Source organism: Vidua macroura (genome assembly GCF_024509145.1).
Source record: "Vidua macroura isolate BioBank_ID:100142 chromosome W unlocalized genomic scaffold, ASM2450914v1 whyW_random_scaffold_48, whole genome shotgun sequence".
Classification (NCBI taxonomy): domain Eukaryota; kingdom Metazoa; phylum Chordata; class Aves; order Passeriformes; family Viduidae; genus Vidua; species Vidua macroura.
In genome coordinates, this window is record NW_026530536.1 from 2,396,990 (window position 1) to 2,469,078 (window position 72,089).

The 72,089-nt window shown below is 44.1% G+C and overlaps 1 protein-coding gene across 1 annotated transcript; it reads left to right on the top strand.

Annotated features, from left to right (window-relative positions):
* The first annotated feature begins 4,253 nt into the window (after positions 1 to 4,253).
* On the top strand, positions 4,254 to 57,869 carry LOC128822752 (E3 ubiquitin-protein ligase RNF38-like). The gene is given in 8 exon segments (XM_054004560.1): positions 4,254 to 4,424; positions 23,129 to 23,299; positions 41,084 to 41,245; positions 43,503 to 43,609; positions 45,589 to 45,673; positions 47,062 to 47,183; positions 48,257 to 48,356; positions 57,798 to 57,869. Coding segments are annotated over 8 exon segments (990 nt in total).
* Positions 57,870 to 72,089: the final 14,220 nt, after the last annotated feature.

Sequence of the window (72,089 nt, forward strand, 5' to 3'; positions counted from 1 at the left end):
ATTTTCCTAATTTCAGTAGGAAAAGTGCCTTCTTCACCTTCTCTTATAATTGAGGCAGCAACTGACTGCATCCATAATCGAGCCTGGATACAGCTAAGAGCTAAGGTATCTTTTCCCAATTTGGTAGCAACCACTGATGTGTTCTCAAGGCCGATAAGGACGATTGCAGTGGTTGTTGTATTTTGGTTAAATCTTTAGTCATAGAAGCCAATTTATTCATTAATATGTCTGAATTGATTCCCAATCCTGTTCCCACAACACCAATTATGTCTCTTGGCACCCGTTTTTTAGGAGGGTTCCACTGTCGCAGCCAGGTTGTCCGGCCCTGAAAAGAGGTTTGCAAAAAGGGTGAACAAGCTGGTTGTATTTTTGAGACATTGTTTTGCATCAGCAATTTGACTTGTTTAAGAGACCATAACAGATTAAACAATATCTGTTGTTGGCCAGTTTTCCTGATTATATATGGTCCAACTTCAAAAATTTTCGGGGTAAGCATAACTGGTGGCTGGGCTCGAGTGGTGGTAGTGGTGGTGGTATAAACCGTAGTAGATTGGGCTACAGCATTTATTATAAACTTAAAAGAAAGCCCTTTGGTGTTGTTTTTTTTTTTTTTTTTTTTTTTTTTTTTTTTTTTTTTTTTTTCCCCCTAAGCAAAACCACTTCTGCAGTCTGTGTTAGTGTAAAATTGTGCCAACAATCCTGTACGCTTGGGTGCGTGCAGACCTTTTTTGTGCTTAAAGAGATCCTTTCACTTTTTCTGCATGCTACCACAATTATTTCAGACCACGGCCACTCAGCTGGTTTCTGGCCATGGGGTTGTGGTAGGATGCAGAAAAATATTACCAGTTTTATCATGGATTAGGTGGTCTTCATGTCCCTCGGAGTTCTTCTGAAAAAGTAAACACAACAGAATTCTGCCGCCGAGAGGCAGAAAAGTTAGAATGATGGAATTATCCAGCATGTATTTGTCCAATGCTCTTTCCCTAGAGCACCAGAGGCTTCCCATGCATATTTCTTCAGAGGGGGTTTTAGCACAAGTGGTACTAGTCCTATAGTAAGAGAGGTCCACCAGAACAGGTTGGCCAGGGTCATGAGCTGGATTATTAGGATCATTTGGTACAGAGCACAGGAGTCAGTGTAGATGCAGACCAAAGAGGAATTCTGTGCTTCTTGTTGAAAAATACTCCAGACAGCTATCAGCTCCCCACTGTGTGTACTACCTTCTCCCTCTGTAATCATTTGCTCACCAGAGGAAAAGTGGAGGGCTTCTGCCCTATATTTCCATCCTTTTCCTTCCCCTTTAGCAGAAGCATCAGTAAACCAAGAGTTTGCTGATTGTTCGGGGCAGAAAGGAGGGGTTACTTTGATTACAGAGGCAAGTTTGTCCAAGCTCTCAGTTTCCTGGATTGCTAAAGTTTTTACAGGTCCTTCTGTCATTGAGAAGAAGTTACAGTAATGTTCAACCTGAGCATACCACTTTCTCACTGAGGCCCTCTGGGCCACCCCGTCAGGAGGGGGAGTCCCACTAGTGACTGTCTTAATAACCTTGAAGGGGCCTCTCAATACAATTGGTTGTTTTTGTGCAATTTTTTCTACTTCTATGAAAGCTAAGATAACCATAAACAATCCTTTTTCCCGAGTAGTGTATCTTTTCTCAGCATCTTTGGAACCACGGGAGTAAAAACCAACAGGTCTTGTCAGACCCTCAGGACCCCGCTGCCATATGTGTACTGACAGCCCTGAGGAGGCAAATCCCCATTCCACCTGGAAAGGATCTGTAGGATGGATAGGGGTCACTGCTTGATGAGCTGTTGCTTCAAAAATCAGCAATTGCAATGCTGACTCCTGAGAAAGACTCCAATCCCATTTCACCCCTTTCCTCAACAAGTCATAAAGGGGAACAAATGGGTCGTTCTGGTTACTAGGAAATCTGTCTGGTCTTTCTACAGGAGATACAGCTGCTATAGTTTTTTGAAGGAGAATTGCTGTAGGTTTGAGTGATTCTGGAAGCCCACAAATTAAAGGGGTCATTATCTTGGGCTTCACAGGTAATTGCATCAGGGATTCAAAGTCAGGAATTAATTTCTTTTTGTGAGTCATTTGCAGGCAAGCAGCTTTGTGCACATTTTCCAAGAGTTGATCGGGGGTACTGATTATAGCTATGGGATCTCCCCTTTCCAAGGGGCTTGTTCCCCCAGCCCAAAAAGCTGCACGCTGTGTCAGGGACCATGTGTCACGTTTATCTCCTGTTGTTAAGAAGACACCATGTCCCCAATACCCACTGGCTTCCTGTTCAGTTAATTGAATTTGATCACCACCAGTGAGGGACACCCAGAAAACATATTCTGTTTCTGATTCATGTGGAAGGTGTCCATATTCCCTTTTAAGCTTAGCTAGCTCGGTGGCAGTGTTTACTTGTGATGGTATGTGTTTGGTTGTGATGTGAGGTTCGAGATCATCATCACTGAGATAGTTATACTCTGTTTTAATCAAGGGTCTCAAGTGATGGCAGCAATGTTCCCCACAATTACTTGCTGCTTCAAGTTCTTTATGAGGATAGATTTGTTTAATGTGAGGAGTTTCCTTCTCCTCAGGCTCCGTAGAGGAATCAGCATTATGTGATTTGTTAACATGTTCCTCTGTTAAGGCAGCTCGCAATGCATAGATCACATTTTTTGCTTCATATAACTGTTTTTGCAAAATTTCAACTAGATTTTGAAGGGAGTCTATTATAGCATGTTCCTCACTTCTTCGCTCGAAGCGATTTTCTATAGCTGCCATAAGACAAGCTCCTAAAACTGAGCATAAGATAGTTTTATTTTTGCCCAGTTTGAATTTTGTTTCATGTTGTAATGAACACACTCTATCAATAACATTTTCTAAGTTAAACCAATTACTCTGTGCCCATTTTTCTCCTTCCGTAGAAGGTTTGGCATTGTGTTTGGCTAGTAGTGCATAAAATTCAGCTTTAATTTCAACGCTAAGATTGTCACTCATTTTGTGAAGGGACCAAAAACCACGACAGGGAGGTACAACTTAAGTTCCACAAAATTACACAGCCCTCGCTGTGTCGCCCTTCGCTTCCCTGGGTGGGTGAAAGGACAATAATCTGCCTGGGAGGCTCTGCTTAGTTTTCTTCAAGTTGTCCCTTCCTTCCCAGACCAGATACACACAACAACAACAAAACAACAGTGTCCCGCCTTTTGCACTAAGGGATCCTTTATGAATTTCCAAAGACAGTATGGGCGCCTTTTCAGCTGCAACCCTTCTGTCTAGACAGAAATCCTGTCCGTGACGCCAATTTAATGTCACGATCCGCTTATTGCGGGGTGTCGTGATGGTTCTTTTCACCGATCCCAAAAGTGCAACCAAGGCAAACAACAAGGGACTATCAGTTAATCACAACAAATGCACCTTTATTAGGGGCCAAAACAGTAAATGCGATAGTGGGGATCAGAAAGGAGATAGAAGGATAGAGAGAGGGAGAGAAGAGGGGTATGGGAAATAGCTACCAACACAGGCGAGATCCTCAGTGGTCCGGACGATGGGGATCCGTCTGTCGTGTTGGGGAAGTCTTCGAAGTTCTGGTCGACTCGGGGGTCCAATTATAGTCCACAGAGGAAAGAGGGGGGGAACAAGTGTAACAATGAAAGCCCATTGTAATCGCCCTGAGGGAACAGGTGAGTCCACAGAAACCACCAAAGCAAGACGAATACAATGAAGAATAAGTCCATTTGAATCACTGAAGGGAAACAGGTCATGTCATTTGTGGTCAGGCCACCAATTTCCCCTCCTCCCTATAGCAGGGGTCTCAGTCCTTGGGAGGAGGGTTCCCATTCTTTGTTTGTCACAGTGGTAACGAGGCAGATGAGGGGTCTTCAATGAAGGACCACAGGAGTCACCCCAAAAGTTCATTTGGCTTAAGAATGGAGATTAGAAGCAGGCCGCGCGTCAGGCTGTCCCGTGCTGGGTCCATGTCGGGTCTTTGCCAAGTCCTTGCCAACTCCTTGCCAAGTTCTTGCCAGGCCTTGTTCGGAACATCCAGCATGACGGTTCAGTGGTTGCACCTGCACTGTGTCCTGTTCTAAGCCGGAACTGCAGTGGGGGAAGGGATTCTTTCTCGTGGCAATCGGAAGGCAGAATGGAAAATGAGGGGCTTCAGACGGACTTTTACATGGGCCCATGATGCTTCTGGTCATCAGGGGAGAGACGCAACATACCGATGGGCCCGTGACCGAGGGGTGGACTTTACTATGGACAACATCTCACAGGTCATGCACGACTGCGAGACCTGTGCTGCAATCAAACAGGCCAAGCGGGTGAAGCCTCTGTGGTACGGTGGGCGATGGCTGAAATACAGGTATGGGGAAGCCTGGCAAATTGACTATATCATGCTGCCCCAAACCCGCCAAGGCAAGCGCTATGTACTGACCATGGTGGAAGCAACCACAGGATGGTTAGAAACCTACCCTGTGCCTCATGCCACTGCCTGGAACACCATCTTAGGCCTAGAAAAGCAGGTCTTGTGGAGACACGGCACCCCTGAAAGAATTGAGTTGGACAATGGGACCCATTTCAAGAACAGCCTTATCAACACCTGGGCCAAAGAACATGGCATTGAGTGGATATATCATATCCCCTATCATGCACCAGCTGCCGGGAAAGTTGAACGATGCAATGGACTGCTTAAGACCACCCTGAAGGCACTCGGTGGGGGAAACTTCAGGAATTGGGAATTGAACTTGACAAAAGCTACCTGGATGGTCAACACCCGAGGGTCCGTCAATCGAGCTGGTCCTGCCCAATCTGAACCCTTGCACTCAGTGGATGGAGATAAAGTCCCTGTGGTACATATGAAAGGTATTTTAGGAAAGACTGTTTGGATTAATCCCACCCCAGGCAAAGACAAACCCATCCGTGGGATTGTTTTTGCTCAAGGACCCGGTTATACTTGGTGGGTAATGCAGAAGGATGGGGAAACCCGTTGTTTACCACAAGGAAACTTAGTCTTAAGTGAGAGCTATGTGTAAGGTTTCATCACAATGCAGATGGAAATAGGAAAAGGGGTGGATAATGTCCAAGACTGAGCACCAAGATGTTTCCTATTACCATCCGAGTAGCAGTTGCATCTGGACAGTTTTCCTTATCTCCTGTTAATAGGCCCATCAATGTCTTGCCGAATGACTCAGAGATAACAGTCTCCAGGAGCCAGTTCTTTTTAACAGGTGATTAAGGACACACCTCGTGACTCAGAATAACATCAGCCCATTGTGAGATGCTCTGCCCAGGGGGAGAAGCTAGGCATTCCCACCTGGATAAATCCAGGAATTTCTAGACAGAAAGGCAGCCTTTCCACAGGTTTCCGAGAAGACACAGCAACCACATCTGCCACTCCAAGAGGACTGCAGCCACTCCAATTTGGACTGCTACCAGCACGCTGGCCAAAGCGCGTGTCAGGTTGTATTCTGACTTTGTCAGTGGTCTTCCTTTTGTATCATTGCATGTATTTTTGTCTTTTTTTTCCCTTTTCCCAATAAGTTGCATTTCTGACTTGGAGTCTCTCACTAGTTTTGCTTTCAAACCAGAACCCTTTGTGTGAGTGGGATGTGGAGGGAGCCACACTCACTGGAGCCACCCACTTGTGAAGGGGTTCCAGTCCCAGCAGTTAAAGTCTCTGGCACTGGGAGTGTGATCGCCAGAGAATCTCTTCAATGGTCAGACTGGGAAGTTTCCTTAACATAGTCTGAATCTTTTAGTCTAAAACCATTACTCCTTGTCCTCTTGCAACTGGCCCTACTAAAAAGTCTGTCCCCATCTTTCTTATAAGCCCTCTTTAAGTATTAAAGAGCTGCAATCTTGTCTCCCTGACACCTTCTCTTCTTCAGGCTGAACAACCCCAACTCTCTCAGCCTTCCTTCATAGGAGAGGTGTTCCAACCCTCTCATCAGTTGTGTGACCCTCCTCTGGACCCACTTGTGTCCCACTCCTATATGGAAGGGAATACATGTTATAAATGGGAACACACTCCCGGAGCTAAAGTGATTTCAGCTTTTATTTTAAGGCCTAAAGCTTAGGGGGCCCGCGGGTTGAGCAGAAGTATTCCCGACAAGCGAGGATGCTGCAGAGCCGGCACTGGATCTTCTTCGTTTCTTGAGCAGGGATGTTCCTGATGTTCCAGGTGGAGCAGCACAGTCTCACCGACTCAGATACCCCATTTTTATACTGTTTTTTGTTCCTTTTATTATAAATGAAAAATGATCCAGCCAAATTAAAATTAAAATTAAAAATTTATTTTAGCAATAGAGATCTAACTAGCCAGCCACAAGGAAAGGGCAGCACTGAGCCCGGGATCAGTGCTGGGTGCGAGACACAGAGGTCAGCCTCAGCGGAGGTTTTCCTCTATGCTCCCACACCACCATCCTGGTACAAGCGATTTTTATAGGGAAAATTTTGCCTGAAGCCAGGATTTTGGCATTCAGTCCTTTGTTTCATTCAGAGTCCCATAAGTTGATGAGATTTCCTTCTTGGCGACAAGGTAGAACAATTCGAAGTCTGGAGTTGTTGAAACCCTTGATGAAATTTATGGGAACACAGTATTCACATGTATCAGCCTGGGGGATATTCCTGATGTCCATCTCGGGTCATTCATGCGATGATCAGCGCCTGGGTGTCTCCCTATCGCTCCAAATAAGGCCCGTCTCCTGGCAAGGCACAGCCTTTTGCTTGTAAATCGGGTTTCAACACACACCTGGTTTTGCCTGAGAGGGTGGGGGGGGCTTCTAATACAAAAGGGTACATTCTAACAAATATTTAATATTATATTGTGGTAGATAGGGACAGGCGAACGGAAAATCTCGGGATGTGACGGAAAGCAAGACCCTTCCCCCCTCATCCTGCTATAGGTAATCAATCACCCCTGAAGCATGCAGCCCCTCCTAACTCCAGTAGTTTTCCACTCCTTACTAACCCTAGCCGGATCCACCGTCCCCCTTTGACGTAGTAAGACCCCCTTGACTATTTAACCTCACGAGATGAGATAATAAACGCCATTTGACCATCCACCACCTTGGTGTCTGTGCATGTCAGTGGCCCGAGTGACCCGGGTGAGGCCGGGTCGCCGTGCTGTGTCTTGAAACCAGGTCGCCTGCCTTCTCCGCGTAAGGCAACATTATATATATGCTAAAAATGGCATGAATTATACCTGTTACATATAACAATCCCCCACCTTTTATATTAACCCATTAATTCGCGCCCTACTTATTACTTCTACTGATTTCTATAGTTTTTATTTTATTTCATATAAGGTCACAGAGCATACAAAAAGTTTAATATATATTTTTCCCTTAATTCCCCACATTCAAGTCTTCTCCCAGAATTTTGTGGTAGTATTTGTGTGTCTATTCTCTTCCCTTTATTTGTTTTTTGAATCTGGCTAGGGCTTCAGCTGCCCTGCTATATGGTGTTTCCTCTTCTAGTGTCATCAGTTTTGATACCTGGTTTGTTTTTCCTAGAGCGGATTCTGGATCTGTGAGTAAGGCTGCCATCTGCATCTCCTGTACTACTGAGTGTATGAGACTTATAAAACAGGGGATGAGACAGGGTAGGAATATGACCCCTGCCACCGAGCATGAAATGAAGAAAATTACCTTTTTCCACCAGGCCCCGTCGAACAAATGGTCCCACCACAATGACTGGAGCAGGGAGTTCCACTTTTGTACTGGGACATGGGCTACTCGCTTGATTTCTGTGGCCAGGTCTCTAATAGTAATCGTCTATCTCCACACAACACTGAGATTCGTTAAATTTCCCACAGACACCCCCTTCCTCGGCCAGTAAGTAATCAAGGGCTATCCTGTTTTGGTATACAAAAGCCCTCATCTGAGAGTGTGCTTGGATAATAATTTGAGGGCATCTGAAATATGATTGGATACGATCTCTACCACAGCCTGCAGTCTTATTAAGCGGTTCAGCAAATAGATGGGGGTCCTATATCCCCATGACCCATCCTGTGCCCATGTGGCCGGACCATAGTATTCAATAATTCTTTAAGCAGGCCATTCGTCCTCCCCCCAAGTTTGTCCCCCACCAATGAGAGGAAATTTTTCTTTTAAGCTTCTCCTCTCCTGGTTTAGAGATTCATACAAGGGGGCCCCCAGTGAGCTGCTTTCTGACCTGGGTAAAGTGAAGAAAACAGGTCTGATTAGTCCTACCGTGCAGGATCCCTTCCAGCGTTGAGGTAACTCGCTGTAGGCCTTTTTTCCACAGATCCAGTACAACCCATTTGGCGCTTTCCATCTATTCCTTATGTTCTCCGGTTCATCACAGTACTTACTTAACTCGCCAATTGACCGGTATAGGTTGGCTCCGGGGGCTTTTGTTCCAGCAAAGCCCGATTTTGTCACTCCATTTACACTTATCCTTTTTCTCCTGGCTCCAATACCCAGTAGGGCTTTCGGGCTGCCAGGTCTTAACTTTGCTGGTAGAATTTATGGTCAAAGTGGATACGCACAGAGTGTAGCCTACAACTTCTGAGTATTCTCTACCTTCTCTGCTGAGACAGAAAGTTCCGATTACCTGTTTATCCAGAACCCACCCCTCTGGTCTTTGAATTATTTTGGGGGTCCTGTTGGCCTTCCACTTCAGTAGTTGTTGAGGAGTCAAACCCTTGCCCTTCCAAGGCCATTTCTCAGCAGATTTTAGCCCCCCACAGATCCAGCAATTTGACAACCCTAGTTCAGTGGCAATTTCCTGCATCAGATCCACAAATAGATTCTGATCTGAAGCAGGTAATCCCCATTTTGTGTATTGTTTTTCCAGTTGGTCATATTGCTCACTTAGAGTTTTCAACCTTTCCTGTTCCATCCTCTTTTTTCTCATCTCAGCCTCCTGTCTTTTTACCTCTTGCATTACCTGTTTCATCTTATTTTCTGGGTCCATTCCCTCTTTGTCCTTTGTGAAGCAGAATATTTTGTCATACTGTAAACAAACCCTGTCATCCTGGTCCTCTAAAAGGTCCAGGATAATTGGCTCAGTTTTTAGAGGTATCCTGTTTTCATACTTCAGGTTATTTCCCACCCAGTAGGTTTTTCCCCCCATCACACACATACCTAGTTCATCGGGGTTATAACACAGTGAATTGGCTTGAAAATAAGCGACAAAAACTGACTCTTGCTTCCCACAAATCCACACAATACGGTTACATTTGCTACAAGCTGGAATGGAAATTTCCCCTGGGGTCCTTCGGTGCAATTTATGTGCTGACTGTCCATTTTCGAGGTATATTTTTAATTTTTCCTTGAATTTGTATGCCCCCTGTTGAGTGTTCATTTTAGAACAAGGTTTATTAAGCTTACCCTTACTGCAGTTCCATGGGGTAAGGGGCACTGGACCTCCTGGGTACCTGCCACCGGATTCCCCTGTTTCAGGGTTAGGAAGGTTACTGAGGCACGTGGCTAGACTCAAGCTCGTCAGGATTACTCCCACTGCTAGGATTCCTCTGCCGTTCCCTGCGCCCACTGGGGTGCCTCCAGCGGTGGGGTAGACCATCTTCTTGGCAGCAGGAATCCTCATCGGTGGTTTCATAGCAAGACTGAGCTGCATACCTTCGCTTAAAAATGCTTCACCGGCGTAATTCAACAGGATCTGCGCTGCAGGGTACCTTGTTCAACCTACGGCACTCAACAGTAATGATTTTAGCTTTTGTTTGTAATTTCCCCCTCAATCTGTTTTGAAATAGACGAAACCAAATTATTGAATCCAACTGAATCAGTCTCAGCCTGGTGGCCAATACCAGAAAACGGCTAGTCAGGTTTTGTTCTTGTTTAAAGCACTTTGCACACAGCCCACTAGGTCTTATTCCTCTCCGACAGTGAACAACCCACCCCTTATAACAGTATTCGCAAATGAAATGCACAAAGGGGTAACAGTTACAATCTGGCACAGAGCATCTGACCGAGTTATTTTCGGTCATTTACTTGGCCAGCACAAGGTTATCTTCAAATCTCCAGGGGAGGAGGTGACTTTCCACTCCGGGGCTCGGTCCTGAAGGTCAACTTTTTTCACCCTTGACGTGTGTGTCCACCCCTTCTCTGCAGTGTGTATAGCAGTGTCTGTAGTTAAAAGGACAATATAGGGTCCCTCCCAATGAGAGGATAGTGGAACTTCTTTCCATGTTTTTATGAGAAACCTGTCCCCAGGCTGTATCTTATGTATGGAGAAGCCAAGGGGGCTGTGCTGCATGATTACCCCCTGCTTTCGCAATTCCTCGAGATTCTTATTTAATGCTATCAGGTATGGTTGCATTTGCCCATCCTCTAATCTCGGATGCCCTACAGGCATACCATGAGTATAAGGCATCCCATATAACATTTCAAAAGGTGAAAGCCCCGTTTCGGAATGGGGCATAGTTCTTATGTTTAATAAGGCCAACGGGAGACATTTTATCCATGACATTTTTGTTTCTAACATTAGTTTGGCTAATTGAGCTTTTAATGTTTGATTCATCCTTTCAACTTGCCCAGAACTCTGAGGGTGCCACGGGGTGTGATAATCCCATCTAATACCTAAGGTATCTGCCAATTGTTTAATAATCTTTGAAGTAAAATGTGTTCCTTGGTCCGAATCAATGTAGCTTGCTAACCCTTATCGGGGTATAATTTCCTCTAATAAGAACCTCAATACTGTCTGGGCTGTAGCCCTGGAGCTTGGAAAAGCCTCCACCCAGTGGGTTAGTTTGTCTACTATGACTAATAAAAATTTCTATCTCCCGACCTCAGGTAGATCAGTGAAATCTACCTGTATTCTTTCAAAAGGTCGGTAAGCTGCTGGGCGACTCCCCAGTGTTAGTTTCCGAGAGTTTGCCCTATTTATTTTTTTGCAGATTATGCACCCCTGTACCTCTTTCTTAGCCAGTTCATATATACCTTTACAGCCAAAGAATCTCAGGAATTGCTCGGCTAGTGCTTGGGCCCCCCAGTGTGTTTGTTGGTGCAATCTCCTTAGAATCTTCCTAGTGTATTCTTTTGATAGCAATTCCCTCCCGTCTGGCAACTTCCACTTACCTCCTTCCAGACGCCCCCCAATCTTTTGATAATCCTCTATCTCCTTTTTGGAAGGTTGTGGGGTGGGGGAGATTCCTGGGTTTCCTCTCTTTCAACCTCCGGGATACTTACTTGTAACAAAGCTGCACTTTTCACCTCTTTGTCGGCTAAATTGTTCCCCCGAGTTCGGAACTGCATCCCGGCCTGGTGTCCTTTTACATGGACTACAGCAACTGCCTTTGGCCCTCTGATAGCTTTTAATCTTTGTTTAATTATTCCTTCATGAATTAGCCCATTTCCCCGGGTATTTAGGAGTCCCCTTTCCTCCCAAATTTTCCCAAAGGTATGCACTACCCCAAATGCGTATTTGGAATCAGTGAAAATCGTCCCCTTTTTCCCTTCAAGTCCCAGCAATGCCCTGTATAATGCATATAGCTCACAGGCTTGAGCTGACCACCCTGCATTCAGGGGTCCAGACTCCACCACCTTTCCCGTTTGCCCATCAATGACCCCATATCCCGACTTTCTTTTGCCTTCTACTACCCTTGTAGAACCGTCCACAAACCATTTTTCCCCTTCCTCGAGCTCTTCTTCCTCTAAATCCAGTCTTATTTTGGTTTGTAGTTCTACCATCTCAATACAATCGTGGGACAGGTCTCCTGGAGTGTCCCCAAATAGGAATTGGGCCGGGTTTTGTGCCAGGGTGGTTTTTAGCTCCAAGTCGTGGGAGTGAATTAAAATGGCTTCGTATTTCAGAAGCCTAGCGTCTGTCAGCCACTTGTCAGCTTTTTGCTGTAAAATGCTCCTTACATTGTGGGGGGAGTAGATGGTCAATGAAGCCCCGAATGTTACCTTTTTGGCTTCTTCGACCAATATTGCCACGGCCACAATTGCTTGTAAGCAAGTGGGCCACCCCCTGCTGACAGGATCCAGGAGCTTGGATAGGTATCTGACCGGTTTCTTGGCCCCTGCCCAGTCCTGGGTTAGAACTCCGTGGGCAGTGTGATTGCTAACATCTACAAAAAGCTGAAAAGGCCTTTTTACATCAGCGAGACTCAATACAGGGGCTGCCATGAGGGTTTCCTTTAATTCCCTGAAGCCTTCTTCATCTTGTTCAGTCAATTTGAACCTATCTGTGGTAAGTTTGTCATAGAGAAACCTTACCTTTTCACTGTATCCTTAAATCCATTGCCTGCAATAACCCAAAAGTCCCAGCAACTGCCTAACTTCCCTTTTTGTTTTTGGGGGAGGCAGTGCAATTATTCCGGCCACCCGGTCTGGATCTAATTTCTTTTTCCCTTTTGTTAACCAGTGCCCTAAGTATTTTACTTCGGGCTCTGTGAATTGTAATTTAGACTTTGATACCTTCAATCCCCGTTTTCCCAGGAAATTCAATAAAGCTATAGTTCTCATTCGTACTTCCTCTTCGTTAGAACCAGCTACCAATAAATCATCCACATACTGTAACAGTTTGGTCCCAGGAATTGGCACAAATTCGCTAAGCAATCTTTCAAGGGCTTGACCAAAAAGATCAGGTGAATCCACAAACCCTTGAGGGAGGGAAGTCCACCTTAATTGTTGTTTTCTTTGTGTGTCCGGGTCCTCCCATTGGAAGGCAAAGAAATCCCGGCTCCCCTCAGCTAGGGGGCAAGTCCAGAAGGTGTCTTTCAAGTCAATCACACTATACCATATATCTTCCGGGGAGATATTATTCAACAAAGTATATGGATTAGAGGCCGTGGGAAATAAGGTTTTTGTTCTTTGATTTACTGCTCTTAAATCTTGTACCAATCGGTAACTACCATCCGGTTTCTGAACTGCCAAGATAGGTGTATTATGTCTTGACATGCAAGGTTCTAATGTGCCTCTCTTTATTAAATCCTCGATTATCGGTTTCAATCCCTTTCTTCCCTCTAAAGGGATGGGATATTGTTTGATCCTTATGGGATCCTCTGGTCTCTCAATTTCGATGTGAATTGGTTCCATGTCTAATTTTACAGCTTCCCCCGGAGTGTGCCGAACCCTGGGATCAATCTTATCCTCGGTGGTTAGCTTATATAAACTTACCATGAGTTTTGAGTCCTTCGAAATTATGCTTATCCCTAGCACCACCATCAGGTCCCTTCCCAGTAAATTGTATTCTGTTTCTTCTACTAATAAGATGTCCCCCACACAGATTTTATTTTCAGATTCTATTTCTATGTCCCTCAAGACAATGACCTGAAAGGGTTCCCCTTTTGCCCCAATTACTGTCATAGAATCCTTACTTTTTGTGCACCCAGGAGGTAGTTGCTGGACTGTGGTTCTTTCTGCTCCTGAATCAACCAAAAAAAATCAACTCCTGCTTTTGGGGTCCAACCTTTAATTTTATCAAGGGCTCTCCAGATGTTCGTGACCCCAAATTATAAAGCCCCTGACACCTCTAATCTTCCTGAAAAATCATTTCATCTTTCATCCTTTTTTTACAGTCCCTCTTGAGGTGTCCTCTTTTTTTACAGTAAAAGCATTCAGGGGCACTTACCTGTTTGTCCTTCCTTTGTGTAGGTCCCGGCTTTCCCTGGGGCTTTCGAGCCTAAGCCGGCTTTCCCATTGTTTGGGCTTGCTCTTGTTTGTTTGCTTCCCTAACTGCTGCTACCAACACCTTGGCTTGTATCTTTTGTTTCTCCTCATCCCTCCTCATATATACCCTTTGCGCTTCTTTTAACAATTCTTGTAGGCTTTTCTCTTGCCAATTATCTATCTTCTCCAATTTCCTCCGAATGTCTTCCCATGATTTTGCAACTAATTGCATTTTTAAAAGGATTCCCCCTACAGGGGATTCAGGATCAGTACCTGAGTACATTTGAAGGCTCTTCCTGAGCCTTTCCAACCATTCTGTGGGAGTTTCGTCCTTCCCTTGACACTCCCCTAGTGCTTTACTAATATTTTGTCCTTTGGGGACCGCTCCCCGGATACCTTATGTTACCATGTTTCTTAGTCCGATCATTTTGGCCTCATCCTCCTCCACCTGAGCGTTCCATGATGGTCTTTGTTCCGGCCACTTCTCCGCCCCGCTCCCTCCCTGGGGGTTTCTGAATTCCCAATCCTTGATGGCAGCCTGCCTTATCATATCTTGTTCTTCCGCATTAAACAAGGATCTTAATATGGCTGAGATATCATTGTATGAGTATATAATATTTCCCAAGAATTCATCCAACCTCTCTGCCACCCCCAACGGGTCATCCATTAGTTTCCCCATTTCCTTTTTAGAAGCCCTTACATACCCCCTAATTGATGGGAACGTTTACAAATCCGATGACTCCGGGGGCAGTTGGGACTTCCCTTAAACGGTATAGATTAGGTCTGTCCCTTTCATCATCACTACCCTCCATATTTTCTCTCCTTGCTTTACGCCAAATTCTATTGGTGGGAGGAGATGTGTTTTCCCCAGTGTGAAGTGTATGTGTGTGTGTGTCCCCGTGTTGTGTGGGAAGGGGGGGGTTGAGAAGGTCCCGGTGCATCTGCAGCCAGTATTTGGGCATTAGGTGGCGATGCAGACTGAGCTGGAGGTGCTGTTGGTGGGACCGCCGGGACCTGTGCTTGTGATGGAGGAACTTGGTATGGGGGTGGTAGGTTTTCCAGGGGTTCCCAAGTTTTACCTGAACTTACCTTGCTGCCGGAGGTCTTAATAGGGAACAGCCGCGCGCTAGCATATTCCTATAGCCTGGCATACTCCAGCTCCTCATCATCCCACTCCCCTTCTTCATATAAGTGGTCAGATAGTGCTTGGCAAAACTTACTTTCAAAGGTACCAAAAATGGGCCAGTATAGGTATTTTCCAATTTCCCCATACCTCTACACAGTAGTGTATAATTTTTTCTTTGGACTTCTTCCGCCTCAAGGAGCAGTCCTCCCAGTGCTCTAACATCCAGCCCAAGGGGCTTTCCCTTGGAATTTCGGGCAACCCATCCTTTTTCCCTTCTCCCAATTTATTTTTCCCCGATTTTAAGTTCTTACCTTTTCCGGATTTAGAGCTCTTCCCTTGAGTTCTCCCCTGAACCTTACTGTTCCTTTGTCCCATGTTTAAAGTTTTCCTTACCGTATTTCCGAGTCAGTGTCCGCAAGCCGTTCCAAGAAGTCAGTTACCCGTGTGCTAAATGTACACTTCGGTCCTGTCCTGGACCGAGTCTTACCAAGTGTTTAAACCGGTCTGTCCCCGACCGAGCCTTGCCAACTTAGTAGCCGCACAGTGAACCACTCTGTGGGTTTTCAGTTGGAAGAAGGGTGAGCTCTCTTTTTACCTGTTTTCCTGGACTCCCCGAGTCCAGAAGTCGGTGAGGTTTACCAATTTCTCGAACCCATGAGAACGTACTTTCCCTCCCCCGACCCATCCATGAGTGGATTCCTGTAACTCTCCGAGTTTCAGGTCGTATGCGTGTTGTGAGTGTACCCAAGTTCTTTTACTTCCCCCGTAGCCGACCACTTCCCTCGTGGGATAGTGAAACTGCAGTTTATTGGGCCCGCTCTCGCCCCGTGACAAAGTCACGTCTCACACACACACCCACTCACACCTCACTCAACCACACGATACTTACGGCTCCTTTTCCCACGTGGATTCTTCGTGCACATTGATTTTATGAGTGAAAAATTTCTGCTGCAGCCTTGGAGACTTGGCTCCGAATTCTGAGAGCTCTGGGCCCACTTTTTTTCCTTAACGTGGCTTTTGCGGCTTTTCGTAATCCGGTTGGTTCCGTGGGATTCCTCCTTCCCGTCTGGCCGCTGAACTCAGCGGGGCAACGCCCGGATCGAGGGTAGGGAACCCCCTGGATACCCCCAAACCGTATCACGTCAGGGTCACCAAGATTGTTATAAATTAAAAATGATCCAGCCAAATTAAAAATAAAATTTAAAATTTATTTTAGCAATAGAAATCTAACTAGCCAGCCACAAGGAAAGGGCAGCACTGAGCCCGGGATCGGTGCTGGGTGCGAGACACAGAGGTCAGCCTCAGCAGAGGTTTTCCTCTATGCTCCCACACCACCATCCTGGTACAAGCGACTTTTATAGGGAAAATTTTGCCTGAAGCCAGGATTTTGGCATTCAGTCCTTTGTTTCATTCAGAGTCCCATAAGTTGATAAGATTTCCTTCTTGGTGACAAGGTAGAACAATTCGAAGTCTGGAGTTGTTGAAACCCTTGATGAAATTTATGGGAACACAGTATTCACATGTATCAGCCTGGGGGATATTCCTGATGTCCATCTCGGGTCATTCATGCGATGATCAGCGCCTGGGTGTCTCCCTATCGCTCCAAATAAGGCCCGTCTCCTGGCAAGGCACAGCCTTTTGCTTGTAAATCGGGTTTCAACACACACCTGGTTTTGCCTGAGAGGGTGGGGGGGGCTTCTAATACAAAAGGGTACATTCTAACAAATATTTAATATTACATATATTATGCTAAAAATGGCACGAATTATACCTGTTACATATAACACTTTGGATTGGTTTCTGCTGGGATCCTTCATTTGCATGAAGGTTAAAGCAGTTGATTGGCCCTTACAGTTCTGTCCAGGCTGGCTCATTTTTGCTTGGGGAGGGGGGGCGGGGAATGCACTTTACTTAGGTGTAATACAGTATACAGTATGTTGAGTACCGTATTTCTTATAACTACCCTTTTAACCCCTTTTACAATATAATAAACAAACTTTTAAACTGTACATGTTTAACAATTATCAACGATTTTACAACAGTTTCTAACCTATTTTTGACAATTTCCCCCTCTGTTTGATCAGGCTTCCAGCCTCCATCAACCTTTTAAAGTTCAACTTCTACTTTTCTCAATTTCTCTTACTGTTCAAGCATATCTTTGGCACTCTGATCACACTGTTCTTTTATTAACATTGCTTTTTCGCCATTTTCCCCTTCTATGTTACATTGCAGCATGATGCTGCTTTGGACAATGATGATTACTATCCAGACTAGACATGGAATTGTACATGATAGAAATATACTTGCTAGTGCACACGCCACAAAGAAGGCCAATTTCTTCCACCATTTACCGTTCCAGGTGAACAAGTTGTCCCACCAATCAGAGTCTCCAAACAATGGGGTCCATTTTTGTGTTCCAACATAGGTTAGTTTTCTAATATTTTGAGTAATGTTTTTAATTACATGACTGTGGTCATCGATCTCTAGGCAGCATTCTTAAGTATTAAATTTCCCACAGATCCCTCCTTCCTCTGCAAGGAGGTAGTCTACTGCCAATTGGATCTGGTAAATTACTGATCGTGTTGTTGCTGCTGGTTTAAAAGATCAGTGATCAGAGTTGTTTGATTTGAGATTATTTCAAGTACTGCTTGCAAATGGATGATGCGATTGAGCATATATACTGGGGTTCTGTACCCCCAGGATCCATCTTGGGCCCAGGTAGCCAGCCCATAAGTATCAATAATCTTTTGTGGGGTCCAAATTTCATTGTTCCAATTTTGAGTTCCGCCAATTAAACTCCTTTTCTTTCTGGCCAGATCATCATATACCGGGACTCCCAAGTTTGATTTCGCATCCTTAGGCAGTAAGAAAAAGGATTGTTTTATTGCTCCAATTGTGCAACTCCCAGTCCACCCTCCCGGTAACTTCGCATATGCCGTGTTACCACAGATCCAAAATAAATTTTTAGGTGCATCCCAGAAATTAGAATCTTGAATTGTTATATGTTTCCAATATTTGGATAAGGTTTCTATTGCCCAGAATGGGTTAATATAATCTCCTAAGCATTCAAACATTTTTTCTCTTTCACTGTATACACATCTACTTTCAGTTTTTACCATTGACCAGTATGAATGGGGGGTTTCTGGGATCCACCTGGTGTGTGTGTCATTTGCTGCTAGATATCTTTTATATGGCGTTTGTCGTACTTCTATAGTATACATTTTCCCTTTTCTTGATAAACACTCTTCCTCTATTGTTGATTTTAGCTTCCACTCCCCTTCTTTTGGGTACTACCATGCTTTTTCTTGAAGTAATCCATTTTAAAATGTCTAGGGGACCTAAACTGATATCATCCCATGGCCAAATCTCACTTAAGTGTGTCCCCCCGCACACCAAACAATCAGTCAAATTAAATTCTCTTGTAATCTTTTCCACCATAAAGATAAAAAGATTCTTACCATATATTTGTCCATCTCTATCCCTTTGTCTTTTCAATTGCACTTCTTTCTCTTTGAATGTATCCTCTAAATTGGTTTTACTTTCTTGTTCAAAACATACCCATCTTTCTTTCATAGGGCACTCTCCTGACATCCTCTGGCTTGGGTTTGCAATATTTTTAGCCAGCCAATATATTTTATTATCCTCTTTACAGGTTGTTAACTGGGAGTGATCGATACATTTGGGATTCATGTTTGTGTGTACTCTGATTAATACACTTACTGTATCTCCTCTATACAAGGGATAGTAACACTTACAAGTGTTTCCTCCACTTCTTCTGAAGTGGATGAGTAGTAGCATTGCTACGAGTGGGAGTCTGGTACAGGCTGGCCTTCTCACCTCTCGAACCACAGGGGTTTTCTTGGTGCCCAGAGAGTATTTCCCAGAGGTAGTTCCCAATCCAGTCTTGCCTCCCACCTCTGGTTTTCCCTTCTTCTGGGCACATTCTGCCATGATCCTTATTGTATCGACTCCCTTCTCTCAATTTGATCCCAATTAGGGTTGCAAGGAGAGTGCTCTATGGAACAGTACCGGAAACAGAGATGTTATTTTGATTGTCACTTCTTAGCTGAACAAAACTAGAACTTATACTGTAACTATAACAGACATTAACAAACTTCAAGGACATAAGGATAACAATGTGGATGCTTCCTGAGGGGGGGTCGTGTTCAGGGTTGTGCTTCTTTCGGTGCTTTCCTCAGGACCAATTTCAAGTCTTTATCGTTTCTGTTGGCTATAGTCCATTCACTTGCCTCAGCTGGGGGTTGTATTGGACCCATCATTCGACTTTCATGAGTCCACCCCCGCTCCTTTGTTCTTACTGCGGTGTTTGTTGTAGGCAGCATCTGGAAGGGGCCTTCAAAGCGAGCAGTTAGTGGAGGGTTTTTCCATGATTTAATCAATACCCAGTCTCCCAGGTTAATACCATGTATTTTACAGTTCAGTGAGGAAGTTTGGGGGAGGTAGCCCTTTTTCCTTAGTTCTTCTAGGGTTGTTGTTACTGTTTCTGTATATTTTTGCATTGTCGTCCCCTGTTCCAGATGTTCCCCAATACTGTACGGGGCAAGAAAGGCATCCCAAACAACATTTTGTAAGGAGAGACCCCTAGATCTGTTCTGGGTCTCATTCGTAATAGGGCTAGTGGTAAACATTTGACCCAATTCACTCTCTCAACCCTCCCAGAACTCTGAAGGTGCCAAGGGGTTTGTAACTCCCACTTTATTCCCGGGGCCCTGATGACTTGTTGCAGAACACTGGATGTAAAGTGGGAGCCACAGTCCGAATCAATAATATGTACTAGCCCGTATCTCGGAATAATTTCTTCCAAGAGAACTTTTGTCACAGTTTGGGCTGTCTCCCTTCTTGTGGGGAATGCTTCAACCCAGTGAGTTAGATGGTCAACTATGACCAATAGGTGTTTATATCCTTGGGCTGGAGTTAATTCAGAAAAATCAACCTGAATACTCTGGAAAGGTCTTATGGCTAATTTTCTCCCTCCCAGAGTGGTTTTTCATATCACTTTTTTGTTGACTTTTTGGCAGGTTAGACATTCTCCTGTGATGGATGTGGCTATTTCATATATTCCCATTACCATGTAATATTTCAGGAAATGATCACATATTCCTTGCGTTCCCCAGTGAGTTAATCGGTGTATCTCTTCCATCACTTTCCTGGTTATTATTTGGTTGAATATTTGTCACTCATCTGGGGTCCACCACTTTCCAGCCTATGTTTTTACCCCTCCCATTTTCTCTATTTCTTTTAGCTCCTTGTCACTGAAAATTGGTACCCCCTCTTCCCTTATTTTTCCCTGGTCTTCTTTTACCTTTAGGATTATGACTGGGTCCCCCATTTCTAAAGCTGCTTCTTTAGCCGCCAGGTCTGCTAATTTGTTTCCTTGGATTTCAGGGGTATCTCCTTTTTGGTGGCCTTTAATATGGCCACATGACCACCCCTCGCAGCCACGGTGCTATAAAAGTCCTATGGTACTGTAGCCCCCCTTGCCTTGGTGTCGGCTTCTCTGGGCTCCAGTACCACCAGGCCTTCGGGAAGGACCCTGAATCTGGTCGCCTCTGGTGCCAGTTCACCTGTGAGGCTGATTTGTGTGTGACTCACTCTCTCACCACAGCCCCCACATTCCTGGAAACAATGGCTTGTTTGCGTGTCACTCACACCTTCACCACCACCTCCTACACGCCCAGGGGACGGCTTGCCAGGATTTAACGTGGCCTGCATGAGTGCCAGAACAAGGAGGGGTGAGGGGTACCTCACTCGGTCTTCCCTCTTTCGCTTCCCTCCATTCCCAGACGGTCACCTTGTGGAAAGACGGAACCGTGGTACTAGGAGGTCCTAACTCACTCCAGGGCTCTGAGCCACTCAAGCTGCTAGCCCTGTCTCAAACGCTCTGCACACACTTGCCCCTGCTGTCCCCTTGGCCCCTCCCCCTGCTTGTGGATAGGTGATACTTACTGGCTAGCATCTCCCTCCGTTGTGCCTCATGCTCCTCAGGCCTTTTTCCCGGATACCAACACAAGGTCCAAGCTGGCTCGTTTTTGCTTGGGGGGGAATGCACCTTACTTAGGTGTAATACGGTATGTTGAGTACTGTATTTCTTATAACTACCCTTTTAACCCCTTTTACAATATAATAACCAAACTTTTAACAGTACATGTTTAACAATTATTAACTATTTTATAACAGTTTTTAACCTATTTTTGACACACTCAAGATTTGTAGATACCTGTGGTCAAAAAAGACCAGCAAAAGCCAAAAGGGTCCCAAAAAAAGCTCACAACGTTTTATTAGCAAACTACACACTTGGCATGGAAACTGATGTATGTTTTGCCCCTATCTTCTAATAATAATAAGAATAAACGAAAAGAGGGAAGAGAGAGAGAGTGAGAGATCAGATAGGAGAGGAAAGAAGGTCCTGGGTCCAGCATAAATCCAGCCAAAAGGGTGTCCAGGGTCTTGGGAGCATCACCCAGGCTTTGTGGGGGCTCCTGTTTTAGGTAAGTTTTCCCTGTCTTGGGATTAGGTTTCTCGCTCTTCATATAAATGAGTTAGCATGCACAGTCCTTTCTTCTGGGCCTTTCTGGAAATGGGTTGAGGGGCTTTGAGGGACTTTTGGTGGTCTCAACCCCCCACTATTGGTCTTGCCTGCTCCTTGACCCCATTTCTGTGCTTCTGCTGTTGTTTATGTTGTGTAGTGACCATGGACCACAGCAGGAAAATTGGCTCCAGAAAGGTGCTGCCCTACCTTTGTACAACCCCCCTTTCCATGCACATCGTGTTCTAACTTGCTGGCTTGAATGCCTAATGGTGTTTGAGGCATAGCAATGCATTAACTCCTTACTGCCCAGACCTCTACACTGCTCTAACAGGTCAACATCATTCTTGTGTTGATGACCCCATACCTGGACACAGCACTCCAGGTGGGGTCTCACAGGAGTGGAGTAGCGTGGAAGAATCATCTCTATCAACCTACTGGGCACACTTCTTTGTATCAAGCACAGAATATGGTTGGCCTTTTGTGCTGTGAGTGAATATTGCCAGCTCATATCAAAGTTTTCATCCACCAGTACCCCCAAGTCCTTCTCTGCAGGGCTGCTCTCAATCCTTTCATCCCCCAGCCTGTACTGATACCGAGGGTTTCCCCAACTCAGGAGCAGGACCTTGCACTTGGCCTTGTTGTACCTCGTAAGGTTCACATCGGCCCACTTCTCAATCTTGTCCAGGCCCCTGAATGGCATCATGTCCCTCAGACATGTCAACCACACCACTCAGCTTGGTGTCATCTGCAAATTTGCTAAGGGTACACTTGATCTCACTGTCTATGTCAGTGATGAAGATATTAAAAAGTACTTATTTCTATATGGACCCCTGAGGGGCACCAATCATCATTGATATCCATCCAGACATTGAGCTGTTTACCACTACTCTCTGGATGAGACCATTCAACCAATTCCTTATTGATTGAACAGTCCATTCATCAAATCCATCTCTCTTCAATGTAGAGAAAAGGATATTGTGGGGAACTGTGTTAAAGGCCTTACAAAAGTAACCTTCCCCTTTAAGGCTGGGACAGTTCACAACACCACACATTAATCTCCTGCACACATTCCTAGATACTGTGATGTCTGTTGAGCTCGTCTTGTTACATAGCTACTTGTCTGAAGAGCTCTTCTAACTGGGCACACTTTTGTAGCTATGACATCCACCACTGCCTTCAGCATCTAGAGGGATTAGGGGGACTTCCAGATACTGGAGTTCCATGCAGCCTGAGGTCTGGACAGCTATAATCGATCCTTTAGAATTCTGGGAATTCTATTTGGGTGGAAATGTCAGCATAGATAGTCTGTAGTGCTTCTGTTTGGGTTACTGCCTTGCAGTTGCAACAGATGAACACCATTTTCTATCAGCAGATCACCTTGAAGTCTCAGGACACAACAGAAAGGGATAGCAGGTACTAGCAAGAAGGGAAGGAAGAAAAGGGGCCCCAACTTCAGGCAATAGAATTGTTTACAGCACAATCTGAAATTTTTAGGTCCTTCAGTTATAACTAGCATTTATTTTCTTGGCATGTGCCTATAAATGTAACATATGGGAAGAATAGCAACTACTATGGTAAGTAAACCTGCCCCCCCCTTGGGAGTCTATGCCTGATAATGCAAAATGAACACACCCAACTCCTATTGACTTAATCTGAAATAAAAGGCCCTTTGCACCTTGCAAGTTTAGCTGGTATCATTATATTTTTAGACCCTGTTCTGTACTAGAATAACTGTTCATTGAGTTTCTGAATTAATTATTGTGTGGGTTGTGTTTGTAAGCTAAGGATAAGTGGACTGCTTTCTTTTAAAAAATTCCTTTCACTCTAGATATAAAATTTTTCATTTTCTTTCAGATGCTTCAGGCATGCTCAGTCCAACATCTACCAGTACCATATGCAGCGTTCCCACCTCTGATTTCTGATGACCCATTCCTTTTGCATCCTCCTCACCTTTCTCCACATCACCCGTCTCACCTGCCAACTCCAGGGCAATTTGTTCCCTTCCAAGCATAGCAGCCACCTTCAGTAAGTAATTCTTATTATCCCCTCTTCTAAAATATTTGGGTGTTGATCAGCAAATAATACTCTTGTCTTTCTAATAACATTCAGGTTGAGAGAATAAATGGATCTTATTTAGAGTAAGTAATAGGGTTTTGTAGTAGTGCTACCTGAGCAAGACTAAGTCTGAAGAAAAAAAAAAGTACTGTTTGAAATTAATTTTTGATTCTTTTAAGATTTCCTCAGCTGTTGCCCACTCTTTTTTCTTGGAGACCTGTACTCCTGTCAGCCTGACAGAAGTTTGCTTTATGTATTGCTTCTGCAGGTGATGTTCTTCCAGAAAGTAAAAGAGAATATAGACCTAAGCATAGTGCAGCAGTGGTCTCAGAGAAAAAAAAAAACTTTGTAGAGCGACCAGAAAGCACAAAGCATTATTTCTATTGCATGCTTGTACCACATGAATTCACAGTTTATTTAAAGTGAGTATCCCCCCGAACACTAGTGTGAAAAGTATTATATAAACCTTCTACGGCCTACTGGAATCTCTTTTCTCCCTGTTTATGGAAATTATTGACTCGTTTCACTTAAACAAACTTGTGTGAAAAGTTAATGCCTTCATAATAGGGCTTATGCAAATATGAGAGAAGATGCTATTTTGAACACAAAGGAAAAAAAATAGATTTTGCAATTTCTACTTATTAATCTTCTGGCAGATGTTAGTAGTATCTGCTTACTAATCTTCTTCCAGGCACATTTGTTTCTTTGGAAGTCTGTCACTGTCGAGCAGGACGGGAACAGAGAACTCCAGATCAGAAGGCAAAGAAAATGAGCTCTGATTTATTTCAAATATACCGCTCTATATATAGAGAACATCGAGAAGACTAATTTCATTTGTCTTAGAGTAAAAACATGTCACACCATTGGTGTGCAGTGAATGACGCACAGTGGCAGAGCATATCTATAAACAATGTGAATAACAAGATAGATTAGAGAATTATTTACATTCTTTCCCAACTGTTTCCCAGGCTCTTGCCTGGTTAGAAAACCTTTCTCTTTCTCTCTGACTGAGCTGAGAATATCCACATTTCCCCCTTTTTGTTTAAAGAAAGAAAAAGAAAAAAGAAAAGGCGGTGTTTGTGCTCTCCTGCAGGGCCCTTGCAGGAAAGAGAACAAACACAGCTCAAGAGCCTTATCAACTCCAATCAATCAAAACCTCAATTTGGATATTGACTCAGAACAGTCGAAGAGATTCCAAACTCTTAGTATAAATTTCAAGAAATCAGTTACCACCTCTAAGATAGTAACAACTCATTGTCAGTCTGCCAAAGGACTGGCAGTCCAACTTGTCAAAATCCATTTCCCAGTGTGAGCAGATGCCCACATGACAGAAAAGAAGGTATTAACAAACATGTGCACATACCCAAATCAGCCAAATTCGGAATTTGGCAAGATGAGTAACATCTGTTTGCCACAGCTGCAATGCCCTTAGGCCTCTGAGATTTATCCCAGCCAGTAAGGTGCAGCAGGTCAAGCCTTGGTTGGCATTCATCAAATTGCTTTTGCAAGGTGTGTGCACTTGATAGAAGAATCATGCAAGGCTTTTGGCCCATGCAGTCATATCCTCAATGAACCACTTGACTGACATATGAAATGCCATGAAATCTCTGAAATGCCATGGCCACAGCCCTTAACTCAATCACTTGGGCCGAGGCTGTTGTGGCTTTCCAGTACTTTGAGCTGTTAGCTCTTTCCCCCTTTTTTTTTTTTTTTTTTTCTTTTAAAAACCAGCAGCACCTGCGGGCTCTAGGACCCTGCGGTGCTCGCCGAGGCGGAGGACCCGGTCCAGGGGGCCGGGCCAAGCGTCCCAAACCTGGCCGGGGGCACGGAGAGCCCAGGCTCTCTGCCGAGCCAAGATCCACGCGGCTCGGTCCCTCCCCCCAGCTTCTCATAGGTATCACTTGGGGACCCTGAATCTGGGGTCCCTGGGACACTCCATGGCCACCCACAGATGGACGACCTATTCTAACTTTATATTTCGGTGCACGCCTCCACCAGGCTGCAAGAATCCCGGCAATTCCTCCAGCTTTTCGCCCTCCCCCCACCCCACCTGGCCATGGATCAAGCCACAGCTTCACGGGACCCTGCTTCTCCCGCTCTGCGAACAGGAGCAGGACGCGCGGGGCGCGGGCAGGGGAGGTTTTCCCGGGAATATAAAATTCCACCCTGGTTTTGGGGCTCTTGGCACCACTCATGCCTGCCCAGTACAAGAGGTTGCTCCTCGCTCTCAGTGTGTCCGTCCTGCCGCGGGATACAATGGACTGAATCACGGCTCCACCCCCATCCCCAGCCACGGTAGCAGCAGCAGTGGCGCTGCTGCGGACCAAGCCGGTGTTCGCTCCCGCTGCCTCTGCCTCAGTGGGACAGAGCTTGGGGCAGTCTGGGGGAAGCGGAGGGAGTGGTGGGCTGGATGCAGGCTCTGAAACAAACAGACTGGATGTGTTGTCCAGCACAAGGCTGCCTGCTTCTGCCGGCGGCGGTGAATCACAGAGCGAAGTCGCTGTTGAGTCGGCTTCAGGAAGCGCGGCGATGGGAGCCGCTGTGCCCTGCGGGCGCTCCCCGCCCGCAGCGAGCGGCGCGGGGGGTGCAGTTTCCCCCGCGGCGTGGCACGCCGGCAGCCCAAGCGGAGCGGGCGGCGCGGCTTCGGCAGCGTCTTTCGGCGCTGGCGGTCCCGGGGTCGGCGACGATATCCGTCCCGGGGTGGGGGGCCACGGCGGCGGCTCTCTCAAGAGTGGCGCTGGCAGTCGCGGCGGGCTCGCTCCAGGCGGAGCGGTGGGTGGAGCGGCAGGCGGGGCGTCGAACCCCGCTGCCGGCAGGTGTGGCGCCATGGCCGGCGCTGGTATCTCAAAGGATATCAAATCTGTCGGTCCGCTCGGTGCCCAGGGAGGCGGACCGGGAGGCAATTGCTCCTGTCCCGTTGGCAAAGCCGAGGCCCCCGCGTGCGGTGGGGGGCGTGCCGCGGGGATGGATCAGAGGCTCCATTGCCGGTCCCGGCAGTACTAGAGGGTGGGACCGGTACATCTGCGCAGGCTCCATCAGCGAAGGAGTCGGGGGGGCTCCAGCCCCCACCGCGCCGTGGACTGCGGGCAGCGCCGGCCCCCCCGCGAATGCGCTCTGGAAGCGGGGGGGCTGCGGAGCCGCGGACTGTGGCGGCACGGCGTGCCGCGCAATCAGTGGCCGATCTGTCAGCAAAGAATATCTCGGCTGAACATAGTGACAGGGACGGGAATACTCGGGCTTAGCAGGAGTTCCCGGCGACATGTAAAGTCCGCGGGGCATCCCAGCGTCTCTCGCAGACCCACTCTGCGCCGTGGCGGGCCTGGGCACCGCCCTGCCCGCCTGTCGCCCACTGATTCCCGAGACACCGCTGCATACCGAAGCGGCATCCTCATTTCCCGACAACTCCCATTCGGAGTCACTGCTCCTCGGGGTCTTACGAGGCAAGGCCATATAGATGCATCCCCAGACTGCAAACAGAGCAGATGCTGTGCCGTCCCTCTTCCTCACTTGCTTCAGGAGGCACCGGCCCAGCTTATTCCAGACCTTACGATCAAAGGCGAAACTAAGGTCTGCAGGGAATCCATGGTCCCGAGCCCAACCCAGTGAAATGAACAGGGCTAATGCCTTTATTAATGTTCAGCTCTTTATTAAAAAGATCAGCTGGGCAGGGGGCTCGACGCAGAGCTCACCCCCGCGGTTGTAGCTTTCCCAGGTTGCCGGAAGGAAGGCGGCGTGCAGAGTCGGTCACTGGAGTCCCGAGCAGCAGCTGTCCTTTCTCCTTTCCTTGTGGCACACCGGTGGCCCGAGGATGAGGAGGCGTGGTGTGCAGAGTCTGTTGCTGAAGTCCAGAACAACAGCTGTCCCCGCTCCTTCCATGGTGGCAGCACCAGGGCTCTCTGTCTCTATCTCCCTGCTTCTCAGAGCCTAATATGGTCTGTTCTCTCTTAGGTGATGGCAACGGTTAAAAGCCAGTCAGGGGATGTGTTTCCCTCTTCTTCAGCTAGGGCATTTATCTAGACTCCTCTATTGTGTTCAGTTTTTGATTTATATTCATTTTTATCTCCTAAAAATACTCCCATGATCCTAAGGGGTTTTTATTTGCATGTTAGTCCCAGAATGGCAGCGTGGAGGGGTGGGAGGCCAGGTAGTTTAGAGAAAACAAACAGAGCAATTAGCTAATTAGCATTTCAATATCGGTACTTAGCTAGAGTTAGTTGTTTTCTTTTAGTGTTGCTATGGGAACTAGGAAAGCCCTGCCCGTGTCTCTGGGGAACACCTGGAAACTGTTCATAACAAATCCCTCCTCTACTTCTTTGATCGGGCTTAAGCCCGCATCAACTTACAGTCTTTGGCTTTTGAGGGCTAACTTCTTTTGGCATTTGTATGCTTTTACTCAGGCCTGAGGGTAATTCTAGTGTTCTTTAGAAACCAAGGTGGTTTTTTTTGTTTTGTTGTTTTTTTTTTTTTTTTTTTTTTTTGTTTTTTTTGGTTTTTTTTTTTAGGTAACTCCTTTGGCTAAAGGACACATAGTCTTATTAAACAATTACCAAGTACTTAAACCTTTTCTATGGTACTTTAACTCAGAAACAGTTATTAACACCTTACTGTATATCAGCCTCTAGCAAGTCTTCTTTAAAGTTAATTTTAAGTCCTCTGGTTTCTTAATTACTGTCCATGCACAAGAGGAGGCGGGTGACACTGTTGGGTCTGGTCTGGCGTCTGGGGGTGGCACTGGTCCTTTAACTCTGGTGACGTGGGTCCAGCGTTTTTCTTGGGTCCGTACCGCAGTGTGTGTGGTGAGTAGTACCTGGAAAGGTCCTTCGAATTGGGGGGTTAATGGAGTGGTAGTGTACCAGGACTTTATCAACACCCAATTCCCAAGACTGATGTGCGCATTGGCGTCCAGAGGGGAAGTTTGGGAGAGATACCCCTTCTTTCGGAGGCCTTCTAGGGATTTTCCTATGACCTCTAAATATTTCTGAGTTGCTGCCTCCCCTTCCAGATAATCTGCTGTACTGAAAGGGGTGATTAAAAAAAAAGGGAGTCCAAACATTATTTCATAGGGAGAGACCCCTGTGTCAGACCAAGGTCTGGTTCTGATGCGCAAGAGAGCGAGAGGTAAACACCTGAGCCAATTCATCTTTGTTTCTTCAATTAATTTAGTTAACACATTTTTAAGAGTTCTATTCATCCTTTCCACCCTTCTAGAGCTTTGAGGATGCCATGGGGTGTGCAACCTCCACCTTATCCCCAGGGCTTTTGTTACTTGATGTAAAGTTTGAGCGACAAAATGTGGACCTTGGTCCAAGTCAATGTTATTGACTAGCCCATATCGTGGTATGATGTTTTCTAAGATTATTCTTGCAACTTCCTGCAGTTTCCTTTTTGGTTGGGAAAGCCTCCACCCAGTGAGTGAGGTGATCTACGATCACTATTATATGTTTGTACTTTAATTTTCCCTTGCAGGATCAAATTTTGGGCTTCTTTTATCAGGATAGCTGCTGCTGCTGCTGTGATTACTTTCCCACTTAAATACATTCTTAGGGCTTCTTTGAGCAACTCATTGATGTTCTTTGCTTGCCAGTCCTCTATCTTTTCTGGTTTTTGTCTAATATCGGGTCAGGATTTGGTGGCAAACTAGACCTTTAAGAGGACTTGACCCTCTGGGCTATCTGGGTCTATATTTGAATATAACTGGAAATTTCGTTTTAGTTGGTTAAGCCAAATTGCCGGGGTCTCATCCTTCTCCTGAGTACCATCAAAGGCCAATTTCGTGTTGCTTCCCCTAGGGATACTCTTTGATCCCTCTTATCATGAGGGACCTATAGTCTCTCATGCTTTGCCTACCTTCTTGTTGGCTGGGACTCCAGTTGGGGTCCACCAAGGGCATCCCCTGGTTCCCTGGGGGCCCCAATCCACCCTCTCTTTCCCATATCTTCACCCCTGCTGCTCAGATCATCTGGACCTTTCTCAGAAAGAACAGAATGCTTAGAATAGCTCAGGTCTCCCCAGGTACAAATACTCAGCCCTAGAAACTGGTCCAACTGGCTAGATATTCCAACGGGGTCTTCCACTAAATTTCTTAGCTCTTTCCCAAATCCCCAGACATCAGAAGCTGCCAAAGGTGCATCCACAAACCTAACTCCCCCAGCTGCTCTACCCATAGGAACCCCTCTAAGGGGAAAGAGCCCCTCCACCCTTGGTGCTTTGGATCGGGTGCTACAATACGGCCCTTTTTTCTAAGGCACCAAGCAGGGAAATAGTAGTGGAGAGAGACACTGGAGGCCAGGGGGCATGCCAGGTGATGAACCAACCCTGGGCAAAGGTGGCCTCAGCTCCCAAGTGGGAGGAGGCAAGGAAACTCCAGCTGGAGAAGGGGAAGAGGGAGTTGGGGAGATGGTTGAGGAAACTAAGGGAAGGGATGATGAAACAGAGCTGGGAAAATGGGGGAAAGGAATCAGGGACTTAATAGGAGGGGCTGAAGGACCAACTGGGGAAACTGTTGGGGAAGTAACAGGAGCAGAAGGGGACGGGCAATCGAGGGGGTCCCATTCCTTTATTTTTCTAGTCTCCCCCTCTCTATTCCCTTTGTCTTCCTCTCTATTTCTTTGTAACTTGCATATTCTCACAGTCTCATTATTTATAGAATTCTCCAGCCAGCAAGCTGCATGAGATAGTTGTTCTATATCAAGGCCCTCTCTTCTGATTACACATCCACTGATCTTGGGTTCCATACCACGGCCACTCTCCCCGTAATTCTAACTTCGGCCATACTTCCTATACTGTAAAGTATCATCTTACTCTTGTCTAGATCCTTCATGATCTCCCGAGAATCCCATTAGTCTAAGAGTTGCCCCAAGGGGCTGTTAGGGGGAATTCTCTTTGCTTTGGAAGGATTTGCTCTTTTACTTTAACCTCTTCCCATTTTCAGGCCTCAAAAAAAAAAAAAATATATATACCTAAATGGTGCTTCTATCTAAAATGGAATATACTGACAGGCAGCTAAAGCGCATCTGACCCCTCCCAACTTCGTATTTTGAATCACTTGACTAAACTTAATCTCTTTTAACTAAATTTCCCTCGTGGCACTTTACATTGTCTCTTGGCCAGGACAATCACTAGTCATACTCTTATCTATTGTCTTCTATTCTTTTTCTCTTTGGCCTAAGTTTTGAACTCCTTGATGGACTTTCTAGCCTTGTACCCCTGCTAAGTCCTGCCCAAACTCTTACTTGGCCTTTTGCCTAACCTTCTTACAAGGCTTGGGAAGCTTGGTCTCCCTGCCGAGGTAAGGTCGAACGTCCTGCCGAGCCTTACACTCGAACTCCGGCCAAGCCCCCTTGCCTGACCCTACTAGGCTTGGGAAGCTTGGTCTCCCTGCCGAGGTAAGGTCGAACGTCCTGCCGAGCCTTACACTCGAACTCCGGCCAAGCCCCCTTGCCTGACCCTACTAGGCTTGGGAAGCTTGGTCTCCCTGCCGAGGTAAGGTCGAACGTCCTGCCGAGCCTTACACTCGAACTCCGGCCAAGCCCCCTTGCCTGACCCTACTAGGCTTGGGAAGCTTGGTCTCCCTGCCGAGGTAAGGTCGAACGTCCTGCTGAGCCTTACACTTGAACGCCGGCCAAGGCCCCTTGCCTGACCCTACTAGGCTTGGGAAGCTTGGTCTCCCTGCCGAGGTAAGGTCGAACGTCCTGCCGAGCCTTACACTCGAACTCCGGCCAAGCCCCCTTGCCTGACCCTACTAGGCTTGGGAAGCTTGGTCTCCCTGCCGAGGTAAGGTCGAACGTCCTGCCGAGCCTTACACTCGAACTCCGGCCAAGCCCCCTTGCCTGACCCTACTAGGCTTGGGAAGCTTGGTCTCCCTGCCGAGGTAAGGTCGAACGTCCTGCCGAGCCTTACACTCGATCTCCGGCCAAGCCCCCTTGCCTGACCCTACTAGGCTTGGGAAGCTTGGTCTCCCTGCCGAGGTAAGGTCGAACGTCCTGCCGAGCCTTACACTCGAACTCCGGCCAAGCCCCCTTGCCTGACTCTCCTACTAGGCTTGGGAAGCTTGGTCTCCCTGCCGAGGTAAGGTCGAACGTCCTGCCGAGCCTTACACTCGAACTCCGGCCAAGCCCCCTTGCCTGACTCTCCTACTAGGCTTGGGAAGCTTGGTCTCCCTGCCGAGGTAAGGTCGAACGTCCTGCTGAGCCTTACACTCGAACTCCGGCCAAGCCCCCTTGCCTGACTCTCCTACTAGGCTTGGGAAGCTTGGTCTCCCTGCCGAGGTAAGGTCGAACGTCCTGCCGAGCCTTACACTCGAACTCCGGCCAAGCCCCCTTGCCTTACTCTCCTACTAGACTTAGCTTCCTTGCCTTCCTGCCTTTCTGCTTACTTGGGTTATTGCCTGCTCTGACGGGGACATCCTGCCCTGCCTTCCAGGGCCATTCCCCTATCTGCTCTGACGGGGACCTCCATCCATGCCTGCCATGGACATCCTACCTGCCCTGTTATCCTGTCCTGCCTGCTGGGGACATGCCCTCTGCCTGGCGGGACTTGCTGCTCCTGCTTGCTAGGACATCCCGCCCTACATGCCCTGTTATCCTCTCCTGCCTGGCGGGGACATGCCCTCTGCCCGGTGGGGACATGACGCTCCTGCCTGCTTGGACATCCCACCTGCCCTGTTGTCCTGTCCTGCCTGGCAGGGACATGCCTTTTGCCTGTCGGGGACATGCTTTCTGTCTGCCAGGTACATGCCCTCTACCTGCCAGGTACATGTCGCTCCTGCCTGCTAGGACACCCTGCCCTACCTGCCAGGGACATCCCACCTGCCGTCCTATCCCATCCTGCCGGCGCCGGGGACATGTCCTCTAGGACCTCCACATCCCACGTGCCCTGCTGGGGATATTCCCCTTGCCCTGATTGCCAGGGACTTACTTTGCCCATAGGGCACCTCCACACGCTCGGAGGAGGGCCTGCTTTACTTCTAAGGAGACGCCTCAGTCGCTCCTCTATTCCACTCGCTTCCCCCCGTTCCCGGCCGGCCCCTTCGCAGGAGTCCGGAAACGCGGTACTAGCGGGTCCCTCTCACTTCGGGGGTCCGAGCTGCCGGCCCCCGTCTCACTCACTCACTCATTCGCTCGTCTCCCGGTTTTTCTTACCCATCCGATGCTCCTCTGCATTGCTCGTCTCACGCGGATCCTAGGGTCCGAAGGTAGCCAGCAACTCCCGAGGGTCCCTCGAAGCAGATGGTTGAGCTGTCCAGCTGTCCGGGGGTCCTCTTCAGGCATGGCTATCCCGGACGAGCCCCCAAATTGAAATGAACAGGGCTAATGCCTTTATTAATGTTCAGCTCTTTATTAAAAAGATCAGCTGGGCAGGGGGCTCGACGCAGAGCTCACCCCCGCGGTTGTAGCTTTCCCAGGTTGCCGGAAGGAAGGCGGCGTGCAGAGTCGGTCACTGGAGTCCTCAGCAGCAGCTGTCCTTTCTCCTTCCGTGGCACACCGGTGGCCCAAGGATGAGGAGGCGTGGTGTGCAGAGTCTGTTGCTGAAGTCCAGAACAACAGCTGTCCCCGCTCCTTCCATGGTGGCAGCACCAGGGCTCTCTGTCTCTATCTCCCTGCTTCTCAGAGCCTAATATGGTCTGTTCTCTCTTAGGTGATGGCGACGGTTAAAAGCCAGTCAGGGGATGTGTTTCCCTCTTCTTCAGCTAGGGCATTTATCTAGACTCCTCTATTGTGTTCAGTTTTTGATTTATATTCATTTTTATCTCCTAAAAATACTCCCATGATCCTAAGGGGTTTTTATTTGCATGTTAGTCCCAGAATGGCAGCGTGGAGGGGTGGGAGGCCAGGTAGTTTAGAGAAAACAAACAGAGCAATTAGCTAATTAGCATTTCAATATCGGTACTTAGCTAGAGTTAGTTGTTTTCTTTTAGTGTTGCTATGGGAACTAGGAAAGCCCTGCCCGTGTCTCTGGGGAACACCTGGAAACTGTTCATAACACCAGGAGCCTGATGAAGTCATCATCCGAGACCTGGATACCCAATTGTGGGGCGCAGCCTTGCCAAGCGGCCAAGACCACCCGTTCAGCCGTAGATGGCTGGTTCCCCATTGTTAGGAAACCCTCCCTTAGCAGACGTCCACTTCAAGAGACAGACAGTCCACTAGTTCAGGGAAAACCGTCCCACTCAGTTCTCGGCTTCTAAGAGCCGACCCGCGGTCCAGACAGGACCAAGCCTTCTCCGGAAGGCCCACGGTTTCAGCGTTACCTCTCTCAGGAGGCCAAAGGTGTCCGGCCAGAGCCTCCAGGCTACTGGCGTGGAGCTGCGCAGCAAAGCCCCCCCGCAAGACGCTGTGGTTCGGGGCTTCGGCCGATGCTGCAATTCCACGAGGGGTCACCAGATGTCGCTGTCGAGCAGGACGGGAACAGAGAACTCCAGATCAGAAGGCAAAGAAAATGAGCTCTGATTTATTTCAAATATACCGCTCTATATATACAGAACATCGAGAAGACTAATTTCATTTGTCTTAGAGTAAAAACATGTCACACCATTGGTGTGCAGTGAATGACGCACAGTGGCAGAGCATATCTATAAACAATGTGAATAACAAGATAGATTAGAGAATTATTTACATTCTTTCCCAACTGTTTCCCAGGCTCTTGCCTGGTTAGAAAACCTTTCTCTTTCTCTCTGACTGAGCTGAGAATATCCACAGAAGTCCACCAATATTTCATTAATACAGAAATACGTCATTTACGCATTACTGACAAATACTGCTCAGACTGTTTTTAGCAGTAACAAATACTGCTGTGTTAAATATCAGGTTTTATCACTACAGTAATAATTTCATTTTAGTCATGGGGGAACAGTTCCACATAGTTGTCTCTGATAATAAGGATGTTTTCCCCCAGAAAATGTTGGAGCTTCTTTCTTAACTTAGATTGCTAATTTAGCTTCAGAAATAGGCTCCCTTGTTAACTTTTAGCTCTGTTTGATAGCTTGGTTTTTTTTGCTGTCAAGTCTTACTAGAAAAATTATTTCCTTAAATATGCTGACTATTTAAAGTTTATTCACCAGAATGGGGAAACAATTTTCTTTTTCCTTTGCTTCCACAAGATGACTATCATATCTGACTGTTTTGAAGAATATGGAATTCAGTACTGGGAAAAGAAGGATGATTTAGTGAAATAATAAAGGTTTTCCTGAAAAATGAGACCAATATGAGCTGAGATTTGGATTGATCTTTCCTAATAACATAAGTATAGCTTCAAGATAATGTATTTAGCCTAAATAAGGCAATAGATTATTTATAAGTATAAATCATGGTGTTTATAATGAAGATTTTTGCCTCATAGTTCTTTTTGTAAGAAACTTCTTTATTTTTCATATATCACTGTACCTTCAATAATTTCTTATGGTGTTGAAGTAGAACTATTTTCTTCACTTTGAGAACATGCCTCTATTAAGGAAGTCAGTTGCTGCCTTATATATGCAATCTGATGAAAGGGATCATAGGATCACAGGATAATTCAGATGTGAAGACACCTCAGGAAGTCTCTAGTTCAAATTTCTGTTTAAAACAGAATCAGCTATGAGGCCAGGTGAGGGTGCTCAGGGCTTTTCCCAGTTGGGTCTTGAAAACCTCCAAAGATGGAGACTGCACAAATTATCTAGACTCCTCTTCCAGTGCTTGACTGTTCTCATGGTGAAAAAGCTTCTATTTGTATTTAGCTGAAACCTCTTTTGCCCATTGTCTCTTGTCCTTCTACCGTGCAGCGTTGTAAAGAAAGAGCTTGGGTTCATCTTATGGATCAAATCTCTGCAGGTATTGGAAGGCCACTTAGATTTCCGTCCCTGCTCCCCCAAGCCTTTTCTTCTGGCAGAAAAAGCTCAGTTCCCTCAAGCTCTTCTAATAAGACAAATGCTCCAGTCTCCTGACCATCTCAGTGGCCTTCCTTTGAGCTTGTTTTACTTTAACAATTGTGAAAAACATGTTCACTCTCCTGTGAAAATTTAAAAAGTTTAATAAAAGACAATAGGCGACAAAGACCATAGAGCAAAGTTTATTACAGCCAGGTGCATCTTGGCATTCAGCCAAGACCACACTGTTATCTTTAGGGATACCCCTTAAATACCTTTTCCCTTACATCAGCCTGTTGCATATTCGTAGACCCTTATGCATAGTAAACATTTTGCCCAAACTAGTTTGCATGTTTCAATAATTATTTAGCATGGCTTCTCCTTGGGTCCGCTTTTTTAGAGCATGCGTATTCCTTGGTTGTGGTTTTAGTCCATTCTTATTATCTCCAGTTTTTGGGCCCCGGCCCACACTGTCTTCAGACAGTGAGTGCTGATAGTTGGCATATCTGTAGCAGATGTCCTTATCCTATGTTCATTGGATGTTATCCCATCCAAGCAGGCATTTTAACACAAGCATACTTATATCAGCTATTTCACTAAGCTTAATTAACAACAGAAATAAAAAACTATATCTTTATAACAAAGTTACTTTAACACTACACATATAAATCCATTTTAATATTTGCGAAAAGCCAATATTATAATATGTATCTATAACAATTTTTTTTTTTTTTTTTTTTTTTTTTGAGTGCCAAAACAGGATGTAGTATTTTATATGAGGGCTAACAAGTGTTGAGTAGAAGGTGGAAAATCACTGCTCAATCTACTAGCTGTGCTACTGTTTGTTAATACAGCCTAAGATACTGTTAGCCTTTTGTGCTGCCAGGGCACACTGCTGTGTCCTGTTCAGCTTGCTGTATACCAAGGACCCCCGGGCCTTTTGAACAGAGCTGCTTCCCCAGCCTGAATTGCTGCCAGGGGTTCTTCTTTCTCAGGTGCAGGACTTAGCATGTGTCCCTGTTGAATATCACTAGGTTCCTACTGGCCCATTTCTCCAGCCTGTTCACATCCTGCTGTATGGCAGCTTTACCTTCCAGTGTATTAACTGTTCCCTGCAATTTGAGATCAGCTGTAGACTCCATGAGCAAGTGCTCTGTCTCTTCCAAGTGACTGATAATTTTTATAAGTAAAAATTAATCGAGCCATATTTAATATTTAATAAAAAATAGATTTTTATTATGCGACCAAAATTCGGTCTGAGATAGCCACAATCCAATCAAAAATGTCAGTGCCGAGCCTGGGTATCGGCGCTGGGTGAGACACAGGTCTGACCGCTACAGCATAGGGTCCCCTATGTTCACACCAACCGTCCCATCCAAGTGGTTTTGATACAGTTTATTTTGCCCGAGGCAGAGTCCCTTTTCTTCCTTTCAGAATTTCACATATTCATGTGGAGTTCTTTCTCTGCGAGGAACTGAACAAAACCATGTCCAGGGAGTGATGTACATCCATGATTGAGTTCCCGGAATCTGGTATTGAGATGTATCTCTCTGATGGCTCCTGATCGCTCCGGCTATCTCAATCTTAGATATTTATCACGTATTCATCGTCTATCCCAATCTTAGATATTTATCATGTATTCATCGTCCAGGCGTTCCTTGGATCACCTTGGAGAATGACCCATCTCCGGGCTGGCTACGTTCATTCGTTTGCAAATGAGGTTCTCCCTCCTCTTGTCCATGGTGGTTTCGAGACTGTGATGCAATCCCTGACACTGACTTGTGCGCTTAAAAATCTTTTATAAGAATGTTTCTCACCAGTATATAATCTATATGTATAACATTTTATATGCACAAATTATGCCATATACACATAACAATAATGTTGAAGAGGATGGGTCCCTGTGGTATCCCACTTGTAACCAGCATCTTGGTAGAGGTATAACCCATTAACCACCATGATCTAAGCCTGATCATCCTGTCATGTATGTATGTGATAATTCGTGCAAATTAAAATATTCTTATAAAAGTTTCTAAGGAAAACTAAAATATAAAATGCACAAGCCAGCGATGGGGATTGCAACACTGCGTCGAAGCCACCTGGACAAAAGAGGGAGGGCTTCATTTGCAAGCTAATAGACGTGGCCAGCCCAGAGATGGATCATCCGTCAAGGTGGTCCGAGGAACGCCCAGACGATGAACACGCGATAAGTACCCGAGATTGAGATAACCAGAACCATCAGGAAGATACATCTGAATACCAAACTCTGGGAACACGATCACGGGTGATCATTACTCTCCGGACGGGTTTTGTTCCACTTGCCACAGTGAAAGAACTCCACATGAATGGGTACAGCCCAGAAAAGAAGAAAGGGACTTTTGCCCCAGGCAAGAAAAACCGTATAAAAATTGCTCGGACAGGACAGTCAGTGTGAAGCATAGGGGAACCTCTGCTGCAGTGGTAGAACCTGTGTCTCACCCAGTGATGATCCTGGGCTCGGCACTGACCTTTTTGATAGTGGCTTTTCGTTGTTATTCTCTAAATTTATATTTGGACTATTTAATAAATTTCCTTTCATTAATAAATTGGAGCATTCCATTTATAACAATCCAAACATTTTTTTATCCATCTAATTGTCCACACTTCCAGACTGTAACATCCAAACTTGGTGTGCTGGTTTTGCATTAAATTTATTATGGTGAGGAGGAAAAACGTCAGCCATGGAAGTGATTTTTTTCTGTGAGGAGCACTAACAACTTCCTCCATGCCTGGCAAGACCAATAGCTGGCTATCTCTGAAGATGGGCACACTGTTAATCCAATTAGAAAAGCTGGACATGCCTCTATGAATCACATTTAAGAACAAAAAAAGCCCGCTGAAAGTTCTTACTTCCTGCTCTCTACAAGAGAGTGGAGGGCCAGCCTGGCCTGGCCCCCCTTCCCAGCAGGGCCGGGGCGGGGGGAGCCGCTGGGCATCTGCGCGGCAGCCAAGATCCTGCCGCTGATAAAGCCATCCCGGTGCCGTGAGCAACTATGCAGCTGAGATCGGCACCGGGAGAGGCCCTCACGGTCAGTGCCTGGCAGGGATCACGTGACCAACACCAACAGCGAGAGGCAATTCCCCAATGCAAAGCCTGGATGAGATTAACCTTTTCAGCGCTGGAGAACTCTACAAAATCTTTTCAATTAATAGAGCTTGAGAACAGATGAACCTACAGGTACCAATTCTCTCCCGAATCAGAGAAAAATGGAAAAGTGAAGACACATGAGGCAAAAAACATGGCAACACCAAGGTCAGTGGAGAAGGAGGAGGAAGAGAAGGTGCTCCGGGCTTCAGAGCTGAGATTCTTCTGCAAGCCATGATGAGGACTATAATACAACAGTTTCCCTGTAATTTCTAAAGCGTATGGGGGGATGTAGTCTTCACCCACAGCCCATGAGAACTGGCAAATGTAGATGTTGAAAAGCTGTGATCTGACTTGAGTAGAGAGACAGAGAACTTTTGCTTTCAGAGACAGAAGAAGAGGACCCTTAGCTTTTATATTAGAACAGCTCATCCTTATAAACTGTACCCTATAAGCTGAAATGGCCCACAAAAACAGTTGTGGGAAGACTGCAAAGTGTAGGAGGGACTTCATGATTGCAGATTCTGGGCGGGCTGCTTTTTGTGAAAATTAAACCCACAGTGAAAAGTTCACAGAGACTCCTTTCCCTAAGTGAACTGAAGAAAGATTCTTTTTAGAAGTGATAAACTGACTGGAAAAATCCCAGGTTTTGTCTATTTACTGAAATAGACATTTTTGGAGTTCACTTAAGTTAACAAAATGAATTAAGCATTTCTATTTTAGCTTATAGGGTTATGTGTTGAATTTTAACCTTTTACTTAAGAAACCTCTGCCATGGTTCAAAAGGCATGAGAAAATGCAAATTTCTGAAGCTTCTTGCATAAAAGAACAATACCCAGGGATGCAAAGAACCCAGATAAAGAAGCCCCTCTGTCTCTAAGCCTATCAAGATTGACAGATGTTCACAGATAAGTACTGAAGGACCAAAAGCGCATGTGCAGAGAGGAAAAGTTCAAAAGTTCAGTAATGAGGAAGACTAAAATCTTCAGCCTCAGAAGACCCCTGAGACCCCCGTTCAACCACCACAGCAAACCATGCATGCCCAGAAGGGTGTGGACCTATTTAGCATGAGAGGCAAGGACAGGCGGGGCCAGGGGTTGAATATGCGTGGAAAAGTTGTGCAATATATTTCATATGGAACATCTTTGTGAATAAAAGTGTGGGCCAGACTGAGGCTCGGCGCACAAGTTTTTGGAGAGCTATCTCACTTGTGCCGGGCACCGACAATACATACCCACTTCATAACTACCCCTGGTTGTTGAGTCTATTTATTTATTCTGCGTATCGCTTCATTACACTGTTGGTGGGAAGGAAAGAGGGGCTGGGGTGAGGAGAGGTGTTCTAAGCATTTATTTTTGTTCTTATCATTCTTCTTTTAATTCTTTTAATAAAGATTTCTTTATACCTTTTAAAGTTTTGAGCCTGTCTTGCCCTTAAAGTATTTTTCTCCTAATCCTTATCTCAACCCCATGAGCTTTATTTTAACTGATTTTTTTCTTCTCCTCTGCTCAATTATAGCAGAGGAAAATGAGTACATGATTTTCGTGAGTGCACTGGCATTTGGCCAACAGTCAGCCTGCTACCTTTGGTTACAAGAATATTGTGAGAGATAGTATCAAAAGCCTTACTAAAGTTGAGGTGAATGACATCCACTCCTCCCCCTTATCCACAGATCCAGTCATCTTGTCATACTAGAAAATCTGCTTGATTTTCCCTCAGTATAGCCATGCTGACTATTCCCTCTTCCATATACCCAGAAATATGTTCCAGGAGGACTTACTCCATGATTTTCCATGGGACTGAAGTAAGGTCGACTGGTCTGTAGTTTCCCAGATTTCTCCTTTTTTGATGATGAATGCAATTTTTACCATTCTCTAGTTGTCACAGATCTCCCCCTATCTCCACGATCTTTTAAGGTTTATAGCAACCTTAAAAGGACATTAGCCAGTTCTCTCAGCACTCTTGGATGTAGCCCATCTGGTCCCATGGACGTGTATTGATCAAGTTCTCTCAAGTAATAAATCTCTGACTCGATCCTCATCCACTGATAGTGGTTCTTTTCTAGATTTGTCTCTGCCCTAGTGGCAAAAGAGGGAGGAGATGTGGGGGGTTATGGTCACTGTTTAGCAGTCATTCTCTGCTGCACCTTTCTTTTCACACCTTTCCTCTGCTCTGGCATGGGTTTTTCATGGGCTGCAATCTGTCACAAAACTTTGCTCTATTGTAGGTTCATCCATGGGCTGCAGTCCTATCAGGAAAATCTGCTTTGGCATGAGTTCTCAATGGGCCACGGTTTCTTTTGGAAATATCAATCTGTTCCAGAGTGGGTCCTCCATGAGCTTCAGGGAATATCTGTTCTGGTGCCATGGAGCACCTCATCATTCTCCTCCTCTGACCTTGGTATTTCCTCTGCCATTTCTCATGCTTTTTTTCTTTCCTCCTACTAACCATCCAGCTTTTTTTTCCCCCCTTTCTTAAATAGTTTTTCACAGAGGCACTATCAGCACTGCTGATTGGTTCAGCTTTGACCTGCAGTGGGTGGGTCCATTGCTGAGCCAACTGGAACCAGTTGTCTGGCACAAGGGAGCCCTTACCTCTTCCCACAGAGGCTACTCCTGCAGCCCCCTGCCTCCACTTCCAAAACCTTGTCACAAATACCAACTCCAACAACTCCATAAAATTTTCACAACTCCTCAAAACATATAATTGTAGTTTTGGATTTTTGGTATTAAAAATAAATATTAAAACTGGTTTTCTATTAATACAGTAAACCCTATGTTTCTTTTAGCCACTTCAAAGGATAGACAATGAAGTAGAACTGCTTGGAGAACATCTTCCTATAGGAAGCTTTATCTACCCTCCATCACCTCATCCACCAACATTGACTTCCTCAGCTTCTATCCAGTTCTTAACCCACAATCCTTTACACCAAGAGATTTCATTTGGAGTAGTAAGTATTGGTTTTGTGCTACATCTTCATGCATGCTCAGTTCAATGTCTTGATCTTTGCTCTAAGTTATATAACCATTTTATTGAAAATGGCATTTTTGCAATTTAATTTCATTAGTGGTTGCAGCTGTGGAAAGTCAGGGTGGTTGGATTTTAGGGTTAGACTTACTTCATAGAGTCCAAGGGCTCAAACTTGGAAGAATGAAAACATGGCTGTTGTGGTTTGGAATAGGAGTAAAATTTAGGGAAGTGATGTAGAAGCTTTTTGTATAAGTGATAGTCTGTTAAACTACTGAGAAGCTGGACATGCTTCTGTGAAAGATATATGTTAAAGACGAAAGAAACCAGGGAAATCTTTTTATCTTTTCTGGTTGGCGAGGAGGTGGTGGGCCCCGGCACTTTCAATACTTCAATCCTCCCTCAAGTGAAAGAAAGGAACAAGATGCAAGCATGTAAAGGAACAACATGAAAACATCGAGGTCAGTGAGGAAGAAGTTAAGTCCCAGATGGGAGGGAGGAGAAGATGCCTTAATCTTAGGGCTAAAATCCTCTTATAAACTATGGAAAAAAGACTCTTTTTCCCTATAACACATGAAACTATAGGGAGATAAAAGTGTTAACATTTATATCAAGCAAAGGCCTCCATGCTAAAGTAAGCAAATATTAAAGTAGCTATGATCTCATGAGCAGTTTGAACAGAGAAAAAGAGTAGTCCTGTGCCCCCAGGAGAGGAAGAAGAAGATCAGAAGATCTCTGTTCCCAGGGATGAAGATAATTTTGGAAATAGATAATGAGAAATTTTACCTTTAAACAGCTCATCTTTAAAACAATACCCCATAAGTCAACATGGCCCATCAACAAGCTGTGGGAAGGCTTGTAGAAATGGAAAAGACTTCATGATGGCAGGGTTCCCCGGGTGGCTGTTATTCATGATGAAATTGAGAACCACAAGAAAACTATTTTTTCCTCTTGTGGAGAAGTCTCCATAACTTTAACAAGAGGGACTTGTCTCCCTAAGTGACCTGAAGAAAGACTATTCTAGAGGTGGTAAACTAACTAGAATTTTAAGCTTTATTTCTTTACATTGTCAGTGGGAAAGAAAAGGTTGTAGGGGGAGAAGTGTTCTGAAGGATTGGTTTTGATTCTTACTTTTTTTCTTTTAGTTGCTTTTAATAAAATTTTCTTTATACCCTTTTAAAGTTTTGAGCCTGCTTTGTCTTTTTCCTAATCCTATCTCACAGCAGGAAGTGAGTGTATTGGTGATTGACTAGCACCAAAACCTACCACACTCTTTAGTACAATAGGCCAGAAAATCTTAAAATTAGGGAATTCTTAAATTAACAAATCCAAACCACTACAATGGTTTATACCAGTGAAAGAACTCCTGTATATATGTTGTTTAGAATGAATTCTCATTCCTACCCAACCAACTACACAAGCTGGCGCATTGCGCCAAGTTGAAAGCCCTTGTCTTTTGGTTTGCAGCATGTTCACCAATTCAAGTCCTGCCTGTCCAAACCAGATGATATACAAAGCCATACAAAATGCTTATTAGCTAGCTGTCCTGGTTCTGTCCAGGACAGAGTTAATTTTTGCAGTAGCCATGAGGAGGCAGAGCCTGAATCCCTGTGAGCATGGCTAGAAAGTTATTCTGTACCACCTCACATCAGTTGTCAGGGGACTCTCTGGCTTCCGAGAAGAAGGGTGTGGCTTTCCAGTGGAACAAAGCATGGCAGGGTAGGGAACCCATCGGCCATTGTTCACTGTCGCCCAGGGTCCACAGTGAGCATTTTTGCGCGTGAATCACCCCCTTTTTTGTATAATTTTGTTATTAATATTGTTGCTGTTACTGTTAATTTTTTTATTCCATTGCTGTTTCCAGTAAATTGTTCTTATCTCAATCAGTGATCTCTGCCTTTTGTGCCTCCCATTTGGGGGGAGGGGAGCAGTTAATGATCTCTTTAGTGGGAGTACTAAATTGGGGAAGACAATTCCTAAACCCCAACACTAACTTACAAGGGTTTCTGGTTAGCATTGTTACTTTTTATTTCCCTCAGGATAGTATAATTGTATATTACTGATGAGATTTGTTGGTTAAAAATAATTCATTTTGAAAAGGCTGGTACTTTTTGGCTTGGACAGGGCTGGCTTTTTTTTTTTTTTTTTGATAATGCCTTATTTAAAATGTATTTCAACACTCATTTTTTCACTTAATTTCATTATTAAATAAGACAAGACTTTTTTCTTCCTTTTTACAGCTTTACCCACCTTTTATGCCTCGACGACTCACAGGGCACAGTAGATACCTATCACAGCAAACAATGCCACCACACTCATACCATCCCAGCCTATTACCATATGTACTGTAAGTCCAAAGCAGATTGTACTTGTAGACTATTAAATAACTCTGCAAGCTAGTTGATCCCCTCAATATTTTTTTTTATGTTTGTGCTCTATCACAGGTTATAGACAGTTCAAACAATCCCAAGGAATAAGAAAGCTTGTAGCTATTTTAAAATTTTCCAGTCTATTTAAACAATTGAACAGTTTGATGATAATGTAGTTTGGGGATCTTCTATGCCTCTTTTTCTGTTGAAATCTCCTTAAAGATATTCAGTGTAGAATGACTGCACTTTGTTCTTGCAAAACAATTGAGTTATATCCATGGTTACATCCTAAAGTCTACTTATGTAGGATAAAGATCTAACATTCCTTAAAAAAAAACCAAACAAAAGAAACCCCACAGGTAAATAAATTTACTCTTAATTACTGAAATATATTGAGAGGAGCCTTCCTGGGTATGTGTGTGTTTTGGTTTTTTTTTGGTTTTTTTTTTTTGTTGTTGTTGTTGTTTGAGAGGGTTTCTTCCAATAATCTGTTACAGCTTTTGAACTTCTGCACCTGATTAACCATTTCTGGAAGAGAAGGGATGGTAGAAGTAGCATTAAGGGATTATCAGTAACCTTTTAAAGTAAATCCCATCTGCTGTAGATCAGATGTATGACAGGGAATTTATTGTTCTTTATATGTTCTGTTTTGGAAATTAATACAAAATGCTTGGAAAATGAAGATTTTTTTTAAAGGTGTCATTGATGGAGATAATATAACTTTGTAATTTGTTGTTTTGCCACAACATCTATAATTTCTGACTCTGCTATTCGACTTGCATCAAAATAGTACCAGGATATATGACTCATTGAAGTTTTTAAATTTTGCATTGTGCATTTTGACAAAGCCTGTTCTGATGTTATAGTTGCTTGTCTGTTTACTCAGGCAAGATTGCTTATGTGTCACAATCATTCCTGATTAATTTATAGTGCTGAGGATTTTTTATTTCTATGGTTGTGCATTAAACTTTGACACATATTCTTATTCTGAGATGGCAATGCTTTTTTAACTAAAGGAAAAACCCCAGAAAAATCACATGCTCTTCCCTTTATATCTGCAGAGGTTCTTCTCTGGCCAAATCCATGTTATATGGGAATGCATATTTTGGTCTGCTGTCAGTGTGGAAGTTGGCCCAGTACTATGTTGTAATTATCTTTGTTATGTGCATTATTGAAAAGGAGACTGAGGGACAACCTCTTCAGCTTCCTGAGGAGGGGAAGTGGGGAGGGAGATGTTGGTCACTTCTCCCTGGTATCCAGTGACAGGATGCTTGGGAATGGTTCAAAGCTGTGTTAGGGGAGGTTCAGACTTGACATTAGCAAGCGTTTCTTTACTGATAAGGTGGTCAAACAGTGAAACAGGCTTCCCAGGGAGGTGGTTGATGCCCCAAGTGTGTCAGTGTTTTGGACACGATATTTGGACAATGCCCTTAATAATATGCTTTAACTTTTGGTCAGTCCTGAAGTGGTCAGGCAGTTAGACTAGATGATCTCTGTTGGTCACTTCCAACTGAAATACTCTATTCTATTCCACACTATCCTATTCTATTCTGAGTGCTTGAATGCTTTTGTATTGGGAGCTAAATGAATTTGGGTTATTAATCTTCATTGATATATAAGTCAAATTCAAATCTGGAAACTCTGTTCAATATTAATATTAACTATGTGATGCAGGCTATCAAGAGATTAATTTCTGTAATAACACTGAACCTTACTGTAAGTATGAGATTTCATAGTAATATACATGCAATTTAAAAATTCAATACAGCGAGTACCAAAAAGTGATGCAATTTAAGTCTTAATTATTTTAATTCTTAATTTCAAATTTAACCTTTTACTGATTCTTAGAATTCGTTGATTTCAGACAGATCAATAACATAACTCTACCTCTGACATATGTTTGCAGGCTTTTCTTCAGGAAGATTTTGAGTTTTACTGTTGTTTGTTCTTCTGGCAGATCATTGCTTCCTGTGCCACCTGCAGTTAGACCAGCTTTCAGTTTTGAGTTGGATGTGGAAGATGGAGAGGTCGAAAACTATGAGGTTGGTGCGTGAAGTACAAATTCATGAAGAACAGACATTAATATATGAACTTAAATGGTTTTTGCTTTTTAAAGACAAAAATTGGATTAAATAAATGTAATGTTTATGAAAACAGAATATAGAAACATTATTTTTCCATACTAGTTTCTATCTTGCTATCTTTACAGATTAGTGTTAACATTGTAGGATGAGTTCAGGTAAACATGCTGTTGGCAAGAATCTATTAATATATATTTTCTCTTGACAATAAGGAGAGCACAGCAAGTCACATATTTTGAAATAAAATGTCAGTCTTAGATAATTGAGGGCTAATCCCAGCTCTTGTCCTTGCTGCTTCTCAGGCTGTTGGATTCTCATCAGATTCTGTTAAGCAGCCCTCAGCTGCTGCCTACCCCTCCTCATGTATCTGTTTTGCCTTGATTCTGCTCAGACATGTATTTATGCTGTTGTATAGCATTTGCAGTGTAATGACAGGCTCTCCTATAATGCTTATTTTGCTAGTTAAAAGAAGCATCATATTGTAGCTGGCATTTTGGGCTTTGGGTTTTGGGCTATTTGAGAATCTGTATTCTGCATCTTTCATCAAATCTCTTAACTTCTGTGCTTCAGTTCTCTATCAAGTTTATACCGATGCTTTTCTGGAGCCCCTCATGCAGGAGCAGAAATTATTTACATGAGGATCACTTAGGTACAGTGTTCTACCTGTATGAGCAAAAAATTTTATCAGAAAATGTCTCTATTCAGTTTGATGTCATGTCTTTGTTTCCAAAGGCTCAGCATAAAATCTCCATGTCTCAATTCAGTTAGCCCAAGAAGTGGAATGTGAGTAAAAAGTTGTCCCTTTAAACTCTTGGACACATAGAGCTAGGCTCATTGCATATTCCTAGAAGGTAAGTTTGTCAACATTTTCTTCTAGTTACTCACACAACTGTGTGGGGGACAGGGAAAAGGGAATTAACTTCCAAAATAAAACACGTATCAAGCTGTGAATACAGTTACAGAAGTGATTAACAGTTAGGTCATGGATATTTGGAAATCCCAAAGAGACTATCTTATTCAATTCAGAACAATTTGTCAATGATCAAACTTCGAAAGACATCTTTCCATAGTGCTTGCAGTTGTAGAGAGAAGCAAGTCTAAACATGCCTTGATTAGCTTGGTTGGTTTGAGCATGGTGCTAATAATGCCAAGGTCACATGTTGAATCCCCATATGGGCCATTCACTTAAGAGTTGGTCTTGATGATTCTTGTGGGTCCCTTCTGACTGAAAAGATTCTGTGATGAGGTGGGTTTTGCCATCTGTGACGTGGCAGAAGGAATCACTTCTGGTAGAGCTGGAGCTTGTTGGGGCAGTGAATGTTAAAAAGTCCAAATTCCTTGTTTCGTAGGCACTGTTGAATTTGGCAGAACATCTAGGAGAAGCCAAACATCGAGGACTGACAAAGACAGACATTGAACAGCTTCCATCTTACAGGTTCAATCCAAGCAATCATCAATCAGAGCAGACATTGTAAGTACATCTATCTCAAAATTACATACTTCACATGACTGTTCCTATTCTTTCAGACTGCAGCCTAAACTAGTCAAATACTGTAACAAAAGTGCTCTAAAAGCACTCAAATAAAAAAGATAAATTTTATTAAACAATTTTTCAAGTCAGATATAATTTTTCTTGACTTTAAAATTCTACCTAGTCTCACTTCAGTTATATGTCCAAATTTATTTATTCAGTATTTTAAAAAAGTATTCAAAACAAATTTTTGGCATACTAGATAACTTGGAATTCGGCCTATATTGAAATATTTTCCAATTACTAAAGTTTAAAGTGCTCCTGAAAGAGCTTTTGAAAGTCTTTGAGGTTAACAGTTATATTTTCTTATTTTTAAGACAAATTCTCTTTGAAAAATCTATAACGGAGAAATGAGATACAGGTTGGAGGCAGTAAAAGTTATATACACTGCTGTCAAATATTTGAAATGGAACTGAAGAGTTTTTTTTTTTTCTCTGATGTTCCACTTAGAGCAATCTTCAGTGTTGTTTTTAACATAGTAGAGAATAAGAAAAAAAAAAAACAGAGAACTTAAGTTGATGATATCCCTGGGGAATAAATGTGTTTATAAAATATGTACAATGGAATATAGATGTAATTTAAGGAGAAATCTTTCATAGTAAAAATGTGTGTGATCAACTGTGGCTTTGAGAAATACTCAAAGCAATTTTCTGGGATTTTTTTTTTATTTTAATGTAGCTAAAATTAAAGTTAAAACTGAAAGAAATATTCTATAGGGTTTGCACTGCCTGTTTATATCAGCAGTCATGAGCTCAAATATTTTGAATTATGGTAATACAATCTATTTACTACTTGAGCCAGTGAACTCCCTTGTCTGCTTTGGGATTTGAAACTATGGTGAAAAAACAAAAGAAATTCTCATTTTACACTGGTCTGCAAGAGATCTATACCCATGAAAGTTTGATCGCTGTAGATACTCCAGTGGTTTTAAAAAACACATTTGCAGACACGCCTTATAAGTTGCCTGTTGTTATTAAATAGTAAAGTTTATAGATATTTGCTCTTTTTTTTAGGTGTGTTGTGTGTATGTGTGACTTTGAGGCAAGGCAGCTACTTAGAGTTTTGCCCTGTAACCACGAGTTTCATGCCAAGTGTGTTGATAAATGGCTTAAGGTAAATAAAATCTGTGTTGGATGCAATTTATGTCCTAGTTTGTATTTTATTTTTTTTCTTTAGTTTTCTACTGCATTTAATTTCATTTCCCATTTTTAATATTTAGTCTCTGAAATAACAAAACAGTGCACAAGCAGAATTTTTATTCTTTCTGCTCTCTCCTTACACTATAGAAATATTGATTTTAGTGATTAACAAAAGATATTTATTTTTAATAATAATTGGAATAAGGTAATTTCAAAAGGAATATGAGGAGAATAATCTTCACTGGTTGAAAGTGCTCCTATAAGAATCCTTCCTATCATTATGAATTTGAATTCTTGGAGCAAATAAAAATTTATCCATCTTTATAAGTTTTAAGACATGATTGAGAGATATTTGAAAAAAAAAGGACTTAGCATGAAATTATGTCTTTATGCATGCTATGATATATTCATTCAAAACAAGTTGTGGGGAAGACCTAGAAGCAGGACAGTGCAATAAGTTTCTTGTCTTTTTAAACAATTCTATTCAGATTTACTTTAATGTATCTATAGTCTGTGTTGCAGTATCAAATATTTCAAAGTCCTATGTGAAGAAGCATGTCAAATATCTCCTAGAGAATTATAGATGCAATCTTATGTTGCATCATTTTAAGATACATTTTTAAAAAAATGTTCTCATGCTTTGCTGACAAATGTATTCCTATAAAGAATACACATTTTTCACTTTATTCAAGTCCTATAATTTCTAGGCTTTATAAAGTGAAGGAAATGACTGCTTCTTGCATACAGTAGAATACCTGTGCATAAAGTGAAGTCTTGGATTTGATATTGGCAGTAGCCTTTTGGGTAATGGAGGATCATGAATAATGATAGAATTTAAAAAAAAGTAATCTGAAAACAACTTTGGGTTAGCATAACCAATTGTCCAGGTTTTGGTCCAGATCAATGGGAGGGGCTGAGGTAAAGACCCTAATGTTATTTGATACCACCTGATGTTATTGCCTGGGGCAGGGAAAGGGATTGTCTCTCTTGCCATGGGAAGAAGGGTGTTCCTTCTTGTGGGAGAAAGCATGGTGGTTGGAATAGTCTGGTATTGTTTTATTTTATGTGTAAATTGCTTCAGTATCTTATACCTTTTGTTATTAATATTGTTGCTGTTACTGTTCATTTTCTTATCTCATTGCTGTTTCCAGTAAATTGTTCTTTTCTCAACTCATGATCTTTGCCTTTTGTGCTTTCAGTTGGAGGGAAGGGGAAGCAAGCAGTGGTGTGGTTTTAGCGAGACTACTAAATTGGAGAACACCAGTCCTAAACCATGACAGCCACAATTGGCACCCAATGTGTGGCACAAAGGGTTGAGATAACAACACATCTGACCAGAGTGGGTTGGAAACAAAATTTGATCTAAGCACATGCTGTATTGGGTCCAGAACCACTGGTCACAATGTTGCTTGGTCTGTTCATGTGGACGTGGCACCTAACCTTGTGTATATTCCTGTATGCGTTCCTCCTGGTGCTCTTTTTCAGAGCAAGGAGAGGGATCAGGATTGCTTTGTTGCTGTACTGTGGGATATCAGCATATGACATGATAATATCAAGGACAATGAGGGTCATTTGGGATGTGCAATCAGTGTTGCTCTCCTACCCTTACCTTGGGTGCTAACTCTGGGAATTCATTAGTAATTGTTCCCAGCCTGTGGGGGAACAGGGGAGGATGATTTTCCTCAGCCTTTCACCCCCTTTTCCTTCTTTAGACCTGTTAAAACAGTTCTTGAGAATTCTGAATTCCCTTTGGATGTTAAGGAAAGCATGTTGTTGTTGCTAGGTCTCCCAGGTCTCCTCAGTGTGGTCCACACCATATTTAGAATTACAAAAGAGATTTCTAGAAAGGTCATTCTGAGATCTGTCCTGAGGGTGGATAGTCAAGAGTGGCATGGAATGTGGGAGGACATGTGTCAGTTTTTGAAGGACTATTCTGCTCCGATGGTTTTGAAGTTTACCCCCAGCAACTACAGGACCCTGATAAAATGAAGGAATATTTGTAAGAAAAATGCTGTGGCAATTCCAGAGAGGTGTAAAGCTATGCAACGTGCTGGGCCCTGGATACTATTTTTCACATACTGCTTGTCACTAGACAGCACCCTCAGAGAGAGGAGGAGGAAAGCAGACCAACAGGTACTGTGGCCATTCAAACTGCAGCTGAACCAGAGGAACAACCCACGTCAGTATCAGTCACCCCTATACAGAAGAAGAAATCCAATACCAAATCAGTTTGCTTAGTGAGGTATGAAGAGGAAGCAGGGCTCGAAGAACAGAAGGAAGTGGCAGGGCCAGATATAATCACCTGATCTCTATTCCCAGATGAACTGCGAGATGTGTGAAAAGATTTTAGCTGCTAGTTGCCTGAGCCCCTGGTGACCTGTCTGCTCTGATGCTGGGATATTGCAGCCCATGATACGAAACTAGATGGTAGTGAAGCCAAGCAACTGGGATCCCTGTCCCGGGATATGGGCATTAAGAAGGGACTTGATAAGAGGACAGAAACTCTCAGCCTCTGGAGGTGACTCCTATCAAGCATGAGGGAAAGGTATCTTTTCAAGGATGATCTTTTAGTACACTGAGACAACTGGAACACCATGGAGCAAGGTATGCAGTACCCAAGAAAATTAGGTGTGTGCTGGAGGTACTCTATAAGGATTGAAATAATGAGCAATCCCCTATAAATTCAGATGAGGTCCAGCGTACACAAACCACGTGGCGGAATTTCCTATGGCATGTGCCATCAGCATATGCCAACTCATTGGCACTGATGTCATGGAAAGAAAGAGAACAAAGAGTAGATAATTTGGTTACCTAACTCCAGCTATATGAAGAAAGTATGGGCCTGTGTCTCATCTGTGAAAAGACTGTCCAAGGACCTCCAGCAATTTAAAGAGGACTTCCAGGAATTTAAAGAAATGTCTTATGACCCTCCAGTACAGACCAGAGCCTCTGCTATTGCAAACAAGTGCCCCCCCACCTGACATCATTGCCTGAGGCAGGGGAAAGGGACTCTCTTCCCTCTCTTCCAGGAAGGACATTCCTTTCAGTGAGGGAAAGGAATGGTCCAGTATTGGTTTATTTTACATGTAAATAATTTCCTTGTCTTATACCTTTTGTTATTAATATTGTCGCTGTTACTGTTAATTTTCTTATCTCATTGCTGTTTCCAGTAAGTTGTTCTTCTCTCAACCTGTGATCTTTGCCTTTTGAACTTCCTATTGGAGGAGGGGAGGGGGAGCAAGCAGCAGTGTGGTTTTAGCAGGAGTACTAAATTGGAGAATACCATTCCTAAACCACAACACCAATATATTCTAAAGGTAATACTAAATTCTAGGACTGGTATTAATCTTTCCACAATACTGCTCTGTATCTTTTCTTCACAGCTTATTTGAATGAAATATGTGCTTGGGTTCAGAATTTGGTAAGAGAACATATCTGAGAATCAACTAGATGATTGTAATGTGTCGTTCGAGCTTGAAATATTTTTAAAGCATGTTAGCATTCATAGATATTTACTTAGACTGTTATATAGAGTGATTGCCAACTAGCTCAAATTAACATATACGCAAGTGTCAGTACAGAATATTTTCTAGTCCCCTGCTGTCGCACTACGACACAAAATAACTCACACACTCACTCAAAGATGCAAAAGAAGAAAAAAAGCAAATTTTATTTCTGACCTCGCAATATATAGAATTCCAAAAGTGACAGTGGATTGGAGGATGAAATTGCCACCTCTCCAACCACACTAGTCAAACCAACAGTCCATCAATTCTCTCCTCCCACAAAGAAGAATGCAAAACAATCATTATTTACATGAACAGTGCATGAGAAACTCCAGTAGAAATATGTAAACATCAGAAGGCATAGAAAACTTTTAAAAGAACTTTAAAACTCTTAAAAGAACAGGGTGACACCCTGCTATTCATGTCTATGGTCTGAGTCAATGCTGAAACATTTTTCCACACTGGATGTATTAAACCATATTAATTGCATAAAGCTTAGTCATGTCAAGATCAAGTGCCAGGTTCTACACCTGGGATGGGATAATCTTGGCTATACGAACAAACTGAGGGAAGAGACACTAGTGAGAAGCCCCATGGAAAGAGATCTGGTGGTTTTGGATGGGTGGCAAGCTGAATATGAGTCAGCAGCATGCCCTGGCAGCCAAAAGGTCCACCTGTGTCCATGGGTGCCTCAAGCACAGCATAACTAGCCTGTCAAAGATGATGATTCTCCCACTCTACACTGCACTGGTGCAGCCCCACCTTGAGTACTGTGTGCAGTCTTGGATGCCTCAGTATAAGAAGGACATCAAACTGTGTCCAGAAGAGGGTGACCAAGATGGTGAAAGGCCTCAAGAGAAAGACTTATGAGGAGTGGCTGAGATCACTTGGTTTATTCAAGAAAGAGAAGACTGAGGCGTGACCTCATCTCAGTCTACAACTTCCCCCTGTGCTCAGCACTGGTGAGGCCACACCTTGAGTACTGTGTCCAGTTCTAGGCCCCTCAATTCAGGAAGGACATTGAGGTGCTGAAGCATGTCCAGAGAAGGGCAACAAAGCTGGTGAAGGGTCTGGAGCACAAGTCTTATGAGGGAACTGGGGCTGTTTAGCCTGGAGAAAAGGAGGCTCAGGGGAAACCTTATTGCTCTCTACAACTACCTGAAAGGAGATTGTAGCCAGGTGGGGGTCAGCCTCTTCTCCCAGGCAGCTAGGGACAGGACAAGAGGACATAGCCTCAAGCTGAGCCAGGGGAGGTTCAGGTTGGACATTAGGAGGAATTTCTTCACAGAAAGGGTGATTAGATATTGGAATAGACTGCCCAGGGAGGTGGTGGATTCACTGTCCCTGGAGGTGTTTAGGGAAAGACTGGACATGGCACTTAGTGCCATGGTAATGATGCCATTTGGGTTTTGCCTTTTTTTTCTATGTTCTCTGTATTCTTCACACATATATTTGTAACTCTGTTGCCTATTGTATTAGTAGCTAGTTTTCCCAGTAATTTTCCACAGCCTTTCCCTAAGCAGAAAGATAAAACAAATTCCAGAGCTCCAAGCCCTGGGAAGTACAAGGCTCTGTGCTACCTTGGTTCTTCCTGGGAACCAAGTCCGAGAACAACTCTTCAAGATACATTCCAATGGACAAAGTACAACTAGTGCTGAAGGAGGGGCTACAGAGAAGGGGTTTGACTGGGGGGGGGGGGGGGGGGGGAATTGCATCATCACTTGTCCTCCTAATTGGTGTTTTTTATCAATTATGCTAATTTCCTAAAACCTATAAAAATGTACTCACCCCTGGGGGTGTGGGCTTTTGTGGACATCTTTCCACGACCACCTCTGAAGGCCTTCAAATAAAGATCCTCTTTTATAATACCTCCTTACTAAAATTATCTCGAGTTTCATTTTCCGGTTGGGAAAAAGGCAACAGTCTAGTTGACATTGGTGGTGTTAGGTCACAAGTTGGGTTCAATGATCTCAGAGGTCTTTTCCAACCTAGTTGATTCTGTGATTCCTCTAGAAGGGCAGTGGAGGGAGATGTGCTGATCTCTCTCTGGTAACCAGCAATAGGACACAAGGAAATGGAAAGAAGCTGCATTGGGAAGTTCATATTGGACATTAGGAAAATATTCTTCACTGAGAGGGTGGTTGGTCACTGGAACAGGCCCCCCAAGGAAGCAGTCATAGCAGTACGCTTGTCAGAGTTTAAGGAGCATCTGGACAATGCTCTTAGTCATATTATTTAGTTTTAGGTAGTCTTAAAAGGAGCAGGGAGTTGGACTCAATGATACTTTTTGGTCCCTTACAACTTGAGATATTCTATGATTCTGTGTGGTGTGGAGAGAAAGTAAATAAGGAAAAATAGCTTGCTCTCTCTTCTGAAATGACAACAAGGACCATCGAGTGTCATGCACACCATGACATAATGGATGCTGAAATTCTGTGAAGGTTGCTAAGTTTTTTAAAAAATAATTCTTCTGAGGCTTGTTAATGCAAAGACATTGCATTTGTCTCAAAAAGTACTTGACCCACAGGCTGCTGGAAGTTAGGGAAATATATCAGGGAAATATCCCAGGCAAATAGTGATAGGAGAAGGGGAAATGGCCTCCCTTGAACCAAGGGAGGTTCAAGTTGGATATTAGGAAAAATGTCCTCACTGAAAGAATGGTTAAGCATTGGAACAGGCTCCCCAGGAAAGTGGTGGAGTCACCATCCCTGAAATCCCTGAAAGTGTTCAAAAAAATGAGTAGACATGGCACTTCACCATATGGTTTAGTGGTGGTATTTGGTCAAAGGTTGGACTTGGTGATCTTGGAGGTCTTTTCCAACCTTAATGATTCTATGATTCTATCATGTATGCTCTTTCTTATGTATCTGCTGTTGATCACTGTTCAATTCAAGAGTATTTGGTTAAATGAAGCTTTGGTTGGACTCAGTATGGCAGTTCTTAAGTTACATTAAGCACTTTCAATTGGTAATCAAAGGATATTGAAAATAGCCCCTGGAGACCAGCAAAATGGGGGAAAAAACAGTTTTGGCAAATTCTTATTTTAGTAATCTGAAGTGAACTGTAGTAATTTTGAGGTGATTTTGTGCTGATGCTTCTCACCAAACATAGAAATTGCCTACTTTTAACACTAGTATTGGCTAAAGGATAACTGACTTGAGAAAAAATGCATCAGCATAACAGTGTCAACTAGGCAGGTTTCTCTTTAATTGAAAGACTTTTGGAATCTGCGCCTAAAGGGAGTACAGTTACACTATGTCAACACAAAAATTTAGACTGTTTAGGGAGTGGGGTAAAATAACTTCTGATCTTTAAATTCATATCTCATGATGATAAATTGAGCAAGGGAACACATTATCATTGGTTAATTTTAGTAAAGCTTACTATTCCATTGCAAGCTGGTGATGTGACAGTAGAGGGCATCAAAGCAAACTCTGACACATCTACCTATGAAATTTGAATTTTTGTCTGTCCTATAGTCATAAAACCCTACATAGAAAGACTTTTTCAGGCAATATGAGATTTCCAGAGAAAAACCTATTTTATACTGAATTATTAATTATGTGCCTATATATTAGACTACAGTGAGAAAAAAATCCATGTTACATAAGGCTGAAGACTCATGAAAAAGAGGTTAAACAGTGAATGGGACAAGATTAACAAGAGAGAGAATAATCTTCTTGCTTGTCAGGCTTTTCAGCTCTCAGTTGTATAATGTTTTGCAATATCTGATTGGTTATTGATATCGTAACTCCTTGAGTGTCTTGGTTTGAAAGATGAGTGTCTGCCAAAGAAGGCAGGAACCTCTCTTGGAATGGAAAATGTGACCCCCTTCCCTCCAAATTATTATAACTTTGAAATTACAGGGCTTGCAGGGCAAAAATATGGGAAAAGGAATAACAGTTCTTTACATATATATATAAAACAAGACAAGCAAAAAAATAACATCAGCAACAACAAATCAAAACAGAAAACCCAATAAACAGTCTCTTCCTGCTCTTTAAGCATTTTCCCCTTTGGTGTAGTTATGGTCACAGCCAGCAGGGGCGCTGTTGGCTCCCGGTGGTCAGGGCAGGTGCGATGATTCCCCCTCAGCTGCAAGGGGTGCTGTGGCGCAGGCTCAGCTGCCTTTCTGCATGGGGATAATGGTGGGCAAGCTGGCGGAAGAGATAGAAAAGGGGTTTCCTTTACAAACCCACAAGGGGAGCCGGTCCTGGTGCCCCTCCGGATGGTGAAATGGACTGTAGCAGGAACTTTGGAGCAGCAAGCTGGAACGGTAGCGAGCACACCCAGAGTGACAAACAAAATGTGGCAGAAACTCTGCAGCTGTAGCAGGAGCCACAGTGATCCAGGCGGACATGGGGTGTCAAGTTAAAGTGTAGCGAAAGTCTCGAAGCAGCAACAGAAAACAGTGGGGCTGGGCAGCGGCAGCCGGGCTCCCGAAAACAGATGGGAGATGCTCCCTCGGACAATGAGTAGACGATGAGGGTCCTTCCCAGTGAGGTCGGGTGTTAATAAGGTCCCAGTTCAACAGCTGCTATTGCGAGCAAAGCCTCCCTCATGGTAGGAGAAGCGGTAAGAGATGGAACTCCACGGTGGCAACAAATTCTCCCCACAGCAGCAACAGCACCACTCCTCCTCCGATCCCAAGCACAAGAGAGAGCAAGGAGCTGAGCCCAGTCCCTCACCCCCCCAGCCAAAATCTGGAGCCTGCAGCCAGCTGCACCCTTCTTTTGTCTCTTATAAGTACTGTCAGTATCATCTCTTAAGGCAACAAATGGGAGAAAATTCCCCAAGAGAAAGAAAAAAATAGAAAAATCCTAACTTCTAGCATTGAGTCAAAGAAATATATGAGTAACCTTTTTTTTTAAAGCGGGATTTAATCATAATTACAAAGAAAACCTTGAAAACATGACCTGTATTCACCCTGAAGGCTCAGGCTGGGAATCCTTTTCTTCTGAATAAGGTTTATTTCAGCTAGAATATTTCTATTTAATGTTTCTTATGATAATTGCAGTCCCTTGTGCAGCTCTTATGTTACAGGACATTAGCTTGACTGAAGGAAGAGCAAGTTAAGAGAGCTTGTACATACGTACATACATACATGTATTGCGGCCTATGATATATCATACACACCTGATTAATCTTTACACTGGTTGAGATGTGAAGGGGAATTAATTTGATGGAATACACAAAAACAAGTAGTCAAACAGGGGACCAGAGATGCTGTGCCGCCCCTTTACTGGATATTTTCAGGACCTAATGGGAGAGAGACTTGAGTAACCTGGTCTGACCTTACAGCTGACTGCTTTGAGCAGAACGCTGACCTAGAGACCTTCAGAGGATCATTTCAACATGAATAATTTTATGAATTAGTGCATTCTCAACAAATTTTTCATTAAAAGGCTAAATTTCTCTGCATGTTCAGCTTTGGAGCTGTTTAGTCAGATTGTGTGTTGTATCTGTTGCTAAAAACCCTTCTTTTTCCCCACCTCACTCACTTTCAAACTTTGGCCAAACCTGCATGATAGACTTCTGCTCTTCTGCTGGGATAACAGGATAATGAGAGTCTAAAAAGCTGTGGTTCATAATAAAGACCAGGATGCCCTAATATAGGGCACTTTCTTCCACCTATGTCTTGCTTCTCTAGTGATGGTGGATTTCTCTGCCCACTGTGTTTTTCTTCTGAGTTTACAAAACTTGCAGGTCATTTTCACATACTCCAAAGTATCAGAAAACAGGTGCATGCTGAGTTTATGGGTTTTTTTTGTGTGTGTGTGTGTGTCTGTTTTGGGCACTCTTGATCACTGCAAGTGGCAATTTAATTTTGTTTCTGGGTTGCAGACACTGTTACTGTAACGAGTGTATTTGGCAGTGCATTAAACTTTCTCTCACTTCTGGTTCTACAGGTAAATCGTACCTGCCCAATTTGCAGAGCTGATGCTTCAGAAGTGCATCGTGATTCAGAAGGACTAATCTAAGAGCACAAATCTGGTTTGGGTGTTCGTGGTCACATGTATATGAACTATCCATTGAACTTACCCATGTGGCTTCCATCATTCCATTCACACAAAAGAATCAATGGATGTTGCTTTGCACTCTGTGACTTAATCAGTTATAAAGCTTATCATTAGTCTTCACAATTGTGAGATTGTTATACTAACTGTGATTGGAACTCCAAAGACTTTTTTAGCTTTATTTTGTGTGTGCACTAACTTTTCCTGGGTTTTGTGGGATCATTTTGAGTGTTGCTGTGAGATTACAGTGGACATGATCTTTTAGTATGTGCTTTTATAAAAAGTGGTAGCTCCAAACAACATAGCAATCTACCTTCAGATACTGTGAGAGGGAATGAATGGATGAGGGTTTGAGAGGATGTGTGAAGTGCACTTGTGACTGGGTGTGTATATATGTTTGAGAACATATATACCAGCATGTACTAGGAATGTATGTATGTAGTATTAATTATGCTGCAGTGTATAATCTTATGTTATTTAAACAGTTCTAGTACCGTACACTGGTTTCTTTCCTTATATTTGGAGTCACACACTGAATGCAAAGGGTGTTGCAATTATAGACATTTAATATTTCCTCGCCAAAATACTTGATGGTAAAAAAAGACTTTTTAACTTGCTATTCAAACAGATGTTATGCTTTTTCTTTATTGGAGGCTTTTAAGTGTACCTTTAAAGTGTGTTCACTACTCAGTATGTAAGTAACCTTGGATTTTTACACAGTATATGAAATCCAAATTTCAGTATGACCGGTTTATTGCTTATATTATCAATATAAAGTTGCCATATTGCATAACTCAGTTAACAATATTAACACTTCCAATTGGTGACTTTAATGTTGAAGCTTTTCTGTTCTCCTTCTCAGTTCTTCTAGCTGGATTTTATTTACATACAGTTGATTTCAGATTAGACTTGAGTTCTGAAGATACTGTAATTTCTGGCCCTCCTCCAAAAGAAACTTGAAAAGGTGCTGAGGGTCTTCTGCAAAGTTTCTTCACTTTGACCATTATACTTGCTAAGTATGTACTCCTTTAGTATATAAACATTGACTTTAATCATTTATGTTGTTTATAAGAGAGTTGGTATACAATTAAAATAACTTGTAAAAGGATATGATTTTATTCCTGTGACTTAATGAACAAAATAAAGTTTTTTGTTTTTCAGAGAAGTAGAATTTTTGATTTTTATGCATCAAAAAGGGGTTGATGATCATACACTGCTAGAATACAGTTGTCCTAGGTGTGCTGCTTCTTAGCCTTCTGTATTTTCTTATAGGCTTAGCATGAAAAAATTTCCCTTATTTCTTTCTCTGTCAGGTCTCCAGAATGTTGTGCCGTAGAAGAATAAATTGGTGCCTCATCCAGAACAAATTATGTTGTGAAATGGGAATTAACTTTTAGTTGACTGCCTTTCAAATAATACTTGTAGTTGTGTGGTTGAAAATATTTACTTCTTTAACATTTCAGACTATTAAGAATTTAAAGATGTTTTATTGAAATAACTGGTTCTAAACATCCCATAGTTAATCAAGGGATGTGATTTTTGGCATCAAATTTATGATCATAAAAATGAACATTTTGGACATCCTAGATTTAATGTCAATATCTTGGTTACAATAGTAGAAATGACACAACTACTAATATGGCTATAATTTAGTGCTATTTTGAGCTTTGTTCTTTGAAATTTCTGATACTATTGTATGCTGCTATGCTTTAGTATCAGTTGCATTCTCAGATAATGTAATGTTTTCTATGCTGCTTGACCTTTGAAGATTCTACAAACCAGTTAATGACTGCTATTATTTTTGCTTATCTCTTAGTTACACAAATAGTACTTCAGCCTGTCCATAGTTATTAATAGCTAAAAATGCTAAATAAAAATATACTGTTATATCAACTTTAAAATATTAGAATTTCCTCTCCCCCCCAGGCACTAAAGAATGGATTCCTCATAACATCAAAACAATTAAATCACCTATAGTAAACATTATTTTTTTAGCAAATAAAATAATGTGGTTATTTTAATGTGTGTGCTGTATATATCTTATAATACTTAAGTTCTCTAATATATCTGAAAGAAACATCCCTAGCTGTACAGGTTTAACCATAACAAACACTACTACACTCAATATTCTCTTTGAAACACAGAAAGAAAGATGACACTTCATGAATACTGAGGGAAAAGTAATCTTTCTGTAACTGGAGAAATCTTGCTGTGTACTATCCATTTTTTGCCAGTAAAACACTGAAACTGAAGATTTAGGAGATGGAGCAACTCATTTGGTAAAATACTGAATTCCATTGTTACAATCCTATGGCTGGTGTTTTCTGGAATGTTACTTCGTTTGCATGAGACTTGTGCAGACTCACGTCCTGTGGTTGGTCTGTATAAACAGCACTGCATGCATGAGTTCCTAATCAGATCAGACCAGCTACAACCAAGTCTTTCCTATTGTGTCTGTCAAATGAGAAGAGGAAGGCCCACAAGGCAGATATCCTGGTGAGTTTGTTACAGACCACCCAACCAGGATGAAGAGGCAGATGAAATATTCTATAAAAAGCTGGGAGAAGTTTCATGATCGCTGGCCCTTGTTCTCATGGGGACTTCAACTTACCAGATGTCTGCAGGAAATAGAGCAGAGAGGAAATAGTCTAGGAGGTGGATGATGTGGTGTTTGGAGGCCATCTTGGGCACAGTGATCATGAAATGAAAGTTTTCAATTCTCTGAGAAGTAAGGAGAGGGGTCAGCAGAACTGCCACCTTGGACTTCCAGAGGGCAGACTTTGGCCTGTTTAGGGGACTGGTTGAAAGAGTCCCTTGGAGGGCAGTCCTGAAGGGCGAAGAAGTCCGGAGTGGCTGGATATCCTTCAAGAAGGAAATTCTAAAGACATGGGAGCAAAAAGACAAGCCAATGAGGAAGAAGACCAGCCTGACTGAACAGAGAGCTTTGTCTGGAACTCAGGAAAAGGAGAGTTTATGCCCATTAGAAGAAGGAGCAGGCAACTCAGGAGGACTGCAAAGATGTTGCGAGGTTATACAGGAAGAAAATTAGAAGGGCCTAAACCCAACTAGAACTTAATCTGGCCCCTTCTGTAAAAGATAATTTAAAAGACTTATGGTCCAGACCCTTCACCAGCTGTGTTGTCCTTTGGCCATACTCCAGCACCTGTAGTGTGGGGCCAAGAAGTGAACACACTTGACGTGTGGCCTCACCAGTGCTGAATACAGGGGGGATGATCACTTCTCTAGTCCTGCTGGCCACACTATTGCTGATACAAGCCAGGACAACACTGGCCTTCTTGGCCACCTGGGCACAATTCTGGTTCATATTCAGCTGGTTGTCTACCAATACCCCCAGGTCCTTTTCTGTCAGGCAGCTTTCCAGACATTCTTCTCCAAGCCTGTAGTGCTGCATGGGGTTGTTGCGACAAATGCAAGTCCCTTGTTGAACCTCATATAACTGGCATCATCCCATCAATCCAGCCTGTCCAGACCCCTCATCAGAACCTTTATACCCTCAAGCAGATCAACATTCCCACCCAATTGGTGATGTCTACAAACTTACTGAGATTTCACACAATCCCCTCATCTAGATCAATAAAGATATTAAACAGAAGTAACCCCAGTACTGTGCCCTGGGTAACACCATTTTTGAGCAGGCACAGACTGTGACTAGCAACCAATACACCTTTCACCAAAACTCTCTGGGCACGACCATCCAACCAGTTTGTTATCCAGCAAAGAGTACACTCGTCCAAGCCATTAGCAGCCAGTTTCTCCAGAAGAATGCTGGGGTAAAGGATGCCAGTCTTGCTTTACTTATGTCCAGGCAGACAACATCCCCGGCCTTCCCTCATCCACCAAGCAGGTCACCCTTTCATAAAAGGAGACCAGGTTAGTCAAGCAGGACCTGCCTTTCATAAACTCATGCTGACCGGGCCTGATTCCCTGGTTGTCCTGTATGTGCCATGTGATGGTACTTAAGATGATCTGCTTGGTAACCTCCCCTTTCACTGAGGTCAGACTGATAAGCCTGTAGTGATGCCTTAGGTTTTAGCTTTTCCATTTTTCAAATTCTGTACTCCTTTAGTGTGTAGTTCTGAGCTTCATATTAAGGGATGGTAAGTTCTCTTTACAGAGTAGCTAGACAAAACAATTCCTTTCCTAGCTTGGGACCAAGGACAACCACCCAAATTTCAGGCCCAAGAGCATAAACGATGTGAACTGAAGAGAGAAAAACAAGAAGGATGGGATTTCATAGCCTAAAGCTATAACTGGACAATTAACTCCAATATGCTAATGGACCAGAACTTTAAAAAGTGAGAGACCTCGTGACCAGTCAACCATTTTTGTGTCCATTTGGTTCATCTTGGGTGTAGCCCTGGCTGGGCTCTTGTACTCCCCAAGGTGTATTCACTGAGGCCTTTTAGTAAATACCTACTTTATTCTTTAACTCTGTCTAGCCTCTGTTCTAGGTCAGCCTTCACAAGGCATCAGTAGATCCCTGGAAATGACAAGAGGTATGGCCTGAAACTTACCTAAAATAGCAAAACACATTGTTGTGGTTTAAGAGACAGGTGTCTGCCCAGGAAGGTGGGAACCTTCCTGGAATGGAAAATATGACCCCCTTCCCTCCAAATTATTATAACTTTGAAATTACGAGGCTTTTAGGCAAAGATATGAAAAAAGGAATAACAGTTCTGTACTAGAATATATATATATGACAAGGCAAACAAAAAACAACAGCAGCAGCAACAAACAAAACCAGAATCCAAATAACAGCCTTCTCTCGCCCATCAAGCACTTTCCCCTTTGGTGTAGTTATGACCACGGCCGTCAGGAGCGCTGTTGGCTCCAGGTGCAGCAGGGCGGGTGTGATAATTTCCCTGAGGCTGCAGGGGGCGCTGTGGCGCAAGCTCGGCCGCCTCTCCACATGACAATGGCGGCTCAGGTGACAGGGGAGAGAGGAGGTGGCTCCCCTTGAAAAACTCACAGGAAGCAGCCAGTCTCAGTGCCACTCCGGTGTAGGAGTCAGAGGCCCTGCAAGGCCTCCATGGCGGTCACTAGCCTAAGATAAGAAATGCAGAGTCATGATGAGTGGAACAGAGCTACCCCTCTTCCGCACATCAGACCCCTGTTATCTCTCTGTAAGGCTATAGGTCGTATTCTCCTCGACCTCAGCCATAGGACAAATCTTGATCCCTCAACAGCCTATATAAACCCATACCATTGCCCAGTTCAGACGGAAGAGCTGTCACTGGAACCCTTTGCAGAAGCTGCCAATAAAGACATCTCCGCAGAACTCCACACAGCCTTCACCTCTCTCCTTCCCTGCATCTGCTGAGGCACTTTGCGAGCACAGAGCTGAAATCACTCCACAAGTGCTCGCAAGGTAGCCAGCGGCTTGGAGCTAGCTGAGGAGGGCCCAGGCAGGCTGCGCCTCATCAGCACAGTGCTATTCGGGACACCTACGATGGCTGCTGCCCCGGAGGCCAGACGGACCCCCGGGGAACACCAAGCCGCGATACATGGCAGCCCGAACGGGAGAACAGACATCCTGGTACTCCTGAGAGCATCATCCTTCGTGGATCGTTACTGCCTCGGCCCGCCACGACCCTCTGAGGGTAACTTCTCCGTTATGGAAAAAGCTATCTGGAAGAGGCGTCCAACGAACCTGAATATCACCATCTGGGACGAAAATCCTCAGGAGTTGGACAGAGCAGAACACCCACCCAGCAGTTTCTGACCCAGTTTCGGCTGAAAAAAGTGTAAGTTTAAAACAGCCTTTCTGCGCGCTTTTAATTTGGGTCCGTTTTGGTGTTTTTTTTCTTTTTTTTCTCTTTTTTACTGCTGGGCGGGGGGGGGGGCAAGGGAACCTACAGCAATGGGATCAAACTCTAGTAAATTAAAACAATCCCAGAACGAGAGAGATATATATTTACAAATCCTAGAAATCCTAAATGCTAACAATTTTTCTTTCTCTAAAGGCAATCTTTCAAAAACTAACTTGAAAAAATTTATAACATGGATCCTTTCTCAGTTTCCAGACGCTGACATAAAAATATTAATTCAGACTCCTTTTGGGATTCAGTGGGGACAAAACTATATCTTTTCCAAACCAAAGAAGACTTTTCTGTTACTAAATTTCTGCCTCTTTTTCACTACATTGCAAAAGCGGTGGAAAAAGCTAACACAAGCAGCTTAACAGCAGCTGAGGAAATTCCAAACTTATCTCCTATGGCAGATCCTCCAAATGCTAATCTCTCAGATAACAGTCCTCTCTCTGTCGACTCCCTCTTTCCTGGTGGGGGGATCAGGGGAACCGCGCTGCTCCCACCCACCTTTCCTGCACCCGCGGGATCCGCGGAGCCCGCCCGTCCCTCCACCTCCCCCCATCCCTCCGCCCCCATTCCAGACGCGGCAAGCCAGAACTCAGCTCCTTCAGTTACGCAATGCACAGCACGGTGCTGGCACTGCACCCCCTCCGCACGTTCGGGAATAATCGCGTCGGTTTTGGTCGGGTCTGTCCCGCCCTGCCCCAACACCGCCGCGCAGCCCGCCGCGCAGCCCGCCACGTCCCCTCCTCTCCCCCACGCCGCCGCGACTCTCACCGCCGCCGCGACTCTCCCCACCCCCGTTACCACCCCTACCTGCCTGTCTGCCGTGGTGCCAGCAGCAGCAGCACCCCCCAACCCCACCGCCTCCTCTCCCTCCCTTCTCCCCTGCCTGCATTCCGAAGCGATGCATCCACCCACCCACCCTCAATGCCCACCTAACGGCAACCCCCCACACTCTGTCCAGTCTCCCACACCCCTGCAAAAGGTCGCTACAACACGCCCAAAAAAGCATAGAGCACCTGCTGATCACACCTCATCAGAGGACAGTGAGTCTGAATCTGACACAGACGAAATTGATCCATGGGCTTTAATTAAAATGGAAGCGACTCAGGCAGGAGATTGGGAACTAGCTCAGAGAATTACTGCCTTCCCAGTAAATTATATAAAGGGGAAAAGAGGGGGGGCCACAGGCCACTACTAGAACAATGTGGGAGCCTAACACAAATAAAGAATTGATACAACTACGAAATATAGCCAAAGAACATGGTAGAAGTTCACATATTTTCAGAAACTTCTTAGAAGCGCTTTTTTCGGCGCATATTCTGGTCCCTCATGACCTTATAAATATTGCCAACTGCCTTCTTTCCCTGGCAGAATATATGCTATGGGAAAGACAGTGGAAAAGGCAATTAAAAACATTATCAGACACCTATGCTCAAGATGCAAATAAGCCAGATTTTACAGTCCAACAGCTGGCCGGAGAAGGGGATTTACAAAAACCCTCTGACCAAGCTAACACCTTACCTAAGGCAGCACTACAAGATTTGGCTATTGCAGCAAAACCTCATTGCTTCTTACCCCAGATGACTCTATTCCTACCCAACAGTTCTCTAGTATTAAACAAGGAATAGATGAAAGCTTTATCAAGTTTGTAAACAGACTTAAAGATGCTCTGGAAAAACAGATAGAGAGCACAGAAGCAAAGAAAGAACTGTTGTGCAAGCTTGCTTTGTCAAATGCAAACGAACAATGTAAAACAATTCTGAGGGCTTTACCCTTGGATACAGAACCCACCATAGAGCAAATGGTGGAAAGCTGCACACGTCATTTGTCCACTGAAAACACAGTGGCCCAAGCAGTCTCTGAGGGAATTGCCGAAGGAGTTTCTGGTGTGTATGCAGTAGTAACTTCCAAAGACCAGGACCGCTGCTATTACTGTGGGGAATTTGGACATTTCATGAAGGACTGTCCAGACAGGTCACCTACCCGAAACTCCCGGGGACCACCAAGCCGAAATACTCCGGGAGGCGAGGTGGACTGCAGCAGTAGCCTCAGAGCAGTGGGCTGGAACAGTAGAGGTGAGAAGACTCTGGGGGTGACGATTCGAAGTGTAGCAATAACTCCGAAGTGGTGGCAAAAGCGGGGGGGGGGGGGGGGGCAGACGCGGGGTGTCAAGCTAAAGTGAAGCAAAACCCCTGAAGCTGCACCAGAAAACGGTGGGGGGGGCTGGGCTGCAGATTGCTCCCTTGCACAGCTCACCGAGAACGGCTGGTCCGGAGGCCGGGCCACCGTGCAGAGGGAACGGCCCGGTGGGGGATGCTCCTGGCTCCTGGCACCACACGCACCAGCTCTGGGCTCCCAAGTGGCAGAGGAGCAGAGAAGCGAGCTGGCAGGCCCTGGTCACAGTGATGAAAGAGAAAGAAAACCAAGAGGGGAAAAAACCAAAAACCTCAGGGCAACAGGATCTCAGGTCAGATTTCCCTGCCATGCCATGTGCCACTGTGAAAAATGTTTTTGTGATTCGTGTTGTGAGGAATAGAGGATTTGTCTTTACAAACAAGCTGTGGGTTTGCCAGTAGATAAAACTAGCACTGAGACATAAAAGAAACAATGGGAAGGATTACACTGATTAATGAATGGAAAAAGATATTTGCTTTTACAGAAAAACTTTAGGTTCACTGATAAATGAAATTGGACATTGAAAGATGAAAGAAACAATGGGGAAAACCCTAAATTCCATAAGAATTAAAAATCAAAAGGGAGGATTATACATTAGAGGGACATCTTCAGTATCAGGCATATCGGGAAGTCTGTACCTCTCAAGTACCTCAGCCAATGGGGAAAGAGAGAAGGAAAGTGCGACTAGGAAATTAGAATAAAGGAGGAGGCTGCGTCCTCCAAAAATTTAAGAGACCCCAGGGGAATGCCCCATGGCCTCTCCCTTTATTCAAATAAAGTAAAAGGACTCCTCTGTCTCCTTTTTGGACATAAACCTCTGATGTTTGTAGATTAATTTTCCTGACAGTGTCAATTGGCAATGGAATCAGCAAATGCTGGTATCTGCTGTGTCAAAAGTGGACACATGCCCTGGAATAACTACAAAGGATGGTTTTGAAACTTTCTGACCAAATAGCCAAATAAACCATCGAAAAAGAATATAGAAGCAGTAGAGTCAAGAGATGAGGTGGCAAAAATGACTGATTGTAAAAAACGCCCATCACTTGTTTTAAAATGTTAACAGTTTAATAGTAATAAAATAGTTATAAAAATAGTAATAAAAATGAGAGCAATAAGAATTTGGACAATCAGAGTGAGGACAATAAAGGACAATAAAAATCAAAGAATTACAGACATCCGGGTGCCTTGCACTCTGCCACAAAGCACACCTTGCTAACAAAAGATTACCCCTTAAAAGCAAAAGCCTGTTCCATATTCATATATCTCATGATTCAAAAATTTCTTTTTCAAACAAAGGATGTCTTCTGCTTAGTTTCTGCCTCCCTCTTCATCTTGTAAATCAGTTTCTTGGCTCCTAGAAGTCTGGAGGAAGTCTGAACATTCCCGATAAGGAGGTCGTAATTCTTCTCTTGGATTTTTTGGTGTCTTGTTGCTGTTGTCTGTATGCAAGAATTTCTTGGTTATCTTCTCCATTTCTTGAGCTAGCGTCATGGTTTGACACTGGTGCAATGCCAGTGGCCCCATGAAAAATACACCTTCCCAAATAAATGCTGTGAGATGTGATCAGGAACAGAGCAGAGCAGGCCCAAGCTTAATAACAAAGGGAAAAAAAAATTATTAAACTACTACTACTATAAAAAACACACACACTAAATCCAGGATGAAAACTTTCCAAAACATTCCTCCTCCCCCCCCCCCCAATTCCAACAAAACGACAGTGAGAGACAACTCGGACCCTCAATCAGGTTCCCGCTCTTCAGTTAATCAGTACTCAGTCCATCAAGGGAGAGAGGAGCCTCTCCTGTGACATTGACCCCCCAGGAAACACAGTTGCCACCTCCTGTGTTTCCATGTCACACATGGCAACCACCCGGAGAAAATCCGCCAGTGTGACACTCTCCTTTCCATTTCACAGTGCTCTCACCACCGTACATGGACAGACTGCCCGTAGGGCTCCTTTAAGGATGCTTTGCCAAAACCAAAAGAACAACAGTTCAGTTTCTTGTTTTGGGACAACAGTCCTCCCCATTTTTCCCTCCCCTGGGGCCAAGGGTCTCAAGAACAGAGATCTTCTTCTCCACTCCTGCACTTGCAGCTGTTGAAGCAGGTCACTACCACTTTCGCACTTTCTTGGCTCCAACCATTGCATCCCCCTAAAAATGCAGTCTCGGTTGCAAGAGAGATTGGTTCAGTCTATGGCTATACTAGAAAAGTCCAGCCAAAAGCCATCCCATCATCTCCTCCCACCTAGAATTCTTTTCCCCATCTTCTGACATCTCAGTCCCAGACTGTCTCCTTTCTCTTCCACATCGAGGAGGAATAGTGTTTTGCAAAGCTTTCCTTTCCTTTCCCAGGAAAGGGTTAAAAGTCTCAGGCTCCCAGGACCAGGCTGAGATCTCACAGCAGGCTGCCGAAATCCCACACTCCAAGGCTGGGCAGTTGTCTCCACCCCCCCCCCCCCCCCCCCCCCCACCTCTGTCTTCTCTGCAGCGATTTCCAGGTGCCTCCAGGCTCTCTGTCTCTTCCTCTCCGGCGGGGGCTGCCTGGGACATCTCAGTGTTCTTCCACCCTTTGGTCCTGTGGGGGGCGGGGGGCCAGCCTGGTTCCCTTCCCTTCCCTTCACGCCCCCCACCCCCTTCTCCCTCTGGGGCTCTGGCCTACCTCTCCCAGGCCGCATGGTTTCCCCTCCCCCACCCAGCCTGTGGCCGGGCAGGGGAGGTCTGCACTGCACTCTGACCAGAACCAAAGAGACAGTTCCCCTGAGAGTTCTTGCTTTTAACCCCCCTGTGCTCTCAGAGGCGTGTCCATGCCTTCAGTGGTCAGTCCAAATGCCAATATCCAAACCTGACCACTGATCGGTTTGACTACCAACTTCCGGAAAAATTCACTTCCATGTCAAACCACGACAGCTAGTTACAAAAAGTATCTTACATCACATAGTTTCTATTTTAATATTATGCTATAGCCTAAAAACTATATTTACCACACTACTTAAAAGAGATTAATACAGCATAACTTTCCAACATAACACATATAGTATTAATTTCAATATTTGCAAAAAGCCAATCATATAATATGCATCTATAACAATCCCCCCTCTTATTCTTTATAATTCATTTGGCTTGAGCAATATTTCTTGTCCACTTGCATTCTTTGGACTATGCTGGTAATCAAATAAAACGGGATTAAACAAGAAAGAAATATCAAAACAGTTGTAACACATAAAAGGAAGAATCCTGATTTCTTCCACCATCCTATCCCCAATACATTACCCCACCAGCTAGTTTCTTAACATTGCTTTCCAATTTGGGACTGGTACCTGGGTTATTTTTCTGATATATTTTGCTTTTTCCAGGATGACATCCACATTGTCATCTATTTTCAACAATCTGATATATCAAACTTTCCACAAACACCCCCTTCTTTAGCCAATAAATAGCCTAAAGCCAACCCATTCTGATACACTACAGTTTTGTTTGGTTTTGCTGACTTGATATTACTTCCAATGCCTGAGCAGCTTTGTTTGTTATCTTCTCTATAACTGCTTGGAGTCTTATAATACAATTCAGCATATAATTTGGGGCCAATAGAAAGTTAGATTGCTGTGCTGGTTTTACCTTTTTGTTTACTATTTGTTTTTTTTACTGAATCTTGTACTATATCTCTAAGATCAAATGTAAAACAAATCCATCTCTCTCCTTTTGGACATTCAATTCCCATCCTGTTACCACTTGTTCCTAAGTTCTCCGTAATCCAATATTTTTCCCCATTTTGTCTGCAGGTACTTAATTTGGATGGGTTATAACAGTGACTGTTGACATGGGTGTGTGTAATAAAAGAGGAGCTTTGGTTTCTTTCTATGTAATGCTTTTGGTAGCATTTTTTACATGATCTTGCTGGTATCCCGAAAGGGAAAAGACAACAAATGAGTGAAAGAAAAAGGAATAATAGAGGTCTGGTATGGTTTATACTCCCACCTTCCCTGCCTATGGGGTTGCAGCCCATAGCAGGTGTATATGATCTTCTCAGTGGCGAGTACAGTGGTAAACCCAGGCTTGCCCTCTTTTTCCTTTGTCACTTCTCTTTACTAATTTCTAGGCAAATAGTTTTTGACACTTTAACTGTGGTTTCCCACCATTCCTCAGGTATCTCTCATTCAACAGACACTAATAATTCACATCCACAAAACAAAGTTATTACTTCAGTTGTTTTGAGTTCTATCTGGATAGGGGATAGATTTAGTACTCGACACTTCCTGCAACGAGAGCATAGATTTTGTGAACTACAATACCAGTTATTCCCACAACTTAAACGTTTACTTATAACCCAGCTAGCGTGTCCAGTATTGGGATGAATCAAACAGAATATACAGTATGGCACTGATGGAAATTGTAATTCCCCCTCTTCCCTGTACAAGTCACAGGCTAAGGCCAGAATATGAGAACTCTTTGACCAAAACAGTCGTGATCCTCCTGTTTGAAGTGGCAGTATTCCTCCCCAAGGAAGGTATCAGAGGAGTCTCAGAACTTGTCCAGGAGGTACTTGAAACCACTGACATAAGCTTGGTACATTTCCCAGATCATTTGGGTCTTCCCAGTTCATTACCACTCATTCCCCATTTAAGAGTTAATTTGGTATCACCCGCTTTAGATGTGATAGTCCATTCCTCAGGTTTCTTCACAAGTTCTTTGATTCTGCTGGCATGAATTCACCCCTGGTTTGGATTGTGGTTTCAGTAGTACCTGAAAAGGACTTCTTAATAGCACAGGGACAGTGACAAAAGGAAGACTGTAGCAGTGTGTGGATACAGTGACGATCGTGATCCAGGGAGGCCACTACCAGCAGCAGGGAAAACAGATGAGGCAAGTCTTTTTTGTTTAGCAGAGGAGTCCATTTTATTCCCCCCCCCCCCCCACCGTGCTGGGGGGGACAGGGGGGAAGAGGCCCGGGAGCCTGGGCAAAGCCCAGAGAAGAGAGGGAGCAGAAAGTGAGAGCAGACCCAGGGCTGTGGGGTTTTATCAGGTTTCCCATGGGAGGAGTCTTAAGATCAGATTACAGCCTCCTCAGAAGGGAAGGCTCCACAATTCCTCCATTTATAAATTGGTTAAAACAGGATTCTCGGGAATATGGCTTAATGGTTTACAAAACTAAAATGAACATTATTAAGCTGAATCAATAGTAACAGAAAAGCATTTGACACTTAATTACAGAGAATACAGTAACAGAAATTATGATACTGAGTTAAATGAGTACATTTTTGCTTAGTGGGTTAATAATTCTTTCTCCTTTGGCTTTTGATCTTCTCACCAGAAGGAGTGCTGTTCTTGGTCTCCTCTTTCACGAGGGGCACAGTCCTTAGTGTTTGAGCTCGGCTTTAGTACTGGTGTTGTAGGTGTTTCTCTGTTGGATTCTGATGATGATGACTGAAGCAAGGAAGGGTGAAAACAGCAGTGGGACAGCTTGCACCACACGGCAGGGCTCTGCCCTTTCCGAGGCTGCCCCACTCCGCCCCACCGCCTCTGCCTCGCATCTCCTGCAGGCACAGCGGGGCCGGCTGTCTCTCAGGGCTCACCAGCCTCGCCTCGCCTCACACAGCCCTGCGGACTGGGGGCGGAGCCAGCTGCAGCCGCACGGCAGGAAGGGGAAAGGTAGGTGAGGGGGAAGGGCAGGCACGGGACCAGAAAAGAAGAACTCAACGGGAAAGAGGGGATCTCAAAACCGCGTGGTCACGCCATTTTGAGAAGGAGCGCCCGGGAGAGCGTGGCCAGTGTCTTCCCTGGCAAGGAATGGGGGATATGGAAAGAGACGGGGGTGAAAGAGGACACAGGGCGGCGAGAGGACGGTAGCACTCCCGTGTCAGCTCTGGACGGTTTCCGACCTAGTCCTCGTTCAGGGAAAGGGGGAATGGGGTGGCAGAAGGTCAGAAAGTGACAGAGAAGATGGTAGCAACTCTGAGCCATTTTGGACTTTTCACTATTTGCCGCGCTCTTAGGAACAAAGGGTAAGGAAAGGTACAGGCAGCTTCACAGAAACTGAAAAACATGGGGTTCACAGGACCACAGATCTAGGGCATCGACACGTTGCATTGCAATTGTTCATAACCGTCCATAAGTACCCTCCAGGGCTTTACCGTCCATAAGCTGCAGCAGTCATGTCAGGAAAGTTGACAAGA